Source organism: Lactuca saligna, chromosome 3 (genome assembly GCF_052625555.1).
Source record: "Lactuca saligna cultivar CGN05327 chromosome 3, ASM5262555v1, whole genome shotgun sequence".
NCBI classification, from domain to species: domain Eukaryota; kingdom Viridiplantae; phylum Streptophyta; class Magnoliopsida; order Asterales; family Asteraceae; genus Lactuca; species Lactuca saligna.
The window spans coordinates 175,571,937-175,644,025 of record NC_136419.1 but is presented as its reverse complement, the minus strand read 5'-3'; the positions used below and the strand labels follow the sequence as shown (position 1 = coordinate 175,644,025).

General features: G+C 38.4%; 5 protein-coding genes and 1 long non-coding RNA gene across 9 annotated transcripts in view; 1 reads left to right on the top strand and 5 right to left on the bottom strand.

The window, feature by feature from the left end:
• Nucleotides 1-29,539: 29,539 nt before the first annotated feature.
• Nucleotides 29,540-30,927, bottom strand: LOC145034042 (putative aspartic proteinase GIP2). The gene has a single exon (XM_078982471.1). It carries the CDS (start codon nt 30,909-30,911, stop codon nt 29,634-29,636), a length of 1,278 nt encoding a protein of 425 aa, XP_078838597.1. The 5' UTR covers nt 30,912-30,927; the 3' UTR covers nt 29,540-29,633.
• Nucleotides 30,928-41,496: 10,569 nt separating this feature from the next.
• On the bottom strand, nt 41,497-42,901 carry LOC145034041 (F-box protein At4g18380-like). Its single transcript, XM_078982470.1, has one exon. The coding sequence runs from the start codon at nt 42,856-42,858 to the stop codon at nt 41,875-41,877; it is 984 nt and encodes a 327-aa protein (XP_078838596.1). The 5' UTR covers nt 42,859-42,901; the 3' UTR covers nt 41,497-41,874.
• Nucleotides 42,902-44,992: 2,091 nt separating this feature from the next.
• Nucleotides 44,993-48,349, bottom strand: LOC145034039 (uncharacterized). Of its 4 annotated transcripts, XR_013677846.1 has the most exons (8): nt 47,857-48,349; nt 47,601-47,643; nt 46,958-47,007; nt 46,819-46,865; nt 46,112-46,234; nt 45,793-45,910; nt 45,375-45,509; nt 44,993-45,260 (listed from the first exon to the last, which is right to left on the bottom strand). It is a non-coding gene; the product is annotated as an uncharacterized LOC145034039 (long non-coding RNA). The 4 variants fall into 4 exon arrangements; XR_013677845.1 differs by lacking the exon at nt 47,601-47,643 and having other exon boundaries at nt 47,857-48,347; XR_013677848.1 differs by lacking the exon at nt 47,601-47,643 and having other exon boundaries at nt 47,910-48,347.
• Nucleotides 48,350-50,431: 2,082 nt separating this feature from the next.
• LOC145036190 (uncharacterized) lies at nt 50,432-51,172 on the bottom strand. Its single transcript, XM_078984655.1, has one exon. It carries the CDS (start codon nt 51,170-51,172, stop codon nt 50,432-50,434), a length of 741 nt encoding a protein of 246 aa, XP_078840781.1.
• Nucleotides 51,173-51,221: 49 nt separating this feature from the next.
• LOC145036189 (uncharacterized) lies at nt 51,222-52,787 on the bottom strand. Its single transcript, XM_078984654.1, has one exon. The coding sequence runs from the start codon at nt 52,785-52,787 to the stop codon at nt 51,222-51,224; it is 1,566 nt and encodes a 521-aa protein (XP_078840780.1).
• Nucleotides 52,788-71,178: 18,391 nt separating this feature from the next.
• The window catches only part of LOC145036188 (uncharacterized), a 1,473-nt gene continuing 562 nt past the window's right edge, over nt 71,179-72,089 (top strand). Inside the window, exon 1 of the mRNA XM_078984653.1 lies at nt 71,179-72,089. This exon is cut by the window's right edge and continues 562 nt beyond it. Within this exon, the coding sequence (XP_078840779.1) occupies nt 71,179-72,089 (911 nt within the window).

Sequence of the window (72,089 nt, the reverse complement as noted above, 5' to 3'; positions counted from 1 at the left end):
AAACACTTTATATAAGTGTTATAGGCCCTAAGGATTCCATCTAAGCTAATGTGGGACAAGGTACTTGTGTTTAGGGTTCCAAAGGACCCTATAATTGAGTTTACTCCTCATATACTAACACACATGGAGTTTACCATTGTAAACTCTTGAGTTTACGGCCGTAAACTCCCAAACATGTGTGTTTGGTGTGTTTTGAAGTCTCAAATGATTTCTAGAATTATTCTAACTTGGTGGGTAAGTCCTTGGAAGGGTTTAAGGTCTAGAAATAGTCTAATTAGGAGTTTACGGCCCTGAGGCCAATCCCCTTAGAGTTTACGGCCGTAAACTCTAAGTATGGTGTGTTTTTGATGCTTTCAAGTCCCTTGCACTTGTGGTATAGGTTATAGACTTTCATTATGAAGGCATTAGGCACACCTTGGTTCCCCTTTTAGGAGTTTACGGCCTAGGAACCATGTATTGGCCGTAAACTCACTTTGTTAAGTGATTTTGATGTGGTTTGGTCCCTCAATTAAGTGGGTAACAATTTCTTGTAAAGGTCTAGGGCTTTAGGTGTCATAAAAACACCCTTTTGTCCATTTTAATGGAGTTTACGGCCTAAGATACACTTGGGTTGTAAACTCTCCTTTGTTTGTGTTCTTTGATGTGTTCAATGCCCTAGATCTAATGGGAATAAGTCTAGGTAATTGTCTAAGGCTTTAGGAACCTTAAAGTACCATTTAGTGTTTGAATTTGGAGTTTACGGCCTATGATAATATAGGGTCGTAAACTCCCAATCTTGGGTGGATTTTGGTTGTTTTCATGTTCCTAGCATGCATACATATGAGTCTAAGGCTTTAGCATAACACAAGGGTCGGTTTTGGCTTCGTTTCGGGAGTTTACCGCCGAAGAACACCTTTGGGAGGAAACTCCTAGATCTAATGATTTAGCCATCTAAATCATGTTACAAGCATCTAATAAGCATTCTAACACTACTAGAAAGAGGTACTCATGATTCGGGATAAAAACCCGAAGATCCGTGAGAGAGAAAATGGCTTTTCTCTAGTTGGAAATGTGAATAATGAATGAATTTAGTTCAGAATTCTATTTATAGTCCTGAGATATTTTGCCAGAAAATATTTTTATTCCTGAAATGAACTCTAATGTAATAGAGTGTTGGAATAACAGTGTTGCACAAAACCCTAGTGCACCCACTCTCCTAATATTTCCTGAAGTGAAAACCCTGATTTACTCAAACTTACGCGAAAAGTCTGAAAATCAACTGTGACTACTATAACTTCTATTGAAGTGATATAGTTTGTACAGAATGGAAATTTCGGGTTGTCACAGACATCACCATGGATTTTATCACTAAGCTTCCCAGGACCGCTTGAGGGGTAGATTCGATTTGGGTGGTAGTGGATCGGTTGACGAAGACTGCTCATTTCATACCGATCCAGGAGAGCATATCAGTGGAAAAGTTAGCCGATATTTATGTGCGGGAAATAGTTCCACATCATGGAGTGCCGGTATCAGTGTTGTCAGACCGAGACGTCCGTTTTAAATCCAGATTCTGGAAGCGGTTCCATGACGAGATGGGTACTCGTCTTCATTTCAGCACCGCTTTCCACCCTCAGACAGACGGGCAGAGTGAGAGGATGATTCAGACTCTCGAGGACATGCTCCGAGCATGTGTTCTAGACTTCGGGGGCAGTTGGGATACGTATCTTCCGTTAGCGGAATTTTCGTATAACAACAGTTATCATGCAAGCATTGATCGACCTCCCTTTGAGATGATTTATGGGAGGAAGTACAGGACCCCGATTTGTTGGGGCGAGGTCAGTCAGCAGGTTATTGGGAGCATGGAGGTGGTGCTCAAGACGACCGAGTTGATTCAGCAGGTTCGTGGTAGACTGCAGACTGTGCAAAGTCGGGAGAAGAGCTACGCCGATAGGAGGCGTTCAGATTTAGAGTTCCGGGTAGGCGACATGGTCCTTCTGAAGGTCTCTCCTTGGAAAGGTGTCCTCAGGTTTCGGAAGAGGGGAAAGCTGGGCCCCAGGTTCATTGGTCCTTTTAGGGTTTTGGCCCGGGTGGGTCGGGTTGCTTATCGGTTGGATCTTCTGGCAGAGCTTAGCCAGATCCACAACACTTTCCATGTGTCTCAGTTGCGGAAGTGTTTGGTGGATGAGTCAGCAGTTGTTCCTTTAGAGGATATTCAGGTTGATAGCAGCTTGAATTATATAGAGAGGTCGGTCGCGATTCTGGATCGGAAGGCAAAGACCATGAGAAACAAGGTAATTCAGCTAGTGAAGGTGCAGTGGGAGCACCGGAAGGGCTCTGAGTGGATGTGGGAGGCTGAAGATGAGATGCGAGAACATTATCCAGAGTTATTTGCAGATGCAGCAGCAGCAGCAGACTTCGAGGACGAAGTCTGAGTCAAGTGGGGGAGAGTTGTAACGACCCGTCTCTGGTATGTTGCTTTTTTAGTATTTATTTTTGAAGTTTGTAGAGGAACTCGGCGAGTCTATGTCTCGACTCGTCGAGTAGGGTCGCGTTGTTGATCAGCTTATAGATCGGCGACTCGACGAGTCCATATTCGGGACTCGGCGAGTCGGCCTGCCAGGTTGAAACCCTAAATCTCCAGGTTTGCACCCTATTTAAACCACCTTATCAGCCCCAAACTCGCCTCCTACACCTCAGAGAACTGTGAGAAACCCTAAACCCATCCCTTGATTGATTTAAGTGTCCTTGTGTGGATTCTTGAAGGCTTGAAGGAGAAGAAGAAGAAGAAAGGAACAAAGAGAAGAAGTGTAGAGCAAAGATCCAAGGTCAGAATCAGAGTTCTTTGAGGTATTGCTCGGAATCCTCCTGTTTTATGCTTAAAATCTCCATTAGAACATTTCTAGGATTAGTTTGATGTATTTTTCCAACCTTATAGTTGTATGGATGCCTTAATAGGTCGAGATATCGTTAGATCTGTTCATTTGGGAGTTGTAGAGCCCAGATCTATTGCCTTTTTGAAGTTGCTTTGCATAAGAACCCTAGATCTAGCCTTTATCATGATTTTTGAGCCTTGTAATCTTCTTTGATGCTTTTGGACACGTAAAGATAGAATCTTTACGTGTTAATCGGACTAAGGAAGCTCAGATCTATAAAATGTATGCGGTGGTTTTGATCAGAATTGAGTTTTTAAGATCCGCATGCATGTGACTCGGCGAGTCGTTCTTCGGACTCGGCGAGTCCGGTCGCAAGTCCCCGATCTCTACCCTTTGAGTGATTCCAAGTGGAGGCCAGTGAGCTGTAGGATGGACTCAGTGAGTCGAAGGGTAGACTCAGTTATGGTGCGACTCGACGAGTTGTTCATACAACTCGGCGAGTCCAAGGCAATCTTCTTATGATTCAAGAACAACTCGTCGAGTTGTTCATACGACTCGGCGAGTCGGATGCAGATGACCTGAGTGTTGATATAGAGCGGGAACTCGTCGAGTGTATGCCATACTCGACAAGTAGCAGTGAGCAGGGTTAAGAAATGAGAGTTGGGACTCGGCGAGTTGGCGGCCCAACTCGGCGAGTCAGGTCAACTATAAAGTTGACTTTGACCAGGAGAGTTGACTTTAGCCAGGGGTAAAAGAGTCATTTACCCCAATGTAGTTATTAGTAATTTGATTGAGTGTATTTGTGGAATTGTAGCCGAGGAGATACCGGAGCAGCAGCAGATAGTTCTCGGAGCCACACACTCAGCAGCCAGATCACGAGGTGAGTTTCCTTTGAGTAGGAACAGGTCTAAGGCCACAATGCCGGCCTGTTTAGCTAGCAGTAGTTTCCGGACTTCGGTCCAATGCAGATTTTAGTATGTTTGATCCCTTTGTGTCTTAGACAGAATTGTGTTATGTGTTTCGGGTTACAGCCCGATGTAGTATGCTATCTAAGTGCTCATGTTAGTTGATATTCTTATGTGATGCTACGTTCAGTATGTTCTGGACTTCTATATGATGCAGTCAGTTCCGGACTTCGGTCTGATGCAGTTAGTTCCGGACATTGGTCTGATGCAGGAGGCAAGGCCTCACTAGTTCCGGGTCTCGATCCGATGCAGAGGGCAAGGCCATGGTTAGTTCCGGACTTGGGTCCGATGCAGTTTCCGGACTTCGGTCCGATGCAGTGGGCAAGGCCCAGTATGTGTTTATATGTATTATATGGTATGTGGTAGTTTGGGGGGAGCTCACTAAGCTTCGTGCTTACAATTTCAGTTTTGGTTTTAGGTACTTCCGCAAGCAAAGGAAAGAGCTTGGGTTGATGGCATCGCACACACCACAGCTTCAGCTGTCCTGGGAGTTGTTTTGGTTTTCATAGATGTGATTGATTCAATCTTGATACAGTTTATTCATAACACTTTGCTATTGCTTTTGATATATCGACGTACGAGTTTTACCTTATGATATTATCATGGTGTTTTTCGTAATTATTAAACAAAAATTTTTGGGTTGTATTTTGGGATGTTTCACTGTAACAAAAAAAAATTCACAAAATCAGCATATTTACGATTTCAATTGACATTCTTGGTGAATCCGGCTACACCCAAAACCATAAATTAAGATAAAAAGTAGTAAAGAAATACATTGAGTGCTTTTGTCTCTTTGAACCAAGTTGGAAATAGGTTATTTGGAGGAAATAGATTTAGCTAGCAACTGTAATAACTCTATATATTCCTCTTTTATGGGTGGTTGAAGAATAACTCTATATATTCCATTTTATCATCAAACTTGCTTTCAAAAGAAGAAAGTGTTCCATTTGGTAAATGTGATCCTGTAAAAAGAAACAACATATAAGCAGCTCCATTTAGCATCTAGCATACACTCCTTCACAATTTTGGTTTGAATAGAATGTCATTAACATGATACCATCTCAATGGATTTTTGGATTGTTGATTATTTCAACAAAATCTTTACGGTGAACAAAAAATAACCATTGTTAAATAACTGGGAAAAGAAAGATGTTAGCACTAAAAGTTACAATAAGTTTAATGGTCTGAAACAGAGTTTACCTGATCATTCAATAGAGAGTGAAATCTATGAGCTTTGGTCGAGCTACAAGCAAAAGAAAAATCACAGCCAAAACCAAACTTTAATTATCAACAGGATAAAGGCTCTTGTATGAAAAACTACCACAAAAATATAAAAAACAGAAAATAAATAACAAAATTTGAAGACAACTGCAAAATCTACGAACAGCAAAATGTTTAAAATTTATACCATTAATCAAACTAAAAAACATAGGATTGGCTCCAGAAAATCACTACATAAATCATTTGTGTGTTTGAGTGATATACAAGAGTAGCGACCATGTCTAGCATTTAGAGACAAGTGTAACGAATATTTTGGGGTTTTCTGTGATGGTGGTTGAAGGCGAATGGGGAGGAGGTTTTGATTGAACCGGTTCTCTGTATATCGAATTGTTAGGGTTTGAAAGAGGAAAGAGGCGGTGTGTAAGGAAGAAGGAAGGTGGTTAGGGGAGCCTATGGAAAGTAGAAGGTATAAGGAGATTGAGTACAAGTGTGGTATGGTGGTAGTGGCGGTGTATCAGATATGGTGTAGTGGTGATGTTGTTGGTGGTGGCTGGTGGTTAGGATTCGTAGGCATGGAAGAAAGCTTATAGAGAGAGAGAGAGAGGAGGGAGTGAATCGTAGAGTCTGTGGGGATTGAATTTTTTGAAGGGGGGTGTGTAGCTGTGATGTGTGTGTCTTTCATCACACCAGCACAATGGTGAAGGTCGCTAGTGGGTGATTCGACCATGTAGAGGTGGAGACAACAGTGATTTCACAGAAGCAAAGTTGGTATTGAGCAATTGTCGTTGATGGGTGGTACTGGTGATGACAGATAGGGTATCACCGGAAAGATTATTCAATAAAATTTTCGTAATCTATTGTGAGCAAATGGTTTTTGTTGCCAACGAATGGTGAATGGTGTTTCATGGTGGTGCAATTCCATTTACCAATTATAATGGGAAAATTATGCAAGGAATTCAAATGAGAAGAGCAGGTCAAAAGCCAAGATATTTGCCTAGATACTTGCTAAGACGTTCTTCAATTGATCAATGAGGGGAAACACCATCTTAAACAAACTGAGAGAGGAGATGCCTTATAGATTGTATCACCCACTGACCGATTCAATCGACTAAATGTGAGGAAATACCAATTCAATTTGACTAATTCATGGTTTAGAAGAGTAAAGATGACCCACCTATAGCTATTGTACTTTTTACTTTATTGACCAAATAAGATTTGAATGCATAAATTAATTGTACATATAGCAATATGATTTGTACCCCTTAAAATTCGCCTTTGACCGAATATGTAACATCTCGAAATTTCAGAAGTATTGTTGAAGGGCTAAAGTGTAAATTAAGGTAAGGACTCGATGAGTAGGTATTCCGACTCACCGAGTCGGAGCGGGATTTGGATGCAAGTTAAGCGACCAACTCACCGAGTCAGTAGCTGGGACTCGACGAGTTGATGCTGAAAAGAGAAAACCCTAATCTTGGGGGTTGTACCCTATATAAAGAACATAACATCCTTTCTTCATCCTCCTTACCACCCTTGAGAGCCTACAAACCCTAGAAATCGAGTGGAAGTCCACTGATAGTGAAATTGGAGCTTTGGGAAAGGAAATCTTGAAAAAGGAACTTGAAGACTAAGGGATTTCAGCAAGGGAGTGGTATAGATCCGAGGTCTACCTCAGTGGGGGCTTTCATTTGAGGTAATAATCTATTGCTTAAGCTCCTTTGAGTCTAGATCCTTTGTTGCTTGAGTTTTGGGGGATTTCTAGAGTTATTTCGGGTTTGGAGGTTCGATCTGAGGTTGCTACCTCAGATCTGGACTTGAGATGGTCCAGAAGATCATAAAGTTCGTGTCTAAGAGCCATTGGTGAAGCCCTTTGTCTTGAACCCTAGCCCTAGAAGTGTTTTGCGCTTCTATCTCCTTACTGTCACGTAAAGTTTGCAACTTTATGTGAGGGTTAGGGTGTAGAGGAATGGATCTATGGATTGGAGTCCCTTAATGGCTTCAAAAGCCTCTGTTTGGAATGAGAACCGAAGAGACTCGGCGAGTCACATGGGTGCACTCGACGAGTTGTATGAACATGTTCATGGACTCGGCGAGCTGGAAGAACAACTCGGCGAGTCTGTTAAAGATTGCCTTGGACTCGACGAGTCTGTTCTTGGACTCAGCGAGTCTGGTCATGGAGTCCTAACCTTTTCTGGTTAAGTCGTGAATCGGTGAGTCGAGGGACGACTCGGTGAGTTGAGCAGTATGGGACTCGATGATCGTTGGACTCAACGAGTCCTTGGGTGACTTGGCGAGTTGAGTCGAGCTCTAACAGTTTTCAAAGCATAAGGACTCGACGAGTCAGCGGTTTGACTCGGCGAGTAGGGTCAATCAGGAAGTTTTACTTTGACTGAGGACTTTGAATTTGACCAAGAGTTGACCAGTTGACTACCAGGGGTACTTTGGTAATTATTAGTATTTATTGAGTTCATTTATTTGGTATTGGCTAGTGGTGGAGATCGTGTTGGTGGTCGGAGCAGCTTGGTCTTATCTTTTCAGTCGGCAGTTGCAGGTGAGTTATCCTCACTATATCAACAGGGTCTAAGGCACCAAGGCCAGCCCTTTATCGGATGGAAATCCGGGTAGTTGTTTGTTATGTTTGCATCCTGGTAGTTAGTATGGTATATGTTAGAGATCTGGTTAGGGTCGGTATCCTGGTTTATAAGATGATGTTATGCTAGTGACCGGTTAGGACGGAATCCTGGTAAGGATGTGCTATTTATGTGATCTGCTAAGATCGGTTTGATTAGTTGTGAATTGATATATGATTATATGTTTATGTGCACATGGTTGTTGGACTGGGGTTGGGTTGAGGGGGGTCCTGCTTTGTGCTATAGGCCAACATACCAAGGGCGGACCGGTTATCCCGAAGGCCCAGCAAGCGGTCCGGATAGACTGTAGGCCCCAAGAGGGCGGACCAGACGTGCTGAGGCTCGGAGAGTGGACTAGGCCGATTGAAGGCCCGGTGCGGGCGGACCAGTCATACTGTAGACACAGAGAGAGGTCCAGGTGGATTGAAGGCCCGGTGCGGGCGAACCAATCACGTTGTAGACTCGATGTATATTCTAGACTCGGAGAGTGGTCCAGGTGGATTGAAGGCCGGGTGCGGGCGGACCAATCACACTGTAGACTCGATGTATATGGCTAGACTCGGAGGGTGGACCAGGTTGACTGTAGGCCCGGTGCGGTGGACCAGTCACACAGTAGACTTGAAGTGCATGGCTGTTCTGTTTTGGTTATGATATCATGTGTGTGGTATTGGGGTTGGTATTTTGGGGGTCTCTCATTAAACTTTCGGGCTTACAGTTGTGGTTTAATGTCTTAGGTACTTCAGGAGACCGTGGCAAGGCAAAGGCGTGATCGTACCGCTCCTCATGTTTATGTTTTGTGATATGGTTCTGGGAATACTCTGATAATAAATGTATTGAAAACCATTTCGTTATAATTTAATGAAATTCGGTTGTTTTTGAAAAGTTTAAATTGGCTGTAAATTTTCACGGTGTTACAAGTTGGTATCAGAGCCTTGGTTTGATTGAATTGGAAGAACATTCGTGTGAATCCAGTCTCAAATCAAGGAGAGTTTTCAAAGTGAAATTGAAATGGTTTTCAAAAATAAGTAGAGGAGGATGCTGAGGTACGATCAGCCAGAGCCAGTAAGTAGACCCCAAAATACCATACAAGTTATTTGATTATGTGATATGTTAGAACAGCATGCTAGTACTAGGCTAGGGAGCTTCACGAATTGCATGATAGAATTTCCTGATTATATGATGCATGCTAGCCTAGGGTTCCCTGTTATGTGGGGTAGTTAGCAGTTCCTCTAGAGGTGAGGATTGAGTGTTTCCATGTATATGTTTATCGCTAGGGCGTTGTGGTGATACTTGATATAAATATAGGTAGGTGTGGAAGGTAGTATGGGCCCGTACTACTGAAAGCACAGGACCCATACGCGTATCAAGGAAGTCACAACCCCTAGGGTCGAGTTGGCAGTTAGTTCCTGGGTTATTGGGGAAGCATCTGACTTTCTCGCGGTGTATTTCCAGTATGGTGGTTATGAGGCATGCCGGGGGTGGATCCGGGTTAGGAGAGGGATCAGGAGAGGGCAGTCAGGGTGGATCAATGCCACCTGAGGTCATTGGTCAGATGAGTACAGATGAGTTGGATGCCAGGATTCGTGAGATCCTACATGATGAGATTGCTGCTATGTTCAGGGCGGAGATGCCGGAGATGTTTGGGTCGATCAAGACCGCCATGGTTAAGTATTTTGATGAGCGCTATGCGGCTCTTGCAGAGACGGCTGCCGCGGCAGCTACATCGGCTATAGCAGCAACAGGTGGAGGAGCCGGTCGGGGTTTTCAGTATCGGGACTTCGATAATATGAAGCCCCTACTTTTGATGGAGTTCAGGATCCGATCATTGCTATAAGGTGGTTGTCGGACATGGAGGGTTGTTTCTTCACGTGTTCATGACCTGCAGATCAGAGGGTGAGGTGTGCTCTGAACCTTTTGAGGCTCGGGGTGAAGGATTGCTGGAGGTCGACCATGGGATTTTATTCGGATGCGCAGCGGGCTGCAGTTTCATGGGATCAGTTTCGATAGATGTTTAGTACTCGTTATGTTCCGCAGGTTGAGAGAGAGAGAGGTTGGCTCAGGAGTTCTTGGAGCTGAAGCAGGATTCAGAGTCGGTGACAGAGATCACCAGGATGTTCATGGAGAGGGCGATGTTTTGCCTGAGTTTGCTTCATAGTAGGCTCAGATGTCCCGATATCTAAGTATGCTCAAGAGGGATATCAGGCAGTTCATGTCTACGCAGAGGTGTCAGACCTTGCTGGAGTTGCAGGAGACCACTCGACGGCGTAAGGTGGAGATTGAGTTACAGTTGAGAGAGTAGAGGCAGGCCCCGGTATAGTCGTAGCCAGCGCCGAAACAGTCCAAGACTGTTGATTCTAGGTTGGGCAATCAGAGCGGCCACACTTGTGAGAAGTGCGGGAAGAGTCCTACCGGAGTTTGTAGGTCCGGTGTTGCATTCCGCAAGTGAGGGAGATAGGGGCATTATGCGAGGGATTACCGTCATTCAGCCCCAGTTCAAGATATGAGGATTTGTTATCAGTGCCATCAGGCTGATCACATGAGGGCCAACTATCCACAGCTTGTTTCCAGGCGAGTGCAGGTTCCAGCAAAGGCCACTTTGAGGACTACTGGCGGGGGCCAGGGTGGAGCGGAGCCTCCGAGGGCTCATGGGCGTGCTTTTCAGCTTACAGTAGAGGAGGTCAGGGCAGAGCCGGATGCAATTGCGGGTATGTTTTCGTTTCGTGTTGTCAGGTTATCTTGTTATTCTATGATGTTGTGTTTTATTCGTCGTTCTGCATGTTTCATGGTTTTGTTGAAGTATTAGTAGTCAGGAGATGTAAATGGTTAGTATCCAATGGATTGATGGTCAAAATTTGGTTGTATGGACTTGTTGCCAGATATAGAAATTGAGATTTGAGAAGTGTTCAGCGAAGAGTCGAACCCCCTTAGAGTTCGAGATGTGCGATGTCGGAGGAGTGATTTTGTGGAGGTTGATCGTTTTAGAGGAAATTAGTTCATGGATAAGGGGAATATGTTGAGCAGGGTTGTTTAAGTGATGACGGTTGAGTTAGCCTAGAGTGTGGGCTAGTCTGAGTAAGTGACAGACCGATGGGGCGGAGTACAGACCAAGGATTTCGAAAAGGGTGATTGGTTGTTGTGAGGCCTAGGATTAGGCTGGGATCTGAGTATATGGAATAGAGTTAGAGTTCGGAACCCCTAGAGGGCTAGAACAGTATGTATGGGAGAGATTCCCAGGAGGAATAGTTTGGAATGATGTATGATAGTTTGAGCGGTCCGGGGAGACTGAAGGTCGGTGGGCGTATCAGTCAGGCCGAAGTCTCGGGAAACGATCCAGACATGCTGAAGGTTCTAAGAGTGGTCCAGATTGGCTGAAAGCCTGGTAAGGCGGTCCAGTCATGCTGAAGACTCTGTAAGTGTTGATAGATCTGTATGCGAAAAGTGATTTGAGTATGCTGCTATGCAGTAACAAGCAGTGGATCTGGCCCCAGGTATTAATCATGTTAGTGGAAGGTATTGCATGGACCTGAGAGTCCTTGCGAGCAGATTTAGAGCATGTACGATGCATGAAGTAGTGGTTACTCTACAAGGGATAGTGTAGAGTGGGGTGTGAGCACCGTGACACTTGTCTGAAGTGGCAAGGTTAGCAAGTAGATTTCTTTGGATAAGGAAAGGGAAAGGTATGTAACTCCGGGAGGGAGTGTTGGTTCACGGAAGTGAAAGCAGTAGTGAGAATGGATGATTGAGAGTATTTCAATTATGGTTGTTGAGCACTGTGATTGTACCAGTGGTATGGAAGCACATCCGGATTGGGTGTCTGTTGAGGTTGCGGATAAATTTCCGGTGGTATAGAACCAGAGGAGTTCGGAAGGGATGCAAGGATGGAGCTTTGCATTTCCAGTATGGTTGTGATCAGTAGGTTACGTATGTAGTGGTAATTCATCATGAGGTTGTTTGGAGGTATCGTCAGTGTGTCGGGTTTTCCAGCCCGAGGATGTTAGAGCAGGTTCAGCATGTCTATGTGATTGCAGAGGAGAGCTCATGGGAGTTGCATAGGAGCTGAAGGATGTGTCATCCTGACAACACGGAAAGAAAAGAGTTGGATTCGGAAAGGAAGCGAAATAAGTCCCAGCAATAAATTTGATAAAGTTGTGACAAGCGAGGAAAGGGATAGCAGTTGGTACCGGGTCAGGACCTGGTGGTTCAGGGGGATATCTAGCTTGGTAAAGGTATAGTGATTGTTGGGATTTGGAGTGGTGAAAGTATCATCGGGTGATCATTGGCTAGTAAGGGTTGTTATCAGAGAAAGAAGCCGATGGCCGGCATGAAGCAGTTGTCATGACTCTGTGAGAAAGAGTTGGACTTTATAAGGGTTTGATAGTAGTATTTGGAAGGACCTGAGTTGATTGAGAAATCGGAGTCTGCAATGCGAGGGTTTGTTCTGAAGTGTATGCAGCAGTAGGCTTCGAGGACGAAGCCTAATCTAAGTGGGGGAGAGTTGTAACATCTCGAAATTTCAGAAGTATTATTGAAGGGCTAAAGTGTAAATTAAGGTAGTAACTCGACGAGTAGGTATTCCGACTCGCCGAGTCAGGGCGGGATTTGGACGCAGGTTAAGTGACCAACTCGCCGAGTCGGTAGCTGGGACTCGACGAGTTGATGCTAAAAAGAGAAAACCCTAATCTTGGGGGTTGTACCCTATATAAAGAACATAGCATCCTTTCTTCAGCCTCCTTACCACCCTTGAGAGCCTACAAACCCTAGAAATCGAGTGGAAGTCCACTGATAGTGAAATTGGAGCTTTGGGAAAGGAAATCTTGAAAAGGGAACTTGAAGACTAAGGGATTTCAGCAAGGGAGTGGTATAGATCCGAGGTCTACCTCAGTGGGGGATTTCATTTGAGGTAATAATCTATTGCTTAAGCTCCTTTGAGTCTAGATCCTTTGTTGCTTGAGTTTTGGGGCATTTCTAGAGTTATTTCAGGTTTGTAGGTTGGCTCTGAGGTTGCTACCTCATATATGGACTTGAGATGGTCCAGAATATCATTAAGTTCCTATCTAAGAGCCATTGGTGAAGCCCTTTGTCTTGAACCCTAGCCCTAGAAGTGTTTTGGGCTTATATCTCCTTACTCTCACGTAAAGTTTGCAAGTTTATGTGAGGGTTAGGCTGTAGAAGAATGGATTTATGGATTGGAGTCCCTTTATGGCTTCAAAAGCCTCTGTTTCGAATGAGAACTGAAGAGACTCGTCGAGTCACATGGATGCACTCGACGAGTTGTATGAATATGTGTATGGACTCGATGAGTTGGAAGAACAACTCGGCGAGTCTATTGAAGATTGCCTTGGATTCGGCGAGTCTGGTCGTGGAGTCCTAACCTTTTCTGGTTAAGTCATGAATTGGTGAGTCGAGGGACGACTCGGTGAGTTGAGCAGGATGGGACTCGATGATCGTTAGACTCGACAAGTCTTGGGCTGACTCGGCGAGTTGAGTCGAGTTCTAAGAGTTTTCAGAGCATAGGGACTCGACGAGTCAGCGGGTTGACTCGGCGAGTTGAGTCAGTCAGGAAGTTTAACTTTAACTGAGGACTTTGACTTTGACCAAGAGTTGACCAGTTCACTTCCAGGAGTATTTTGGTAATTATTAGTATTTATTGAGTTCAGTTATTTGGTATTGGCTAGTGGTGTCACACCCCAAAACCAAGAATGGCGGAAACGTTCTGGGGCGGAGGATGTCATGTAGAGTATCACAACAATGAAATGTAGTAAATAAGAAACAACATCATCCATTGCATTAATAACATAATTATTATACAAGTGTGTTTTGTCAAATTATAATAAACACTAAAGCATAAATCAAAATGAAAGATGAGTCTTGAACAAGCTCCATCTTCTCTAAAGCTTCCATCAGTACCTGTCTGTGGTTGACCTGAGGATACAAGTAATTTGGAAAGCGAGTATCAGCTTTAAAGCAGGTGAGATCATAAGTATTTTAGTGTCTTCATTTGTACGTAAGTATTTTTATGTATATGAACTGTAAGTATTGAAAATGTATAAGAATTGTAAGTACAAAAATGTTTGTAAAACAACTGTAAACGTTTGAAAAACCTTAGAAATCCCTATGATTTCTACTAGTAACAAAAGGAGTCTTCTACCAAGACTTAATTGTTCTCAATGTAGCCTTCTACCAAGACCTAACTTTTCTCATGTAGCCTTCTACCAAGACCTAACTGTTCTGAATGTAGTCTTCTACCAAGACCTAACTATTATGAATGTAGTCTTCTACCAAGACCTAACTGCTTTGAATGTAGTCTTCTACAAAGATGTAACTAATTTGAATGTAGTCTTAGTATTACCCTTTGGTACTAGGGTAACTGACCATGTTAAATGAGACATCCGTAGATGTACATTTACCTCTGTTGCTAATAGCTGGGTGTAGGAATAGTTAGTCCCTTAAAGTATACCTGTAATGGTATCAACCGTTGACATCCGTGGATGTGCTTTTACCTCTGTAGCTTACAGAGATTCTAGGAATGGTTAATCCCGCAATGTATCCTTTAGTACTAGGATATTTAATCCAATCTATCTCGTCGATTATGTGATTGAATCACTAGGTAAAGATAAGTATGAGGATTATATAACAGAATCTATACATATAAAATGTACTAATGATTCGTGTAAGTGTACTCATGTATATGTATCTATGAAAGTGTACTGTAATGTTCTACGTGAGCTAGTTGTAATGTGTCCTCTCTATCTAGCATGTATAGTAATGTATTGTGTGTACTAGCTGTAATGTGTGTTCTCTCTATCTAGCATGTATAGTAATGTATTGTGTGTACTAGTTGTAATGTGTGTTCTCTCTATCTAGCAAGTATTGACTCGTGAATGAACTGACACATTGTATGATATCGCGTTCTAGTAATAGTTCTAGTATCTTCCTAAACTACCCCCATGGTAGTTTACTAGTAATCTAACTGGTACGTATAGACATGGATGTATACCCTTGCTACCCAAGGGCATTGGATGAACTGGAAGGACCTTTATGACTATATATGTACACATGATATATAACTAATATTTAAACGACCTTCGGACGGGTACCTGATATCCCACCAGACCACATCTCAAGCGCGAAAAGGAAATACGGTGGATAGCCTTCCTAAGTCTTTTGAACATTCCTTATATAAATATACATATATAGGCATGCAATTTATAATATAAAAGCATAAAGTAAGTTTTGTAAAACCTTTGAACATAATTATTATCTAAGAAAAGATCGACGTGGTGTCAATCTATAAAGCAGTTTGAAGGCATGGGTTTGATAAAACAATTTAGTATAAAGAAACATTTGTTTGAAACACAATTGTAAATAAGTTTGAAATGTAATATACAGAGTAAAATGTACAGTGTAATAAGGAGTTTTAATCATATAAAATATTTATGAAAATCATTTGAAGGAAACTGTTTGGTAAAATGGCTAATGAGTAGCCAATCATTTGAATGCTGCTTACTAATCACATGTGATTGATATAGTAACTAGCATAATTATACTTGTATCCCCGCCCCATAAAACATTTAAAAACAGTTAAAACATTGATTAAGGGGTATGAACTCACCTGTAGCAAGTGGATCGGATGGAAGTGTCGGATGAGTGCTTGGTGTCAAGTGAAGACTTAGACATGCACAAAGATCCTAATAACATATAAGGATATATGTATATACACAATTAGTCTTTAAACAACTAATAAACAAAGTTAAGACGCTCTAGGACATGTTAAACACTTTATACAAGTGTTATAAGTCTCAAGGGTTGCATCTAAGTGTTGTAGGGAAAGGCTAGTGTGTTTGGGGTTCAAGGGTAAACTCCCTTGGAGTTTACGGTTTTCATGACCATTACCCAAGGAGTTTACGGCAGTAAACTCAAGGGTTTACGGTCGTAAACTCTACAATTTATTACCATTTGTTTTTTTGAAGATTACTAAGCTATTCCAAGCATTCCTACTTCATGATTAAGCCTTAGGAAGTGTTGTGTGGCATCAAAACACTCCTAAATGGAGTTTACGGTCTAAGGACAATTTCCCCATGAGTTTACTACCTTAAACTCATGAGTTTACTACCTTAAACTCCTAATTTTGATATTTGGTGGTTTTCAAGTCCTTAGCTCAAACATGGCACTAGTCTAGGTTAGATTCTAGCCATAAGGAACAACCATGGGCCATTTATTGGACATTTACACCACATTTGAGGTGTTTACGGTTTTGGGAGATCCCCAAACCGTAAACACATAAAAATATATGAATTTAGTGCTTTTTATGTGATACACTCATCAAGGATGGATCTAGACAAGTCCCTAAGGCATTGTGAAGCATCTAGACACCCTAAAGCACCCCAAGGCACTCTATTGGGTGTTTACAGTTTTGGGAGCCTCCCAAAACCGTGAACACCTTGTTCTTGGTGTTCTTGGGACTTTTCCTTGGTATAAACATGTATAGCTAGCTTAGAATGACTCTAGGATAGAAGTACTTACATTGTGGAAGCTTGAAATGAACTTTAAGTCCAAGAACACTTAGTGTGTGTTCTTGGTGTTCTTGGTGTTTTGGAAAAACTAGTCAAGACACATAAATGAATGGATTAAAGGATGTACAATCACTAGATTAAGTGATATACTAACTTCAAAGGGTTAGAACACTTACTAGTTTGAAGATCTAGAATAAAAACTTGGATGATACTTGAGAGGATATTTTGGAGTTTACTCTTTTGACATTTGGGGAGTAAACACAAATGACTAGCTTTTTGGGGAGTAAACTCATACATATGTATGAGTTCATGGTTTTTGGGTTATTTTTCAACCAAAACATAAAAGTTTGGTCAGGAATTTCTAAGACGCGAAGTGTTTGCGGTTTTTAAAATTCAAAACCCGCGACGACACTTTCTTTCACCCGTTCGTTTAAAAATAATATTAAAATAATCAAGCGAACCTTATATTTCTTGAAAATAAGAAATAATGACTTTAACTTATGATACAAAGTGGTTGACTTTTAGGGTTTGACCGAATGGAAATTTCGGGTTGTCACATCATCCCTTTGTTAAAGGGAATTTCGTCCCCAAATTAGAATTTAGATAAGGAAGTAGGTATGAAGGATTGAGTCAAGAGGAGGACACTTCCAAATCGATTGGTTCTAGCGCTTCTAAGTGAAATCGGGCCCTCGGTTGGTATCCCAACGAACCTTTACTAACAGGAGACTGCGTTGCTTCGTCCGCTTGACCTCTCGATCGAGGGTCACTACGGTTCTAATACGAAGGTGAGGATCTCGACGAGTGGACTTACAAGAGTCCTAACGAAAAGGTACGCTTTCTAGGTCGAGATGCGAAATGTAAAATGTACGTTACCGAGTTCGCGGAGTAGGTCTAGTTTGTGTGAGGTATAGGACCGATTCTGGTAAGAATCTCGGAGGTCCTATCTATCTTGGATTTAGCTTTCCATGCTTTACGAAGCGTATTAAGCCATTCCCAGAATGAGACTTCCTAAAGAACTTCGTCTCTCACTTGGAATCTCCAAGGTTTCCTTTTCTTGTTTAACTTCCCGGTCAAGGGTCACTCCTTGCTGGGTCAAGGTCATACGGTTTCCGGTGATTTGCGAGGGGTTCTGGATGAACTATGACAGTAGGTCTGTAAGACCTAGAATTTGGCGAATGTCTGCCGGCGTCTCTAGTGTAGAGAAATTCCCAACATTTTTGACAAATAGTAAGAGTACTCAAAATTTCCCACATCACTTATAGTGTGTCATAGAAATTCGACTCTTAAATTTGAAAACTCATTCTTAGAGAACTTCGCGAAAAGTACCTCTGAAGGTAATGTTTCCATGGGTTTCTTCTTACTACGAGGGTAGATAAGTAAGTCATTACATGGAGAAATGACGAACTAATCCAAGTAAGAAAGATGAACCCTATTCATTAAACTCGTGAATACTATGGGCGTATTGGTCCTATCCTAAGGGTATCACTACGGAATCGAAGTGTCCGCATCGAGTTCGGAAGGTAGTCTTCGAGACGTCCTCCTCTAGCACTCGAAACTGTTGATATTCGGATCTCGGTCCATTTCTGAAAAGTAACTTGTTCATTGCGTTTGCTCCATTGATTCATCTATGCGAGGCAGAGGTAACGATTTCTAATGAAAAATCTTAACAGAGTCCTCGATATCCGAGGTACATACGATGCAATTCGTCGATCTCTGGAAGAATAAGACTGGAGTTCTCTAGGGTGAGAAGCCTAGTCTTCTAATTCTATTTCTGTTTAGTTTGCTAAGTTGTCTGGACTGTTCTTGTATCTCCGTAGTTGTTTAGACTGTAGGGCGATCTGTTTACAGGAGTCGTATTAGGTTCTAAGTTTGTTCACATGACGATGCGATACTCATCGTCTTGGGCAGTCTCCGTCTTGAAGTTCATATTTATAATCCATACTTGATTCAATGATCACAATTTCGTGTATACGAGTCGTATATAATTAAGATTGAAAAGGTAGTCGAATAACTGATTCTTCTTTAAGCTCATATCCTATTGAGAAAAATAAGTTAAAGCGGAATCATCAATTCTAAACCTTTAGAACCTTGATTACATATCGCCCCTTATGTATACATTCTTCAGGGATAGATTAACCGTATGGATCTTTGGATTGAACTTGACGTACTGTACGAGTGGTACTTCGGGGATTTCTTCGGAAAAGAAAATAATTATGAGGTACTCCCTGCATGAGTACTTCGGTGTTCTGATATGATGGCTTCGCTAAAACGACATTTACTGACAAAGAGATGTACGTATGAAGCTGCTTTTGTGAGGATCAAATTGAATCGAATCGTATGAAAATGTCGGAATCATACAGAAAACTTAAAGACATTAGATTTGAACATAAGACGCTTACAGACAAAAACAACCGTGCAACCATGAACAGAGTTACAGTACTTTAGATTTACTACAAGACTATTGCTGCGAATAAGGTATACTGCAAAGGACAAGTATTCGCAGCACGAGCATCCCTATACAGACAGGATCTCGCAAAAGATAAGACTCTAGTTGCACTAGTTCTGGGTAGTTTATAAGTCTGTTACAACTAAATGCCCAAATTACATTAACGTGGGTTCCGGAGTAGGTTCTCTCGCAGCTGTTATCCTGAGAATTCTGTCGTCTGCACCAGATTTCTTTGCTATTGGACAATCTTTCTTGAAGTGCCCTATCTCACCGCATTGGTGGTATGACTGGATAGTACTAGCATTGGTGACGGAAGTGCAGTGTTTAGCCAGTGTTATGTGGACACGAGTTCCTTCCTCGTTACTCCACCTTGGGAACTGCTTCCTAAAGCATTCGGCTTTATCACTAGTTTTGTGCGTAGGGTCGGTCCCGGTGATAGGGACTTGAGTGATGGGTCGTGCCGGTGCTCCACAGCTACGAGCATCGTGCCCTATTTTTAGGCAATTGCAACATTGCATCTCATGGCAGGCCCCATGATGATGGAAACTACACTTGTCACACTTCAGGAGTTTTCCCTCGTATGGCCTGCTCGGTACGGGGATGGCAGGGGTTTCCACTTGTTGCTGTTGCATGACCAGCCTTTGGGATTTCTTGCGTTCTTTCTGGGCTTGACGCTTTCGTTTCTTGTTCTTTGTTTTTCGGCTTTGCGAGCCTGTGACTATTACTTTTTGATGACTTCCTGGATTGATACTACAATCAGAATCTTTAATCCTATCATCAGCACTGCTTGCGCTGATAGCGCTACGGTGTGTAAGGACAGCTGTCACGGCAGCCATCACAGCAGTTGTAATTGTGGTTTGAAAGGTAGCGGCGTCCATAGGAAAGGCAGGGTTTTCGTTGCTCGGCTGATTGTTTCCGGATGACGACATGATTCTGTAACACGAAAGATAAGGATTTTGTGAGCGATTCTGGTTGATCCTAGATGTACTTTGATTGTTCAAGTAAAGAGTAAGACTATGTTCTCGAAAATTTGACCTACATCCCTATGATGCAGTCCTAACACGTAATGGAGGTGTGTTCGTGAAGGGTTGACCTGCATCCCTATGATGCAGTCCTAGTAATGGAATGGAATTGAGTTTGTAGAATGGTCTTAAGACGTTTTTCGTTCAAGCTGATGTGTTGTTGGTTGGTGAATAGTATGATCCAACCATTAAAAGAGACTTGGAGATGTCTCCGGAGCTAAATTACTATAGTCCAATGACCTGACTAAAGCATGAATTCAGATAGACTCCAATGAAAGTATGATAAAAGTACTTGAATGAAGAATGACACAGAAGTTAGTCGATTGTCAAAATCTTTGATATTTATGACGTAAAAGTTCGGGAAAATGACCTTGTAAAGGTCTTACATCATATCCAGAGAAGATAGTTCTTGACAGCATAAAGACCTAACCAAAAGTACTTACAGTACAAGATAATTTCGTAGAAAATGCCACATAGGGCATAGACAGGAAAACGATTCCTTTTTAACAAGGAAAAATAAAGTAAAGCGTCTACTACCGGCGACGGTCATCCCTCTGGTGAACTCTCAATCCAGCAGTTGACGTTCCACATCAAGTAGGTGTCTTTCGTACACCCTTTGGCGTACGCGAAGTTCTATGACTTTGGCTCGTGATTCAACTAGTGCTTGCAGCAGGGTTTCATGGTCTCTTTTAGATCTCTCATGTGCATCTTCTAGACAAATGGTGCGGAGGGTATGCATTCTCGCATTGGCGACAACTTCAGTGATCTGATGTAGGGCTATCCTACCTTGAATCTCATTTTAGACCACTCTGCGGACCAAGATTAGCAAGATTCTGTCTGCTGAGCCCTCATTGCTCAGGTCATAAAAGCTTCGTTCACCATTAAATGGATAGGTTGATCTTGATCTTCGCTCCATGCTTCCAAACATTCGACCCATGGAGGCGTCAAGCCATGAAAAGCCGGACGAGGGTGAGGAATTGGAAAGGGAGATGCCTGGAGTAGGTTTTCAACCTCTGGTTCAAAGTTAGCATCATCCGAAAGGTTTTCATCATGGTGATCATTCACAGGGATTGGATGATCATTCTCTGGTTCTTCTTCAAACCAACCAGCAATGACTTCGTTCGGAAGATACTGGTTGTCGTGGGGATGGAGTCCAGCCATGTTATCTACGCGAGAATTGGGGTAAGAAAATAACTATTAGACGAACTATCTAGATAATTATATAGAAAATCTTAATTAGTTACATCGCTATTTGTGAAGTGCATACCAGTTATATGTAATCGAAACAGGATAGGCCTTCGAATAAGTGACCTTAACTCCAAATTCACACAGAATCGGGGTAAAGTAAAATTTTCACAGATTCTAAGTCTATAACATCCTAATTACATATAGCTTTAGTGTATACAATTAGCAACTATCAACTTGGTAATGAAGATCTCGTTTTAGTTCTCAAGTATAAAGTACTTATAATAACACCAAATACTCCTATAGTATTTTAAGTTTAATGTTATGTTCTACTATTCTCATTGTGGTAGGGTTGGTAAGATTTTATATTTGTTGCAACCACACAACTACACTTAGGCACATGCTAGTCAACCCTCGGATAATATAGGTGATCAGGCTATATCTTCCCAGTTTTGACCATATGTCTCTAAGCCCACCTATGTTGCCCAATAATCGTAATTCTTTCGTACTGTCCTAGTGACACTGATTTTAGTATGAATGCGGGCACATATACTTAATTAAATATTTTATTATTTAGAGTATAAACACTTGGTCAAAGTATTTTAAATCCCTTATGTATTTATAGTTAGTATATCTTTTATGGGTTGATATACTTAATTCATTATAAACAATGCTCTGATACCAATCTGTCACACCCCAAAACCAAGAACGACGGAAACGTTTTGGGGCGGAGGACGTCATGTACAGTATCACAACAATGAAAAGTAGTAAACAAGCAACAACATCATCCATTGCATTAATAATATAATTATTATACAAGTGTGTTCTGTCAAATTATAATAGACACTAAAGCATAAATCAAAATGAAAGATGAGTCTAGAACAAGCTCCATCTTCTCTAAACCTTGCATCGGTACCTGTCTATGGTTGACCTGAGGATACAAGTAATTTTGAAAGCGAGTATCAGCTTTAAAGCTGGTGAGATCATAAGTATTTTAGTGTCTTAATTTGTACGTAAGTATTTGTATGTATATGAACTGTAAGTATTGAAAATGTATAAGAATTGTAAGTATGAAAATGTTTGTAAAACAACTGTAAACGTTTGAAAAACCCTAGAAATCCCTATGATTTCTACTAGTAACAAAAGGAGTCTTCTACCAAGACTTAACTATTCTCAATGTAGCCTTCTACCAAGACCTAACTATTCTCATGTAGTCTTCTACCAAGACCTAACTGTTCTGAATGTAGTCTTCTACCAAGACCTAACTGTTCTAAATGTAGTCTTCTACCAAGACCTAACTGCTTTGAATGTAGTCTTCTACAAAGATGTAACTACTTTGAATGTAGTCTTAGTATTACCCTTTGGTACTAGGGTAACTGATCATGTTAACTGAGACATCCGTAGATGTACATTTACCTCTGTTGCTAATAGCTGGGTGTAGGAATAGTTAGTCCCTTAAAGTATACCTATAATGGTATCAACCGTTGACATCCGTGGATGTGCTTTTACCTCTGTAGCTTACAAAGATTCTAGGAATGGTTAATCCCGCAATGTATCCTTTGGTACTAGGATATTTAATCCAATCTATCTCGTCGATTATGTGATTGAATCACTAGGTAAAGATAAGTATGAGGATTATATAACAGAATCTATACATATAAAATGTACTAATGATTCGTGTAAGTGTACTCATGTATATGTATCTATGAAAGTGTACTGTAATGTTCTGCGTGTGCTAGTTGTAATGTGTCCTCTCTATCTAGCATGTATAGTAATGTATTGTGTGTACTAGCTGTAATGTGTGTTCTCTCTATCTAGCATGTATAGTAATGTATCGTGTGTACTAGTTGTAATGTGTGTTCTCTCTATCTAGCAAATATTGACTCATGAATGAACTGACACATTGTATGATATCGCGTTCTAGTAATAGTTCTAGTATCTTCCTAAACTACCCCCATGGTAGTTTACTAGTAATCTAACTGGTACGTATAGACATGGATGTATACCCTTGCTACCCAAGGGCATTGGATGAACTGGAAGGACCTTTATGACTATATATGTACACATGATATATAACTAATATTTAAACGACCTTCGGACGGGTACCCGATATCCCACCAGACCACATCTCAAGTGCGAAAAGGAAATACGGTGGATAGCCTTCCTAAGTCTTTTGAACATTCCTTATATAAATATACATATATAGGCATGCAATTTATAATATAAAAGCATAAAGTAAGTTTTGTAAAACCTTTGAACATAATTATTATCTAAGAAAAGATCGACGTGGTGTCAATCTATAAAGCAGTTTGAAGGCATGGGTTTGATAAAACAATTTAGTATAAAGAAACATTTGTTTGAAACACAATTGTAAATAAGTTTGAAATGTAATATACAGAGTAAAATGTACAGTGTAATAAGGAGTTTTAATCATATAAAATGTTTATGAAAATCATTTGAAGGAAATTGTTTGGTAAAATGGCTACTGAGTAGCCAATCATTTGAATGCTGCTTACTAATCACATGTGATTGATATAGTAACTAGCATAATTATACTTGTATCCCTCCCATAAAAAGTTTAAAAACAGTTAAAACATTGATTAAGGGGTATGAACTCACCTGTAGCAAGTGGATCGGATGGAAGTGTCGGATGAGTGCTTGGTGTCAAGTGAAGACTTAGACACGCACAAAGATCCTAATAACATATAAGGATATATGTATATACACAATTAGTCTTTAAACAACTAATAAACAAAGTTAAGACACTCTAGGACATGTTAAACACTTTATACAAGTGTTATAAGTCTCAAGGGTTGCATCTAAGTGTTGTAGGGAAAGGCTAGTGTGTTTGGGGTTCAAGGGTAAACTCCCTTAGAGTTTACGGTTTTCATGACCATTACCCAAGGAGTTTACGGCAGTAAACTCAAGGGTTTACGGTCGTAAACTCTACAATTTATTACCATTTGTTTTTTTGAAGATTACTAAGCTATTCCAAGCATTCATACTTCATGATTAAGCCTTAGGAAGTGTTGTGTGGCATCAAAACACTCCTAAATGGAGTTTACGGTCTAAGGACAATTTCCCCATGAGTTTACTACCTTAAACTCATGAGTTTACTACCTTAAACTCCTAATTTTGATATTTGGTGGTTTTCAAGTCCTTAGCTCAAACATGGCACTAGTCTAGGTTAGATTCTAGCCATAAGGAACAACCATGGGCCATTTATTGGACATTTACACCACATTTGAGGTGTTTACGGTTTTGGGAGATCCCCAAACCGTAAACACATAAAAATATATGTTTTGGTTCTTTTTGTATGATACACTCATCAAGGATGGACCTAGACAAGTCCCTAAGGCATTGTGAAGCATCTAGACACCTTAAAGCACCCTAAGGCACTCTATTGGGTGTTTACAGTTTTGGGAGCCTCCCAAAACCATGAACACCTAGTTCTTGGTGTTCTTGGGACTTTTCCTTGGTATAAACATGTATATCTAGCTTAGAATGACTCTAGGATAGAAGTACTTACATTGTGGAAGCTTGAAATGAACTTTAAGTCCAAGAACACTTAGTGTGTGTTCTTGTTGTTCTTGGTGTTTTGGAAAAACTAGTCAAAACACATAAATGAATGGATTAAAGGATGCACAATCACTAGATTAAGTGATATACTAACTTGAAAGGGTTAGAACACTTACTAGTTTGAAGATCTAGAATAAAAACTTGGATGATACTTTAGAGGCTATTTTGGAGTTTACTCTTTTGACATTTGGGGAGTAAACACAAATGACTAGCTTTTTGGGGAGTAAACTCATACATAGGTATGATTTCACGGTTTTTGGGTGATTTTTCAACCAAAACATAAAAGTTTGGTCGGGAATTTCTAAGACGCGAAGTGTTTGCAATTTTTAAAATTCAAAACCCGCGACAACACTTTCTTTCACCCGTTCGTTTAAAAATATATTAAAATAATCAAACGAACCTTATATTTCTTGAAAATAAGAAATAATGACTTTAACTTACGATACGAAGTGGTTGACTTTTAGGGTTTGACCGAATGTAAATTTCGGGTTGTCACAAGTCAGTCAGGAAGTTTAACTTCGACTGAGGACTTTGACTTTGACCAAGAGTTGACCAGTTGACTTCCAGGGGTATTTTGGTAATTATTATTATTTATTGAGTTCAGTTATTTGGTATTGGCTAGTGGTGGAGATCGTGTCGGTGGTTGGAGCAGCTTAGTCTTATCTTTTCAGTCGGCAGTTGCAGGCGAGTTACCCTCACTATATCAATAGGGTCTAAGGCACCAAGGTCGGCCCTTTATCGGATGGAAATATGGGTAGTTGTTTGTTATGTTATTGCTTTTTTATGTTTGCATCCTAGTAGTTAGGATGGTATATGTTAGAGACCTGGTTAGGGTCGGTATCCTGGTTTATAGGATGATATTATGCTAGTGACCGGTTAGGACGGAATCCTTGTAGGGATGTGTTATGTATGTGATCTGCTAAGATCAGTTTGATTAGTTGTGAATTGATATATATATATATATATATATATATATATATATATATATATATATATATATATATATATATATATATATATATATGATTATTTGTTTATGTGTACATGGTTGTTGGACTGGTGTTAGGTTGAGGTGGGTCATGCTTTGTGTTGTAGGCCAACATACCCAGGGCGGACCGGTTATCCCGAAGGCCTAGCGAGCGGTCCCGATAGACTGTAGGCCCCAAGAGGGTGGACTAGGCATGTCGAGGCTCAGAGAGTGGACTAGGCCGACTGAAGGACCGGTGCGGGCGGACCAGTCATACTGTAGACTCGAAGAGTGGTCCAGGTGGATTAAAGGCCCAGTGCGGGCGGAAAATCACACTGTAGACTCGATGTATACTGTAGACTCGGAGAGTGGTCCAGGTGGATTGAAGGCCCGGTGCGGGAAGACCAATCACACTGTAGACTCGATGTATATGGCTAGACTCGGAGGGTGGACCAGGTGGACTGTAGGCCCGGTGCGGCGGACTAGTCACACAGTAGACCCAAAGTGCATGGTTGTTCTGTTCTGGTTATGATATTATGTGTGTAGTATTGTGGTTGGTATTTTGGGTGTTTCATTAAGCTTTCGGGATTACAGTTGTGGTTTAATGTTTCAGGTACTTCAGGAGACCGTGACAAAGCAAAGGCGTGATCGTACCGCTCCTAATGTTTATGTTTTGCGATCTGGTTCTGGGAATACTATGATAATAAATGTATTGAAAACCTTTTCGTTATAATTTAATGAAGTTGGGTTGTTTTTGAAAAGTTTAAATTGATTATAAATTTAACCGTGTTACTGAATATGTATATTCATGTATTATATATATATATATATATATATATATATATATATATATATATATATATATATATATATATATATATATATATATATATATATATATATATATATATATAAAGAAGATGAATGAAAATAAAATAAGGAAATCTTGAGAAAAATCCTAAAGTTTTGGGTCAATTTATGATCTAGTCTTAAATTAAATTTTATTAATGAAAAAGAACAACAACCGGCTATTGTAATCACTTTCAAAAATTTTACCTTTTGCAACAAGTTACCTGCTAAGCAGCATACCACATGGACTGTTTGGCTGAGGTGGTAGCTGAAGTGGCATGCCCTTTCTTTATCATATAAAAAAACTGCTCAACATGCCACATTGATTGTTTGGCTGAGGTGGTAGCTGATATGGCATGTTCTTTCTTTATAATGTAAAAAAAAAAAAAACTGATTATTTAGAGAAAAAAAATGGAATGGGACTCAAACCCGTGACCTTCGACTCCCAAACTGTACACCTTACCATGTGAGCCAAAAGCATTTACTGCAATTACTTCTTCAAATGAGTTTATAAAGTCTTTATAATTTACCCTTACACTAGTTATGTTGCGAATCTGTACATATTATCGCAATTATCTCTGTTAGCTTGCACTGTAAATAGCAATGTAAGGAAACGATCTAAAAAATGTGACATGTACAAGCTAATTTCCATGGTTGCTGTGTTTAATTTCACGAGTGTTCTGAAATAGATTTAAGAAACAAATCCTTAGCTTTTGTATTTGATTTTTCTTTCTGTCCTATTGGTACAGATTAGGAAAACAGACTGATTCGAATCAGTAAGATGCTCTAATACCATATGCTATCCTGAGAACTTGAAGAATCATCTCCAGATTTAGATATTATTTGGGATCGAATTAGGAGAATCCATATTTTGGGGCTATAGGATTCAAGAACACCCATTTTTTCTCCACCTTTGGTTCATGTCTCATAACTCAGACAATCCAGTTCAAACCCAAATGGCAGTCGTTGTTTTCAGCAGTCCCTTAGGGAGAGAATACCAAGGAACCAGTAAAATGGAAGGGATGAAGCATTTCACAGGAAGAAGACGAGTATTTGTGCTGTTTTCAATGCCATTCGTGACCATTCTCCTCTTCTCTTAACAAGAAACATCTTACACATAAGCTCTTCACCTCCATGTTTATCCCCAACTGGTAGAGACATTCGCCAAAAAGACCAAAGTGTCCCCATTGAAATCCTGGGCATTCTTGTAATTTTGATCAAACAAAACTGCTTATTGACGAGGTTGTGAACGCGATAATCTCCGGGATTGACCCGATTCCGTTCAACGATGGTCTTGGAGGTGCTTATTATTTCAAAAAATGTCAAGGTGAAAGTGTCGCCATTGTAAAACCAACAGATGAAGAGCCTTTTGAAAAGGGTTTATTGGGAAAACCCTTGGTCAAACAGAGTTAAAACAGTCGGTTTGTGCTGGTGAAACCGGTTTAAGAGAAGTAGCAGCTTATCTTCTTGATTAAGGCTTAAAGGGAGAAAGATGTGAATATTTAGATGGTAATTAAGGGTAAATTATAAAGACTTCATAAATTCATTTGAAGAAGTAATAGCAGTAAATGCTTCTAGCTCACATGGTAAGGTATATGGTTTGGGTGCGGAACATCATGGGTTCAAGTTCCTTCCCATTTTTTCTCTAAAAAATCAGTTTTTTTACATTATAAAGAAAGAGCATGCCACTTCAGCCAAACAGTACCTTCCCATTTTTTCTCTAAAAAATCAGTTTTTTTACGTTATAAAGAAAGAGCATGCCACTTCAGCCAAACAGTACATGTGGCATGCTACTCAGTAAGTAATATATTGTAAAAGGTAAAAAAGGTTAAAGTGATTACAATAGCCGGTTTCATATCCTTTTTTATTAATGAAATTTAATTTATGATTAGATCATAAATTGATCAAAAACTTTATAAAAATTTACCATTAAATAATTAGCATTATATCAATCTGATTTTTTTTAAATCAATGTCTTGTAAAATTAATGTTACACAATATATTACAATGAAATAAATGTAGTAATTTTTATGTTGTGTTCTTCAAAACAAATACCAATATATTTTTGGTGAAAAAATAAAGTAATATAATCAATTAATCATATATATATTTTTTTTATATTTCATTTGCTTCATAAAAAATTTTATTTAACTTTTATAATCATTAAAAGACGATAACAATATTGAATTAGATCCTTAAAATTCATTTATTTTTATTTAGAAACATCATAAATATGCAATTAGATTAGTAATAAATATTTGTAGGCAATATCAATAGAATGAATTAAGGTGAAAATATTTTCCGGTCCGGTTTGGCTTAAATCCTGTATTCAGGTCCGGTTTCGTCCAAACCAAAAACCGATTAATGGTAAAATAAAACCCGAAAACCGGACCACTAATATGAATATCTGATCCAGACTCGGTTTTTTTCCGGTAGGTTCCAACGGGTTGTATGCTCATCCCATAATATGCGAAAATATGATAAGAGAAGATGAGTGCAAGAATATATGATTAGGTAGAATAATGTGATTTCTATAACTACAATGTTTTTAAAAAATTTAAATGATTATAAAATATTTTAAAAAAAATTTAAAAATAAGTTTTTAGCAAATTTGATATTTTGAAATCATATAAAGGCAATGTTTTAAAAATCGGTTTTTTAGTTGAACCGGTTTGGCGATCGGTTCCTGCTTTAACCGGTTCAACCGTAGGGTCAACCGGTTTCTACAATTTTCATCTTTTTTTTTTTTTCTACACATACATATATACATAAATAATAAATTTGACGTCTAGAAGTTCAAAAATTAAAAATACACATAAAAATAAGTTGTAGATCAATTTAAATACATTAAAACAACACATAACTATAAGTTTTACATCAATTCACATACGTCAAAATGAAAATAAACTATAATACCGAAACAAAATATAGTTTTAGATGAATACAAATGCATCAAAAAATATCATAACATTTACCATATGTTTTTATTTAGAGAAATCTAAATAAATGTGAAAAAATTCATCAAATTTTATTATTGAAAATGATTTTTTTCCATGTATTTTTATTTTATTTAACCGGTTCAATTGATTTATTTTGACAAGTTCATCCGCTTTTTTATAAAAACTAGCCGGTTCAATCCGGTTCAAAAATTATTGTAAAACCGGTGATAATTGAACCGTTCCCTTTCCCCGTCCAACCGGTTCGACCGGTCGGTTTAAACCGGTTTTTAAAAGACTGTATAAAGGGTATTTCAAAATTAGACTTAGATATATACCAAATTATCCCTTATATATTAACTAAGGGTAGAACGTAATTGTATAAATAAAAATCTAATCCTTAATTTCATGTACCAAAAGATGCAGCTACAATAGGTGTATTAAATCAAAAAGGAAATTTTTGAAACAGCTTCAATATCTGGTAAAGTTGAAGTTCGCACAAGAAGTCTTATTGCGTAATAAGGAAGAACTGAACCCTAAACTAGAATTGACTAGATCAAACATTAGAAAGTTATCCTCCATCTGAAACGCCCCGATCACGATCCCATGTTCACTTGTTGCACCACCATCAACAAACGCAAGACATGCCACATCTTTTGTTACTTGTTTCATGGAATTACTCGAGGATATTCTCCATTTCTTCCCATCTTCAAGTCTTAAAACCATACTAGGAACCTGCAAACTAACACGGGAGTGTCCAATTCGATGCTTTAAACAAAGATCAAATGGTGCCACTGGCCTTGCACGAAGGATTCCCATTGTAGCGACTGAAAATATATGAACCAACTGCTTATAAATGTCTGATCTTAGAATAGTGTAAGCCTCAATCGTACTTAGCTTGGTAGTGCTGTTTGACACATCAATAGACCTCCCCTTAACCAAAATCGATTTGACACCGATAAAATAACCAAAAGAATCCGGATACTTGAGTAACGGAGTATAAGAGAGTAAACTTCTTAGATCTACATCTGAGTTGGGATGAAAATAATAGGGTCCAATCCCAAAGAACATAACCCCATTAGCAGACAAGGAGCTAGGCAAACATAGAGCCAAAGTAGTATTAAAAGGTTGAAATAAATAAGCGGGTATTGCATATTGTGATGTGGAAAACGCCATTACACCACTAACATTTGCAGGGAAGGACTCAAACATGGAAGATGGAGCACATGCCGCATTAGGGTAAACACCAAAGAAATCTTGAAAAGAGTTTCTACCATCAGTTCCGTTGAAAGCAAAAGTGTCGTAGTTGAGCAGGGCTTGACCACATGTCCCGTTAATTGGGTTCACCACATTGACAGGACATGTGCAGTCTCCCCAACCAGGTAATGTCGAAGTGTTGGTTACTGGAAGACATGAAGGAGTTTCATAAGAGTATGATGTACGGACGACTGTACATTGATACTCTTGACAAGAAACTGGGCCAGTGCAAGAGGGGCAAATGTTGTTTGTGTACAAACTATTCCAGTCCACGATGCAGTCGTACCATGTGAAAGGAGCGTCTATGTCTATAAGAAAGTTTTTATGCAAGAAGTGTGCGTTTACCCATGCACTCATAATTTGAATGCTGTAGAGAGGTGTTGGAGTATCTGTATGTTTGGTTATTGGCGCAACATATGTATTAGCTATGGCTTCATGTTCATGTGAGATGAAGGCCAGAAGGATAATGATTAGTCGTAGATGAAAAAGCATTTTTGCATGTTTTTAAGGCATCCCGCTTTGTAATTTGGGGAAGGGGGTAAAGCTTTATAGAGATAGTTAGAGAAAAGGCAGTCGGTTTTACTGGAAGTAGAAGCCATTGACCTAAAAATAATCAGAATCTTCAAAAGCAAGCAGTAGAACATGGCCAAGAGTTGAGAATCTTCAAAAGCAAGCAGTAGAACATGCGAAGGGGGTTAAAGAAATCCTCGTTTGAATTTGAAAATTAGTTGAACTTTATGTAAAAACCAATCAATGTTATTGATTTATCTTGGATTAATATTATAAAAACATTAAATTTTTAACCGGTAATTGAAAAAATTCCTAATTATTTTATTATTATTGCTATGATCATAATTTTCGTGCAGAATTATTACTCTAACCCACTTAACGAGTTGCATGTTTAACTTTGTTAACTTTTTTTCAAAACCGGTCGTAAAAAGTTTAAATTTGGTCCTTGAGTTTGCAAAAAATTACATCACATGATTTTTTAACCTTAGTTTTTATTTTTTGTATACTTTATTTATTTTTGGTTTTTTTATAAATATGTATACATTTTTTATGTTATTTTTTTGTATATATTTTATTTATTTTCATTTTTTAACTTTATTTTTCACAAAATTGATTTTTTTTTTTTTAATCTTTTTACCTTTTGTTTTCTATTTATTTAGTGTATATATAGAGAGTATACTACAGTTTTTTTTTGGTTTTTTACATATTTCTTTTCGTATTATATTTTAAGTTTTTCATCTTTTAATTTATTAATTATTTTTTTCTTATTTTTATTCCAATTCTTTGTTTTTTTTAACTTTTTATTGACGTTTTCAAAAAAATATAAAATGTATTAATATATTAGAGTATATTAAAGTTTTGATAATTTATACTTTTTGTAATTTTTTATTTTTATTCAAGTAAATAAAATAGTTATGTTTGTATTTGTAATTTCGGTACAACTTATATATATATATATATATATATATATATATATATATATATATATATATATATATATATATATATTTTCTTTAGTGCTATTATATTTATGTTACAAAAAAGTAAAAATTAAAAAAAATAGCTTGTTTATTGAGAATTAGTGTTTTAATATGTTATATAACTTGCAAATTAAATCATATTTTGTATGTGATATCAATAGTTTATATTCAAGATAATATTTTTCAATTTGATAATAGACTAAATGAAAGATAATAATAATAATAATAATAATAATAATAATAATAATAATAATAATAATCGGTTTCTATAAAGAAAATTGTTATAGTAATTTATATTGAATTCGGGTTCATTTACTTGAATCAAAATAAATAAAAACATTAGAAAAATTATAAATAACTAAAATAGGAAAAAAAAAATAGAAAACAAAAGGTAAAAAGGTAAACAAAAAATCAAATTGTTGAAAAATAAGGTTAAAAAAAGAAAATAAAAAAGTATGTAAAAAAAGAAAATAAAAAATGTATATATATTTATAAAAAAAACCGAAAACAAATGAAGTATACAAAAAACGAAAAATAAAATTAAAAAACCATGTGATGAATTTTTTTTACAAACCTCAGGGACCAAATTTAAACTTTTTAGAACTGATGTTGCAAAATTTTAACCAAGTTAACTATCAAACTTGTTAAGTAAGTTAGAATGATAATTATGCGAGAAAGTTGTGGTCATAGCAATAATAAAAAAAATATTATGACTTTTTTCAATTACGCGTTAAAAATTTAGAAATTTTATAATATTAGTCCATTTATCTTTTATGAGTACAAAAGACTACATGCACCACAAGAAATGGCACAAATGGACATGCATTCACTGATCAAAATGTTGTCGCTATATAGGCAACCACGACGACCCAAAAATTGTCCTCCCTTTAGACCTTGTTGCAAGGTTTTGATCGTGTTGGTAACATTTGTACTAAGGATCGATATCTCATAGTATCTTTTAAATCAGGAATGTATTTTTCCATTATTCTCTACATTCTTTGTAGGAATGTATTTTAAATTATCCTTTCCATTATTTTCTATATTCTTTGTATTGTATATACTCAATAAAATATCCTCCACATGTATGGTGAATTTATCGAACTTTACATGGTATCAACCTAACATTCATCCTCCTCTTTCTTCTTCTAAACCCTAATCACGACCGTCATTTTCCTTCTTATGGTTCGCTTCTTCACATGCCAACCATCAAGCTTTATTCCACCAATTGTCTCCTTTGGAAGAAACAAATCTAACCACTTTACTCTTATCGGAAACTTAGTGACCATATTGATGACTGCATAGCAAAACTGTCTCTCACTGTTCCTATTGATAATGTAACACCGTAAAAATTTGAACAATTTTCACTTTTGTAACCCATAAAATTTCATTTAAAATCGTAAATAAAACATTGTATCAACATTGTATTAGTACAAAACCCAAGATCAATATATATATATATATATATATATATATATATATATATATATATATATATATATATATATATATATATATAAAACTCCGATGTGCGTGTCTATGAATCATGCCAGCGCCTTCCCGCGATCATCACTGGTACCTGAAACACATAACACATAACACTGCAAGCATAAATGCTTAGTGAGTTCCCCAAAATACCACTCTAACACATAATAGCCACTCGAGGTTGTAACTCTGTTGACCCTCAGGTCTATGTGTCTCAGTGGGGCCCTCCAGCCCCAACTCTCTATGGGCCCTCTGGCCCTAACTCTGTGGACCCGAAAGTCCTAACTCTGTGGACCCGAAGGTCCTAACTCTGTAACTTTAAATCATGCATAACACATATCACAATAAATCATAGCACATAAATAACATGTAATTAAACTAACATATAACTCTAAAATACTCTATCTCATAACTCTGTTACCACACTAGGTAAAGTATAGTGAGAAGACTCACCTCAAGTGTCTCGGTAAATCTCTGACTCGGTAGAAATATTGCCTAGTCTCCGCCTATTCACATAAAGTAAATACTCTTATAAATATAACTCTTGAAACTAGCTAGACCCGTCCTGCCATTGGCACCCTCAGGAGGGTAAAAGGCTATTTTACCCCCCTCTCGACACAAGTACTCCATTGACCAAACCCTAAAAGTCAACGGTCACACTTTGACCCTACTCGCCGAGTGCACCCTGGTGACTCGACGAGTTCACACATGCTCTCCAACACTTTGTCCCGCTTGGCACGCCGAGTCCCTCCCTATGCTTGACAAGTCATACTAGGCATGAATTGCGGGGCCACCACGACTCAACTCGCCGAGTCTCAAAAACAACTCGGCGAGTACCGTCTTGAACTCCAGTCCTCTAACTCCCTTCTGACTCACTGAGTCATCCCCCAACTCGGCAAGTCTACTCACTGAGCACTTTACGTGAAACCCTAACCCTACTCGCCGAGTCTCAGGAACAACTCGATGAGTTCATGCCATGCACAAACTCTACTGGCCTCCTGAGGTCAGATCTGTTTCCCTAAATCAAAGATCTAGCCTTCCCAAGCATGACTGTCACGTAAAGTTCGAAACTTGATGCTTGTATAACAACAACAAGGCATCAAAAGGAGATTTAGTCTCAAAAATGGCAACCTAAGTCCAATAAACCCAAACTGATTCATAAAGCTCCAAGGGTTAAGGTCTCTGGACCTCTTTGAGTCCAGATACAAGGCACAAACTCGAAGAGGGACCATTTGCTCCACATAATCACTCTCCAAAGGGGTTAGAAAACCCTAACTCTAATGATCAACACCAAAACTGAAGGAGGTTCGAACTATTACCTAAAAATGGAGTCTCTAAACTCTGGAACTGCTAGAATCGCACCTCCCCTTTGCTCTTGTTCACCTCCTTCTTGCTTAACCAATGGTACAAGGATCAAATGTGATTTCTTCTTCCTCACAATGATTTGGCTCACTTAGGGTTCTCTCAAGGGATTGGTAGCCGAAATGAGAGGCTATAAGTGCCCTTAAATAGGCTCCAACCCTGGGGGATTAGGCTTTCATTAAACAGCGTGGACTCGCCGAGTCCGGACGTGAACCCGGATGAACACCTGCGACCCTACTCGGCGAGTCTTGGCTCCAACTCGCCGAGTTCCTCTACAAACTCCAAAATAATTAAATAAAATAATATACCTGGAAGTCCGGCTGTTACAGATAACAATCTGATCATGAAGGTATTTATTTTCTTGAATTTTAGCTTTGATTGAAGGTCACGACGTGAGATATGATTTTCACATCGTGAATGCCCATTGCTAAGTTGACCCGTGATTTTAATTCTCACGAAGTGAGATTGGTTGGACGTCTAAACCCGAATATTTCGGGTATTTAATGGAAAGAGAGGGCTAGGATTACCTATCCTTAGCCTCTTACACTTTTTGCCTCCTGAAAACTCTAATCTTGACCCTCTTGAAGTTCTTAGTCATTTTTGAGATCCTTGAAGCATTCTTTGGTGACTTTTGACTCTTTGAAGTGGAATAAGATCTTGGTTGAGCAACCTCTTGGCGTTCTGGCTTCTACCTTGCAATCTCTTGGAGATTTTGGACCATTGTAAGTCATAAAGCTTGGACCTTTCTACATATTGCATGCTACATCTAAGTTCTAACCTCATTTTTACATGTTTGTGTTGGATTTCATTCTGCGGATCCATAAAGTTGGTAACTTTATGGATCATTGACTCATTCTCCATAAGATAGTATTTAGATCTGAGTTCTGGTATAGTTTGAGACTCCAAGCATGAGTCTAGATCTCATTTTCCTAACTTTTAGCCTAGTAAGAGTTTGAGTCATTCATTGGACATGCATGCCGGAAAAGCTACAATTTTTACCATCCTTTGGGTAAGAGAAGACCCTCTAGAAAGTCCCAAGAAATGACTGTAAGGATTAAGAGCTTAATTCTCAAAGTTGGCCAGTACAAATCTCATGACGTGAGGATTAAGCCTGTTGCGTCGTGAGAATACTAGCCATCCCGATTATTTTGTCTGGATTAGGTCACAACGTGACTCAGGGCATGATCGCGATGTGACAAGGACTAGAATCGTATTGATAGGATGAGTTGACTCGTTGAATCGGGACTGGGTCGAGTTGGTGCTCACGACGTAACTATAGGCTGGTCACAACGTAAGGACCAGCAGTTGGAGTTTGGAATTTTGAATTTTGGGCCTTAGTTAGATTTTGGGCCTTGGATTGTTTGTTGCATGAGTTGGGCCTTTTGGACCTTGGGTACATTGTTGTGTATTTGTGTTATTGAGCCAAGTGTGGATAGGCCCATTATGGACAGTGCAAAATGGGCTTTTAGCTTAGGGGTTTTGATTTGGGCAATAGGCCAAAGTTATGGTTTATAACCTATTTTAGATTAGGGTGATTTGTTTGTATTTAGTGTGGGATTTTCTGGTTCGGTAGCCGAGCATTTAGTTATCTATCACTAGACTGAGGTGAGTTATTCTCATTATATCAATGGGTTGAAGGCACCATCACCAGCCCATCATTTATGATATATGTTGTTAGCTATATTTGAGATATGTGTATGTAAGACCAGGATTTGGTGTAACGCCTTGTCCCGAATCGTTTCCTATTTCGGGGTGGTGACCAAAGATCGGGTATTATTAGGCTTAGGACCTTTAGAGAAAATAAGATTTAGACCCATTTGGATAGGGTGACATAATTTAGATGATCCTAGCGTTCGGTTTGTGTTTTGGAGCCAATGGGTATTTGGTAAAGTGTCAGCTCGGGCTTTTATGGAAATTTGATATTTTTTTGGTAAATTTTAACGAAAGCATGAGTTGATAAAAGTATAGAGCTTCTCATTACCTTTTCATGGATATAAGAATCTTCGAAATCGGATTTATAATAAAGCAGTTATGGCCTTCGGAAGATTATAGGGTTTGAGGATAACCCTAGTGCGCGGGGCGTACATAGGGAGTACGCAGGGCGTACTATTGCAAAGTTCAGTACGCAATGCATACACTGGTGTACTCTTAGCTTACTAAGAGTGATTAATCGCAGGACTGGGTCCTCGTATGCTAGGCATACGAGGATTACGATGGGCGCATGAGGGTTTAATGAAACCCTAGTTTTGATATGTAACACCTTGTTTAAGCTCATTAAGTCCCTAGGGTTGGCCTCTTTACCAGCCTCCATACCTCCTAAACACTAAATTTAGACCATGAGCCTCCATTGTTGTGTCTTTGAGCTCTTGAGGAGAACTTAGTGCTTATTTTGCTAATTTTGAAGAGGTTAAAGAAGATAGAAGGTTCATTGCTTTGTGAATCTTAAAGATCTAGAATCATGACTCATTTTGCAAGTATTTTGAGGTATCAAGTTCATACATTGTCTTCTCCTTCCTTAGATCTCTTCATATTATGGTTTTATTTTTCTTTGTCCCCTTTTGGTTAGTCTTGATGGGATAAGGCTGTTTTACAAGCTATGTCTTGTAGATCTGGATGTTTAGAGGGTTCTTTATGCTTAAAGGTGTAAACTTTATGGGGTTTATGATCTCATGCATGCATTAAGTCATTTTGATATTTAAGAGCTTTATTAAGCCATGCATGCATGTAAAGTTGGCAGCTTTACGTGTTAAATCATCTCAAGGATGTCAAATCTAAGTTTTGGAGTAAAGTCTTCATGGATTAAGAGCTGGAAATCAAATTTGGATGAATGAGGGAGTACATTGGGCGTACAAGCAGGTATGCTTAGCGTACAAGCCCTAAGGAAAGTACTTTGCGCGTACAAGCTGACTACAACCCACATACTCAGCAGGATGGGCCTCGGAATCTTGGGTCTTCGAATTGAGCTTTATTTTTGGCTTAGATGATTAGGGCCTTATTAGGCCATCAGGATTTTCTTGTTGGGCTAGTGGAATTTTTATTGGACTCCTTAGTTGTAGGCCCATGAAAGGGATTTGGTCCCAATTCAGAAAATTAAGCCATATTGGGCGTTTAGTGGTTATTATGGAATTTGGGCCTTTGGTAATTTTATTGGACTCTTAATGTACGTTAGGACCTGATTATTGATTGGATGATTATTTTCTGTATGATAGCGTGGGGATTTTCTCACTATGCCCATGGGTCGAACGCACCAATTCATGCACCTTACTTGTTATGTGGAATGCTAGTTGTCTTCGTGATACTTGCTTAGAAGACCTCGGACGTAGCTCGTGGCATTTATATAAAACACAATGGGGTTAGCCTATGTTACTTAGATGTCAGACTATGGGGGAGGCCCATGGCATTTCAAGGAAATACCATGGGGGTAGCCCATGGCACTTGGATGTCAGACTATATGGTATGTGGTGTTTTAGGGAACTCCCTATGCTTTGTGCTTACGGTTTTCATTTTATGTTTCAGGTACTTCTGTTTTCAAAGGGAAGAGCCCAGGATGATTATAGAACACACATCACTTGATTCCAAAATTTGTGATTCACTCTGATTATTACGATGTATTGATAAATTTTGATTACCTTTGTTTTATGGTAACGATATGGTTTACTGTTTTATAAACTTAAAAATGAAAATTTTGCAGGTCTTATTTAGGGATGTTACAAGTTCGTATCAAAGCCTTGGTTTGAGGGATTCTGGCATACTCTCGAGTGTGACTAAACTCAAACTGAGGAGTTGGTAATTTTTCTTGTTGGGTATAAGTGTTGCATCATTATGATTATCTGTTTAGTCCATTTTGTAATCGGGTTGGCCCTGTCCACCCGTTATTTATTATTAGGGTTATAGTATTCAAGGTGCATGCATGTACCGTATTTTGTAACTTTGAAAATAGTCTTGTAACCCTACACGCCTCTACAGTAGCAATTCTTCATCGAGTTATTCTGAGGCTTTGGTTTATAATCATTAAGCATATTTTAATATATTTTCCGTGTTCATATTCTATACTTTTTGAATCTATTCGATCTAACTAGGATTTAATCCTAACAATTGGTATTAGAGCAAGAGACTGTGTAATCTATACGCATCTCTTCTGTTGAAAGAAGCTTTTAGGGTTTCTGCTATTATTGGATCTTGTTTTAGCCGTCATCATCGTTGGTTCAACTGTATGACCATTTCATAATCACAACAAATAAAGAACTCTTTGGTATCAGTGTTAATTTCAGTAGTATCATTACCTCCATCATCTCTCTTATGTTTGTTCTTTTTTTGTTGTAATTTAACTTATTGTTCTCCCCTCTCAACTGTCTGCAGAATCATATTGTGTGCCCTTTTCTACCATAATGATTGCACTCATAGTTAGCAAACTTTCATTTAGATTTACTATGATGCTTCTGATTGTTATTCAGACCTCTACTTTGACTTCCCCCTGCTTTCTGTGACCTAGACATCTAAATGTGAAGAGGAACATTGTGAATTTCTTCTCATCTCTTCATTTAAAACACCACCTTTAGCCAATTCCATTGCTATAATACCATCTAGTGCAGAGTTGGATAAAGATGTCCTAAAAATTTCCTAAGAATCTAGTAAAGTGCCAAGGACCATAAATGTTGAAACTCATCTTCAAACTTGATACCCATTCCTGCAAGTTGATTAATAATTCTACGACATAATTCAAATGATCACTAATAGGACTTACAACATGGTACTTCAAGCCAATCAATTGTTTAATCAAGAACAATTTATTGTTCACGGTCTTCCGAGCATACAAATGCTCAAGCTTGTTCCATAAAGTACGAGCATGAGTCTCCGTGCGAATATGGTTCAAAACATTATCATCAACTCATTTTCGAATATACCCACAAAATTTTCAATGCAAAATATTCCACTCTGTATTCATTTTGTCTTTAGGTTTTTAGTATTAAACACATGCATATAATAATCATTCACATAAAGAAGGTCCTCCATCTTGCCTTCCCAAACTTGATAATTAGAACCAATCAAATTTACAATCCTACATGTATTAGCTTCCATTGTTCCAACAAGTAACCCAATAACAAAACCAAGCTCTTATACCAATCTGATGGAAAAAACACAGCCATAACGGTAAATAACAATCCGAAATTAAAACTTCGTTTGACTAAACTTTTCTTATCTTGAGTAAACCTTCGAGGATGCAAACAAATATGATATGTTCACTTGAAACAAATCAACCCCAATGCAAGTTATATGATCAATATAGTCAACCCAAAATAGTAAATAATCAATCAATATGAGACACCGAAATTTTAGCATAGAAAACCTCTCAAAACAAGAGTAAATACCATAGGACTACTAGAGTTGCTTCAAATCCACTATCACTAATATTTGAGCAATACAAATCCTTCTCTAGATGTACTAAAGTCACTCAAAAATCATCATACAGTTGTAAATAACAACTTCAAGTATATGGAATCAAACGACAAAGAGAAAAGAATGAATATCACCAAAACTTGATTTTCAGCAGCAAACAAAAGCTACGGTTCCGACTCTTTGGATCTGACCTTGACAATTCAACCGTTGGATATGAAGGTCTCGATGTTAGGAAGTCACTATCTAAAAATCAGAGTAAAAAGACCGTTGCATCTCCGAAAAATGATGAAAAACTACATGTGTATAAAAAAAAGGGGAAAAGAAGAAACCCTCTCTTTTGCTTTTACTCTCTCTATTTGGTGCTATGAATTTTTGTATGTATCATCTTAAACATTAGGGCAACAATAATATATATATACACACACACACACACACACACAAACATGGGCTAAATATGGTTCCAGCTTACTCATGGGCTAAAACCTCATAGAAACCCAACACTAAGCATATGTGTACACATATTTACATAGGAAATGAAAATTAAGGTTGTAATCTGAAATAAAAGGTCCGAAATGTGTCTCCGGAAAGGATTCCACCACTCCGGAATGTTATGTTCCAAAGCATGTGGTCATTTTACCAAAAAAAATAATTACCGGTTATTTTTGTTAAAATGGATTTCTCGATTTCCCTATATTAAACCCCATATTGAAATTGTTAGGTTTAATTTTATCATCAATTTTGTAAATATACATATTAGGGATGAGCTTTAGAACCAGAACTTGTTTTCCTATATTATAAGAACCGGGAACCAGACCGTCGGTTCTGGTGCCGGTTCCGGTTCTGGTCCTGGTTTTTCGGTTATTTTTCAAACTATAACCGGTTGAAATATTATAGATGATATGTTATATTCTGGAGCTTTTAAATGATTCAATATTTAACCAAATTATGACTTTTTACATTTTAAATTGAAGTATAAACACTAAATTATATGATGAAAAAAGAATCAAGTAACTCCGACTTCATATGAATGAATTATGCACATTTTAAAAACGGAGCATTCCAAAAAACAAAAATAAAAATAAAAATATTGAAACAGAAAATACACAACATTAATATGTAGTCTTCCGGAGTCTATAACTGATTCAATATCTAACAAAAATATGTGTTTTTATTGTCTAAAATGAACTAGAAACACCAAATTACATGCTGGAAAAAAAATTAAGTAATTCTGACATCATATGAATGGATCATGCACATTAAAAAAAATGCGACAAGTTTAAAAAAACAAAAAAAATGTTGAAATAGAGAAAACGCGACATTAATATTCTTTCTTTTGGGGTATGTGTGTGATTCAATATCTAACCAAAACATATGTTTGTATAGTCAAAAATTAATTACAAACTCCAAATTACATTTTAGAAAAAATTCAAATAATTTCAACTTCATATGAATTAAAAAACGAAAAAAATGTCAAATCGGTTCCGATTTTTAGAACCGGGACCGGTTTTCATAAAAATGAAGAACCGGTAACCAAACCTTATTACCAATTTTGGTTCTAGTTCCATTTTGATTCCGGTTCGGTTCTGATCCTGTCCCGGTTTCGATGGTTGTAACGTTCATTCCACTAATACAAACAATACAACAACCTTTCAGCATTTGCCTATATAATTTCAAATATAAAAATATATTTTGAATTTTATATTTAAACAAGCCAAACCCATTAATCATCTTCGAGCAGGATTTATATTGAGACTCTTTGAAGGCGCATGATTCTCAAAAATATGAGTAAGAACTTCCCACAAAAGTTGTTCATCGAGTTCATACCCTTTCTTCATCAATTGCTTCACCCCAACATCTTCATGTTCTTCCTCATTCTCATCCGTACGCCTGATCGCCACAACCGTCGCACCATGCAATAGACATCGTGATTCCGGCAACCGGAGTAGTTGGACATGCCATAACTTTCCATATCCCGACGCTGGCAATTTCAGCTCTGGATCAAGCAAATCATTCAGTTGCTGTCTTCCCCTCATAACAACCTTTCCTTTCCTGCTCGAATCACAGATCTCCGCGGCGTGTAGTGAATTCCGGTGGTTCTCCACCACGTGCCGGAGAATATGTTGCCGCCATGTCGCCTCTCGAAAGCACTGATTTGCAGATGCGATTCGAGATTGGAGAAGATGATTTGTTAACAGAGTATCGGAGTTACGGACCTGGTGGGTTGAAGGCGTTGGTTGATGAACAGAGGTTGCGAATAAAATCACACAGATATTCATATCTTTACCGAATTCTGCGTGCCATTTTAGGATGGATTCGTCTTGCTGAAACGAAGGGAGCTGAATTTGCAGGGTTCTAACATTTTCGAAGCTTTTTAAGGAATCAACCGCCGATTGGAACAACGGTCCGTCAAATTTATTTGTCAGTGGTTTCCGGAAGAAGGATTTGGAGAGGTAATTGAACAATTTCTTTGGTAGATTTTCGTTTAGATCATTGGAGTGCCGGTGAGGAAATGTGAGGAATAACGACGACGTCTGGTGGACGACGGTGGAGAAACGCTTGGAAACTAGACTGCAAATGCAAAGCAATCTTGCATTGTTTAATTTGGTGAATATTGTGAGCAGTAATTCGTCGGGGAGCCGATTTATGTGAACGACTTCCGGTTCTTCTCCGGCGAAAGATTGTGACCGTTGTGGTGGTGGTGACATCATTTTATTTATTATGTCCAAAAAAAAAAGTTAAAAAGAAAATTGAGTTCCCGTTCGCTAACTTTTAGAGGATCATCCCCGGTAAATCCGTTGAAGGAATCAAGGAATTTCGATGTTTCATTTTTTTTTCTTTCTTTCTTTTTTTTTTTTTCTAAAAATATTTTTGAGGGCAACTTTTTGTGGTACTTTGTGTTTTATATTTTTGTGTTAAATTGTGTTGATTCTAAATAATTGATTAGGAATCACGTAATTAGTATGACTATGAGATTTTTTTATACAACTAAATTCTATACATTTTTTATCAAAAGGGTTTTTTACCTATCGGTAAGAAGTGATTCTCTCAAATGAGAGCTCATGGGTTCAAATCTTACTAAGAAATATAGGTGGTGTTTAGAATTTAGTTAGGAGTAGAATAGTTTGCCGTTCAAAAAAAAAAAAATCTTTATATTTTTTGTTTTTATAAACTTCTCACAACCTAATTATATATATATATATATATATATATATATATATATATATATATATATATATATATATATATATATATATATATATATATATATATGAGATAATGACTTAAAAAGGTAACGAAGTTTCAAAAGTGTACAAAAAAGATCATTGTTGTTTTTTTTGTACACAAAATACCATTTTACCGGCTATTGTAGGTTATCCGGTTTTCAAATGTTCAAAAAATACCATTATTGTTTTTTTAGTACAAAAAATACCATTAATGTTACTATTTGTATACAGAATACCAACAAAATACACAAGTGTTCAACTAAAACATTGTGGTAACCAGGTACTTCAGGTAAATGGGATAAGATGAACGTAATCAGCAAGTGCTTGTTTAATTTTTGTTGAAATTGTTGGAAAAGATCTTACTTCCACCGTATGATCAGCCAAACAAGATTACAGGTGATGCTTCGGCTGATAAATTTTTCTTCAAATCGGTGATGAGAAGAGCGTAATCAGCAAGTGTTTGTTCGGCTGTTAGATAGGCTAAGGTAGAAGCATTCTTGTATGCCTCTTTCTAGCTTCCATATGGCATCTATTCACCATAATATCGATGCTAGATCAAATCACGCAATTTTTGATAAAATTGTATTATTAAAGGTCTGCAAGTGAACAAATTAATGTAGAGTAGAGTGATTAAGGCTTTTACTTCGGGGAAGATAACCATGGCACCAAAACGAGGGGCGAGTTCCCAACCGAAGTCGGTGTTGGCAGCGAACCATTCGATGTCGCCTTCATTGCCGCAACAAAGGAAGATTGGGTCCAAACGACTAGGGCCTGGGCCCACCCGGTGATCGGAGTTGATGAGATAATGTTGTTGGAACTTGGGAAGATCATTGAAACTGAAATGATCAAGAGTCTGATCAAAGTATGGTGTCTCGTAAGTGTACTTTGGCTGAACAAGAATTTTTGGGTTTTGAGAAGCTGTGGGGATTTGCCGAGAAACGGAGGTGGCCGGTGAGATTCCGACGTTGATGAAAGTATGCAGATGAGTAGGAGGAAGAATAAGAAAAAGGGTTTTGCCATGGTGGTGGAGGGGGGCGATGAACAACAGTAGTGGCCGAAGTGAAGTGGATGGTTCTTTATAAAAAGTAGCTAAATTTCCATTACATTCAAAGAAGGAAAAATGACTTAAAAAGGTAACGAAGTTTCAAAAATGTACAAAAAAGACCATTATTTTTTTTTTACACAAAATACCATTTTACCGGTTATTGTAGGTTACCCACAAGGTATTATTTGAACACATGTGTACTTCATTGGTATTTTGTGTATAAAAAAATATACTTTAATGGTATTTTGAGTACTAAAAATAAAATAATGGTATTTTTTGTACATTTTTGAAACTTCATTACCTTTTTAAGTCATTATCCCTATATATATATATATATATATATATATATATATATATATATATATATATATATATATATACACACACTAGGGGGCATTTAAGGGCCATGCTAAGCAATCAGTATGTGCAATCTACCGGTCTTTGCGATATGCTCTTTCAAATAGATCACAGATCTTCCCGCGGCCCAAGACTATAAATAAAGTGAATGTCTAACCAATAGTTAGTATCAACTTTGAGTTATGAAGGACAATACAAAATACTTTACGTTTTACCCATAATAGCAATGCTCTTACATTTGATATAAAACAAATAAGTGAAAATACATTGCTATTTTAAATATGCACAACACTAACAACATGCACTTTGGCTATTCAATCATCGAAGTGAGATAATATGCATAAATAATATCATTCTATTTACAATTCTGCATTTTTGTCTTGGATTTACTGGTGCATCCCTATAAGACTTGACTTGTTGCATTACCATTTCAATAGCTTTACTCCCACGATAAGATTCTTCTGTGATGGTTTATATAGTCCAGCTGCAAAAGATAGCGAATGATTTATTCTGAAGTTATGATCAATAAAGAGATGTTTAAAAAGTCTAGTATAATCAATTAGTAAAAATAATAAAGAAAATGTTGCAATAATTATACCATGAACTATCTTGTTATATGCTCTTCTTGTACAAGTGTAACCTGCTGTATTTTATTCTAGTCTTGCACCTTGTCATCATATAACAATGCCTTGAGCTTTCTCTCGATAGATGTAAAAAATGTCCAAGATATAACCTTCAAATTAGAAGAACTTATATTGACATTAATTAATGTAGTTAAGAGAAAATGAAGATATTTTTCTATGTTTTCCACGTTAACCAAGTCATTCGTGAAATTACAGATGAACCACCCAAAGAAAGATGAATCTAATAGAGCATGTCAAAATATAAGTATTAATCATTAAACTGCATAATTGGAGAAAAAGTAATTGTTTTTTTTTTTTTTTTTTGTAATTTTTCTTTTATTTTTTATCATTAGTAAATTATAATATTAGTTCATGCGCTTTACTCAAACTCACAAGTTTGATCCAATTTTGGAATCTTCTTGAAGTTGTACATAAGTTCACATTTCGTTGTGGATTAGTCCCCCTCGCAACAAAATCCAAGTCTTAAGAAGAAATAGCATTACACCAATGCCTATTAAGGTAGATATAATCTTTTGTTAGGAAAAAAACACTAAGAATTAAATATCCATAAGCATGACTTAGCGTCCAAATTGATAATAATGCTAATATGATACCTCTATTCCATAAACAAGGATTTAACTAAAATTTTGATAATAACAAAGTAACCGAACTCAACACAACATTTGAAAAAACTTATGAAAGCTTATCATACCTAAACTCGGTAATCGTGAAAAAAGACTGTAAACTATTGTCTCTCTTTATAGCCACTTATGTTTTCTTGTCACACTTTTAAGTTGTAGGAGCTACTCGTTTCTCCCTGATGCCATCGACCCTTCTGCCAAGATTACACCAAATACAAATTTTAGAAAATTCAATTATTGATCCAAAAATAATAAAGAGTAGCAATTATCGTGAGTAAATTAATGAATGAAAGTACAAATACAAATCAATTAGTTATAAAACATCAAGTCTCATAAATAATTAATCAATAAGTATCTCCTTAAGTGTTAAGTAACAAGTCTGCAAATACTGTTTTATTCTAATTAGGATATTATGTCATATCAAAGTAAAATTTTAAAAAATGAAGACGGATACCAAAATAAGACATTTTTGGTAATCAGACAAACATATGGCTTTTATAATTTTCACTTTTAGTATATGTTCATTATTATGTGTGTGATAGTATGATACAAATTGTTCTGTAAAAAGTGTTTCACCATTAAATTTTGAACATTAAATTTTATAAAGTAAACCGTACAAGCAGAGATGCATTACAGATGCATGATACAACTTGTTTTAAAGAATATTCTCAGCTTATTAAAATTATTTGAATTTTTTATCCAAATAAAAAGTAAATGGGTCCAATTCATTGAATTAGCTATTTTGATATTTAAAGCCTTAATAACGATAATTGATGACCTGATAGTAGAACTGGATGAATGAGGTGAACAACTATCATTAGAATCCTGCAATATTGTTATGTTTTATGTTTGAAAAACTGAAATTGATGAAAACAAAAATAATGAGAGAATTAGTGGAAGATTTGGAAGGTACTAACCACACATTTAAGAAGCTTTGTGTCGATTTCTATAATTTATCCTTGTTGGCCTGTTTCAAGAATTGGGTAAAACATCAAAAAAATAAAATTCATCTCTGTTGTGTGATTTGATTTTGACCTAACTAATAAGTACAAAAAACTCCTTGATTTTATGGTGGAAGTAAATCTAAGTGCATCTCTTTGAGTAGAGTGTAGCATTCCACACGAGTAATAAAAAACAAGAAAATAGTAACAGTTTCATCTTCAAGTAAAGAAATTTCCAAACAATGCATACATAGTTCACTTGTGGTAAATTGGGAGAAACAAAGAATTGAACTCTGAGGTTAATCTTAAAAGTCCCATTTCACTTCATGGAAAACATTATAAGAAAGGATCACATATTTTAAATAAGAGAAATTCAATGCAAAATGTTTTTAATTGAAAAAAAGCTTAGCTTAAACTTCAATCGCAAAATATAACTATTGATCATCACCATGACCACAACTCATTTGCTTCTACAACTCATCAAAGATTAAAACCCATATTTTTACTAAATTTCAAACAGAACATCATAACATTTTTTGTACACTAATATATTGAACATAAAAAAAAAAAGAATATGGAAAATATAAAATCAAAATTCGGTGAGAAGAGAAATTAAAACCCAAATCTGGTTCTTCATCAAACTTCGCCATCTTCTCATGATTCTAGAGAAAGATACATTAACAAAACATCAATAGAATCAATCCAGAAATTAAAATCAAAACAGCAACAAATAATTAGATAAGACAATATACATGTTCTTACTAACTCATTTTCAAAGACATACAACCCTAATTAGAAAAAGTAAGACAAAGTTAAAAACACTCGTGTTCAAGAAAGGAATGATAAGGGGAAAAGAAAAGTTAGGTAAAGCTTACATCTTCTATTTTGGATATATCATTTCTCTTTTGACATGGAATCGATTCCTTACCGACTATCGTAGACCCACCATCTCTGATTAAGAAACACCTCATTCAGAGGGAATGAGGTGCAAGCAGATCGAAGCACGGGCGATGTGTTGGGGGTGGTGTTAAATGATGACGGAGAAAAAATAAGAGAAAAGAATAATCTGGAATCAAAAACTCCACCCGAACTTCGCCGGATAAGAGAGACGAGGGGTTGTAAAAAGAGAAAGAAACAGTCTCTTTGTGAAGCTCCGATCAAATGTTATATCTTCGGAGAAGCATCTTCTTCAAGGAGAAGGGCTTTATGGGAAACTGGAGCATCGATGGTGGTGGACAGCTTTTCTCAAGAGTCTGTAGCAAGACACATGTTTGGTTGTTTGGAAGACATGCACTGGTGGAGAATGAGGTGAAACAGGCGATTGATCTTCACGGAGGACTTAAACTCTTTTTTCACGCGCCACAAATAAAATCTGTGTGAAGTAAACGCAGCTACCATAAAAAGAAAACCTTTTTCTATATATATATATATATATATATATATATATATATATATATATATATATATATATATATACTAATTTTGAAGTGTGAGATGAACAGTACTTGATTGTGATTGGACCACATCTTTATTTATTTTTTTACCTATTTGCTGTAACTATATTTTCCTGGGTCGGTGCTCCTACTGTTCATTCTTAAAGACATGTGATAACTATTCGACCGCATTAGCTTTTGCTATTACTACGTGTACTCCACTGCCACCATCCACCAATACATACACACCACTGCATCTTCATTAGCAGTTTATCTGGATGCTTCCACCGCCTCTCCAAACCTCTCTCTCTAAACTCATCCACATCCAAGAAAATCAATTCTCCACCGTGTGTCGTCCATTTGCTATTCTTCCCAATTAGATAATACTTCTAGAGTATGGAGCCGTTCCACGATTTAGTTGCCATTCCACGATTTTCCGTCAACTAGACTATGGAGTCGTTCATATTTTGATGATACTCCTACCAAACTGGCTTATGCACCTTTTTTTAGGTGATGTGGGGTAATTCCACGAATCAATTTAATCCAATTATTGGTCCCACCAACTCTAATCGACTGGGGCCTTCTTTGGTTCAATACTTTAAATGATCGTTGGTTACATGAGAAGTGAGGAGGCCTACATCGTTTGAAGGCTTACCTCCAATTAGAAGTCGTCTTCGGATCCGTTTCAAATGGTCGCCGATTTCATACACTCCACCACCCATGTTCGTTCCAGGTTTAGGGGCCCTTCAGACCTAAAGTTGGTACATCTCCGCTTTGCTTTCTTCTTCTTCTTCTTCTTCACGATGGGTTCAAAATTTCACAAAAAATTGTCTATGGCTCGGTTGGAGGACTTATGAAGACTTGAATCCCATCACTAATTTCTGCTCTGAAATTCCAAATTCGCACTCATTCATCCTCTTTTTTGTGATTTCTGTTCTGAAGTATGCCATTCTCACGCTTTTAGCATTTGGGTCTTTATTATCCTGTTTACTCGAGCATACCAACTATTTGTAGTTTTTTTTCATGTGTTCATGTCCAACTTAGAGACACCAAAGCCCTTCTGAAAGTTTAAGTACCCCATCTAGAATCAAAGCTTTCCTGCATCAAATTACATATACATAAGAGTAAATTACAATTTTGGTTCCTGCGTCTACCTGATATGCATTTTTAATTTGCAGTTTTTGCTTCTCAAGGCTTTCAAATCTTTGGTCTGGTAACAAGAGGTTATGTTGTTTCAGAATATGAAGTATATTTGTTTCACTTTTCCTAAGATTTTTATTTTCAAAGCTAACCCCTTAATTATGTTGCATTATCTCAGGTCTTTGATGAAAGAGGTTGGTAAAACCAGATGTGGAGTTTTGATAGATTCTGCAATGGGTGGCATGGAGGTTATTCTTATTATTTATCCTTACACATGAAATAAAAATGGAAATATGAATGTTTTCAGATATATTTAGGTATTCAAAGATGAAATTGAAGCTTTTTGGGTTTCATAAAGAAAGATGAATCCTTTTTGTACGCTCAATCTCTACAACTTATTTGGAGTTCCCCTTCAACTGTACTTCTTGCTATCAGAAGTGATCGATAGGGAGCCAAGAAGAAGCAAGATGGCGTCGCTACAGGTCTAATCTCTATTTCTCTTCTTTGTTATTTGTTTTATAAACTCAAACCCACCGGATTCAAAGCAAGAAAGGGGCAAAGAGGGTATTTGGTTGAAGCACATCCAGAGATGGAGGGCATAGCCTTGTGGAACGAGATTACCTCTCTTCTGGAACGTCGTCCCGCTCCACTAGGTTATTATATGCTTGTTTTGGTATCCAGTGGGTTGTCACTTATGACTATTAATCTATTATGTGCAAGGGCGAAGCCAAGAATTTTTTTTAGGGTGTTCCTTATAAATTTTTTTAGGGTGTTCCTCAAATATTATCAAACATCCTAACATATATAAATTACAACATCCAAAAAAACATATATCTTGATTAGCAACATCTACAAACATATATAAATTACAAATTTACTAAGGTCGTAGACGAGTTTTCATTTTATCAAACATATTGCTGATATCTTGATTAGCAACATCCGCAAAAACCTCTTTTTCAATATATGTAACCAAGTTATCATTCATCCATTGATCTCCCATTTTATTGCGTATCCTGTTCTTCACAATCTTCATAGCGAAAAACGATCTCTCAACTGTTGCTGTTGAAACCGGTAACGTCAACACTAATTTGATGAGCAAGTAAACCATAGAGTACACTTTATCCCTTTTTGTTTCAACCATCTTCTGTGCAAGATCACCAATTCCATTTAGATTCAAAAACTCTGACGAATTCAACATATCAAGAATATAAGTTTCAAGTTGATCATCAAGCATCTCCAAGTCTATATCTGAAAAATCATTTGGATATAAATGAGCTAGTTGAATCAATTTGTTTTTGTCAAAAGCTGCAAAAGAGTTATTTGGATTGAGACACGCCATGAAAAGAAGTAATTTGGTGCCACTCTCACTAAAACGACTCTCTAGTTCCATGCATTGCAAATCAATGACATCATAAAATAACTCTACACGATAGTAATGTAAGTTTGTCATCTTTGGATATTTTCGCCGTGACCATCCAGGAAGTAAGAACATTGCATCCATGTTGCAAACATCAATCTCGTGTTTTTCACAAAATAATGTAGTCTGAGTGAGCATAGAATCCCATCCAATATCCCTCAAATTTTGTAATTGCATCTTGCAAATTCTAACCAAGTTCATTGCATTTACAATATCTTGGTCTTTCCACTGCAATGCTTGGGACAACTCATTAGTAATACCCAATAATTTTTTTCATGAAGTGCAGAGAAAATATTAAATCAAAGGTTTGCAAGGAGTTAATTAACATATCAGCTTCACATTTTTGTTCTGGGGTTGCTCCATCTTCTGCAATAATCTCAAGCACATCTAAAATGGATGAAAACAATGAAATCATACTTATCAAAGTACCATAATGGGATCCCCAACGTGTGTCTCCCGATTTGATAAGATATTTTTCTTGATTGAGGCCCTGACCGCTTATGATTTCACCTAAAACAAGTGCCTCGATAACTTTGGAAGCTTGTTGTTCTCGAAGACGCTCAAGACGCTTGCAAGAACCTCCAACAACATTCACAACATTGGTTAGCAACACAAACAAAGAAACTATTTTCGAATTATTTTTTGCCACGGCTACAAGAGTAAGTTGAAGCTGATGAGCAAAACAATGAATATAATATGCACTTGCATTTTCATTCAAAATCAGAGTTTTAAGACCACCAAGTTCACCTTTCATATTACTAGCCCCGTCATAACCTTGTCCGCGCAAACTGGAGATGCTCAACCCATGTCTTGAAAATAAATTATCGAGTGTCTCTTTAAGTGTAATAGTTGTAGTATTTGGGACATGCTCAATACCTAAAAAGTGTTCAATTACACGACCTTCCATATCTACATACCGCAACACAACACTCATTTGTTCTTTAATTGAAATGTCACGAGATTCATCAACAAGGAGAGAGAAAAAAGATTCACCAATATCATTTATAATGATCTTCGTTGTTTCAATTGCAGCTGCATGAACAATGTCCTTTTGGATATCTAGTGAAGTCAATTTTAGATTCGAAGGAGCGTTATTGAAAGTAACAGCTTTAATGCTTTGATTATGATCAGCTAGAAATTGTAACAACTCTATGAAGTTCCCTCTGTTGTTTGAAGTTTCACTTTCATCGTGGCCTCTAAATGCAAGACCTTGTCTTAAGAGAAATCGAATACAATCAATTGATGCATCCAACCGTACATCATAGTCTATTGCACTTTGTGTTGAATGCTTTGCAAAAGCAACATCAACACGTTGTTTGTTGTTCAATAAATCCTTGCACTTGGCCCAAGCTTGGTTGTGAACACTATTGAAACCCCAAATATGACTAGTCAATTTTTCCTTATGTGCCCAATTTTGGAATCCGACACTAACAAACGTTTCACCGCCTCCTTGTGCTCCAACATATGGTTTGAACAAATAACAACATAAGCAATATGAAGCATTTTGATCTATACTATATTCTAGCCATGTTGAATATTCTTTAACATTAAACCAAGCAACATTGAATCTTCGTGGTTTTTTTCCAAAAAGAATGTAAGGAAACTCGTGGGACTTAGGTTGGCAAGGCCCTTTTAAGAGGTATACTCTTCGAACCTCGTCCCGAACATTAGGATCATAATCTAAAATCTTATTCCTCTTTCCAGGGTCCGAGGGAAGATCTTCTAAATTGATTTCCACACGGCTATGTTTAGAAAAATCAGCATTAGATGTCTCTGATGAATCCGTAAGTTTTCTCTTTGTTAAATATTTTTCCATGCCTGTTAAATGAGAAGTAATCAATAAATAATTAGCATTGATTCTTATAATATACACAATAATAAATAATAAACATTGCTCTTTAAAGTAAAAAGAAAACAAAAAGAGAAGATGTGTTTGGATAGAAAAGAAAGATATTAGAGTAAATAATAAACATTGCTTTTTGATGTTTCTGTTACTTCTCTATGCTTGCATAATGTAAAGAAAGATATAAATAATATGTATATTGAATAGAAAATAAGGCTATCATTTTCTCCTTTTATTCCTATTAAAAAAACAAAAAAAAGGTGGGGCACTAGGGCTTATGCATCTTTTCCCAAACTCCACATTGGAGTTTCACACATGGCTTATGCATCCTTTTATACCTAAATGAAGACAACTATTTAACTAATATACACATGATATATGGCCGGCATATCAATTATGGAGTTTCACACATGCTTATATAAAACGAAATATAATAATAATCGGTAAACATGCTACTTACGTCCCTAATTTTTGTTAATAATACAAATTATTAAGATCAATAACCTGATTGCTTGCTGCCTTGCTCCGATCTTCAACTCTTGCTGCCGCTGCAAACTTCAATTTAGCGATTAGAACGAGGATGAAGCAAGAACTCTTCCACGCTCCACCCAGTGGCGGAGCCACATTAGAACCAGAGTGAGCCCAGGCCCACCCTGAAATTATGTCTTTCTTTTTTTGTTACTAGCCCAAGCCCACTTTTGATACCAAATTAATTAATCGGAAACCCATAATCCCCTTTTCTCAAATCAGCGCCAAATCAGAAGGGTGGAGCGTGGAAGATTTCTTGCTTTGTCCTCATTCTAATCGCTAAATTGAAGTTTGCAGCGGCAACAAGAGTTGAAGATCGGAGCAAGGCAACAAGCAATCAGGTTATTGATCTTAATAATTTGTATTATTAACAAAAATTAGGGACGTAAGTAGCAGGTTTACCGATTATTATTATATTTCGTTTTATATAAGCATGTGTGAAACTCCATAATTGATATGTCGGCCATATATCATGTGTATATTAGTTAAATAGTTGTCTTCATTTAGGTATAAAAGGATGCATAAGCCATGTGTGAAACTCCAATGTGGAGTTTGGGAAAAGATGCATAAGCCCCAGTGCCCCACCTTTTTTTTGTTTTTTTTAATAGGAATAAAAGGAGAAAATGACAGCCTTATTTTCTATTCAATATACATATTATTTATATCTTTCTTTACATTATGCAAGCATAGAGAAGTAACAGAAACATCAAAAAGCAATGTTTATTATTTACTCTAATATCTTTCTTTTCTATCCAAACACATCTTCTCTTTTTGTTTTCTTTTTACTTTAAAGAGCAATGTTTATTATTTATTATTGTGTATATTATAAGAATCAATGCTAATTATTTATTGATTACTTCTCATTTAACAGGCATGGAAAAATATTTAACAAAGAGAAAACTTACGGATTCATCAGAGACATCTAATGCTGATTTTTCTAAACATAGCCGTGTGGAAATCAATTTAGAAGATCTTCCCTCGGACCCTGGAAAGAGGAATAAGATTTTAGATTATGATCCTAATGTTCGGGACGAGGTTCGAAGAGCATACCTCTTAAAAGGGCCTTGCCAACCTAAGTCCCACGACTTCATATTGCTTATGTTGTTATTTGTTCAAACCATATGTTGGAGCACAAGGAGGCGGTGAAACGTTTGTTAGTGTTGGATTCCAAAATTGGGCACATAAGGAAAAATTGACTAGTTGTATTGGGGGTTTCAATAGTGTTCACAACCAAGCTTAGGCCAAGTGCAAGGATTTATTGAACAACAAACAACGTGTTGATGTTGCTTTCGCAAAGCATTCAACACAAAGTGCAATAGACTATGATGTACGGTTGGATGCATCAATTGATTGTATTCGGATTCTCTTAAGACAAGGTCTTGCATTTAGAGGCCACGATGAAAGTGAAACTTCAAATAACATAGGGAACTTCATAGAGTTGTTACAATTTCTAGCTGATCTTAATCAAAGCATTAAAGCTGTTACTTTCAATAATGCTCCTTCGAATCTAAAATTGACTTCACCAGATATCCAAAAGGACTTGTTCATGCAGCTGCAGTTGAAACAACGAAGATCATTATAAATGATATTGGTGAATCTTTTGTTGGATTAGTGTCTAAGTCCATAACTATTTTGTTATGTACTTGACCAGATGGTGCATGGTCCTTTTGGGTTGCCTTCACCAAAACAACTTGATTGGAGAAATAAATAAAGAGAGAGAGGTTATTATGATTTATTAATATGTTATAAGAATAATATATTAAAGGAGAAATCATATTTGTTTAATTAATATTGGTTAATAATTAATTAGGAATTGATTTTGTGATCAAGTGTAATTAATTAAACTAGAGGGGCTGAATTGTAATTATGTGATAGTTACAAAATATGGTAATGGTTATCCTAAATATGGGTTGAACGAATTCAAGGAGATAAGGATCCTTGAAATCGTCCAAAGGATAAAGGATAGGGGTTTTCAAGGCTTATCTTATGGTTGCTTTGTGGATAAACAACTAGATAAAGATAATGACTGAAACCCTATCTCTACACCTATATAAAGACCCTAAGGCCTTAGAATTCATGTACTTGTTCCCAAGGAGTCCTAAGGACGAATTCTAACCTCTCTCCTCTCTCTTTATACCTTCCCCATTTGCTCTTGGTGTTTGTAAGACATTAGAGGAGTGACACTTGTGACTCTAAGCATTCCAAAGTCAATTCAAGGAGGAATTGGGATTGTTATTGCTACATAACAATCAAGGTAACATTATAAACTTATTCTTATGCTAATATGATTACTTGAATGCTAGAATTAGGGTTTATAGTCTTGGATTCAAAGCATGTACAATAGAGAAACCTAGATCCAAGCATTAGCGTTTGTATGAGCACATAGGATGTCTTATGACCAAAACCCATCAGTGGTATCAGAGCCATTGGTTTGGTTTCAATTGTATGAACTTGATATATTAGGGTTTATTGCCAATAAACCCTATGAGGCTAGGGTTTTTCGAGATTAGGGTTTGCAAACCCTAATTTGCAAGAGTTTGAATAAGATCTTCAAATCCTTTCCTTAAACCCTTAAATTTCGAAATCTAGGGTTTGTTATAATCCCTTGATTTTCGAAATTTGCCTCCTCCCCAAGATAAGGTCCTAATTTTTAGGGATTTGGATTATCCCATATCTTGTAATTATCCTTTAATTGTTATATATGGTAATTCAAGATCTTGCATTATCCATCCATATTTTCGAAATCTATATAGATATTTAAGGGATTAGGATAACTTAAATGTATAAATGGTAATTATCCTCATTATTTAGATAATCCCTTATGATTTAATAATTAAATTAATAGTCTAATTCAAGATAATTATTAAATCAAGAGTTTTAATATTTATAATTTTAATTTAAATGTCATAAATTCGAAATTTTAAGATAGATTAAACTAAATTGTTTTGAAATGTTTCAAAACTTGCCCTCAAGCTTTGGAATTTAAAAGTTGATTAAAAAGGTTTAATTAGGAGTGTTAAATTCTAAAACCTTAGTATTGTTTTGAAAAGTTCAAATCACACCCTTATGGTTTTATTAATCAATTAAGGTGTATAATTAAAAGAGATTTAATAAATCCATAAAAGTTTTGGTTTGCAATTTAATTGAATTAAAGGTATAATTATAAAATTTGACTACCTAGTATTTTAAAAGTGTAAAATACACTTTATACTATATATAACATTAAAAGTCTAACATTATATATATGTATGAGTAAAAGTCAGTCTTACCGTTAGTAGGCCTCATTCACGAAGCTAGTCTATAAGGGGTGCTTAAGGAAATTGCCTATAAAATGGCGATTGAATGGGTATCCACTCTTACCCACCGCACTCTTGACTAGTGGATGGTCGTTAGCCGAACGGGTAGGATAGGATGAAACCTTCCATTATAAGTACAATGAAATACAAAGTAACTAAATGTTTTTCAAATTCCCAATCTTAGTTACTGAGGCAAAAGTGAATTGATGCAATTCCATGAAATTACACTTTGTGCCCTTGCAAAGATGTTAGTGGAGTGTGTGTGGTTTACCGGCACACTAAATGGTTCTAAGAAAAGGTAGCAAAGGGTGACTCAATGTTTGTCATAGTTCGGTGGAGCGTGTGTCGTTTACCGGCACATCGAACAGGTGACTGTAACATGTGAGGGCACCATGTAATTTTGCATGGTTATTCACACCCGCTTTGTGATCCTCGGCATCCCAGTCACAAACAAGAGGGGCATATCGAGATTTAAACATGCCATTGAAAGTTCAATGAATCTCAAAGGATCTAGGAGTTTTCATAGATTTAAAACTTAAAATTCTTTTTCGTTTTTCGTGGTGGAAATTAGTGAATCGTCATTCACTTACCTTCAAATATTCTGCAATTAGGGTTACGACATCCCTCTCCCGAGTTGTAGAATATTGTGTTGGGTTCTAGCCTTATTATCTCATTTGGGTGATTTACTAAGGACTCAATCTATCAACTAACTTGAATTCGTTTTTCTCCCGTTTTGTAGATGTCAAAGTTCGACAACTATGGTCTTCCCAAATCCTGTGGAACAAGCATTCCACTTGAAGATGAAATTCCACGATTCGATCGAGGAACAAGAAATCATGCTTCACTTCCTCCTCCTCCTCCAATTATTCTCCCTAACCCTCAAGTTCAAAGGCTTGAAAAGTTCAAGATCGCTCAAGCCCTATTGGAAATGAAACATGAAGATGGTAAATCCGTGTGTGCCCACATTCTAGGAATGAAATCACACATCGATAGGTTGATTATGTTAGGTGTGTCATTCCCGAATGAGTAGGCTGTAAGTTGGGTTTTGCAGTCACTTCCTGAATCATATAATGAGTTCAAAAGAAAGTATTATATGATGGATCATGACGACAACCTCATTGACCTAACCTACATGCTTATTGCTGCTGAATCAGAAATGATTTGGCGAAGCAATGGAGCGTATTTGTTGGGAGAGTCAACCGACCATGCTTCCGAGGACGTTCTAAGAGAAGCGACCTGCGCTTGCTGCCAAGAGAAAGGGCATTGGATAGAAGTCTGCCCCAAGAGCCTGAAAATTCCAAAGATGGGAGAATCAAAAGTATGACTACGCTTCAGGTAAAATCCACTATCTAACTCCGTTAAGTTCCTATTCATTGATTCTTAATACATGATGTGATAAGATTGCATTTGAATGTTTTGAAGGATCGGTGAAAAGAAAGGAAGCTTGATAAGAGAGCAAGATGAATCTAATCGCAAGAGATGGATCTTGATCGCATGGACTTGAAGATTGGATTTTGAGCTTAGATAGTTATGATAGAGTTGTTAGAAATTTTCCTTTTACATAGTTTTCAATAGATTTTGCATTGTAAGGACAAATGTTTTTCCGTTGCTTTTATAAATCAAATAAATTTTGTTTGACTTATTTATTTATTTGTTTACTTCCTTGCAATGAAATCGTTATGAAAATTGATGTTTGCATATTTCTACAACGAATGGATATGATTCTTAGTTATGTTATTTATGGGAATGTCGAGAATTTACCAAATAGGGAGAGTTTCTCATCGCCCAAAGTTTCAATTGGACTGAAATTTGGAATCACGCAACTTGGTTGCATGATGAATGAGAAATTTCATATTTGGAAATTAGACAAATTCGTTGACAAAGTGTTAAGTGAAGGACTAGGAGATCGAGTACACAAAGTTGTGTGTTGATCAAGTTCACCATAAGAGTAACAAAGATATTCGTCATGATTTACTAAAGACTTAGTAAATATGATTACACTTACAAGATTAAGTGTGATTCTGAATTGATTAAAGGGTTTAGATCAATAGTAGAACGAATAAGAAGAATCAAGTAGGCAGAAAGATAAGAGTTTCTCCATTCTAAGAAGAAGGGAGAGTAGCTTTTATGCTTTATGATAAGTCTTAATGATTAAGAACCATATCTCAATTGATCATCTAAGTGAGTCTTAGTACAATTGTATGTTTAAGAAGAGGAATCAAGGATTGAAGAAATGGTTAGATCAAGAAGTCTATCATACTTCGTTCCACTAACAAGTCTTAAAGTTAAGATTGTGACAATGAGTGAAAAGTATTAAAGGTTTATAACATTCATCAAATGTGGAAAGTTGTGATGTCTTGAATAAGACAAAAATCGACTAGGACCAATTTATGAAGTGTTTTGATAAAAACTACACTAACTCTTGAATATTTGTTTGTCAAGAAATGTTTATTGACAAAAGAATCGTATATGTCAAGGAGTCAGTGGGAGTCTTTATAGTCTTGAAAAGTTTCAAGAACAAATCAAATAAACCTTATCGATCATCACTAGCACACGAGTTGAGGTTTACAACCTATCGTGTTGACAAAATTTTGATTCTGTGCTGTTCCAATTGAGTTAATTATGCATTTGAGTCCTATGAGTTCTCATCTTGAACGCATAAAAGGCAAGGCACCTTAATCAATGAAAGGTACATTGATAGGAAAAGGTGAGCTGCTTAACTACTTGGAAGACGTGGTGGGCAGCTGTGCTACCATAAGGCAAGAAATCAAGATTAAAAAAGGCTCGGTCCATATGAGTTTGAATTTGTCGTAAACTTTGGTTTTAACAAATTCGCATGGATAGGAACAAATACACCATTTAAATCTAAGTGTCATAAGATTTCCTCCTTCATGAAAATGATTGTGAGGAAATGCTTTCACTAAGAAAGATTTTAAGAAGATAGTGGTTGTAAAATTGCATTCTCAAATTCGATCATGGTTACGATATCCCTTTTCCATAATTTGAATTGTGAGGTTTGGCAATTAGTCTTAATTGTTAAGACACACATATGAACTATCTAAGGCAAAGGTGTATAAGTTCAAGAAGCCTTGATAAAAGATTATGAAAGCACTAAGTATTAGAAACATGGACTTAAGAAATTCAATAGGTATTGTCTTTCTGAAAGTTAAGATGTTTATGAATACATGTCGAAGCTAGTGGGAGCATAAGTGTTATGTTTTATAGTAATCATCATGATAGTGGGAGCATAAAAGTTATGATTGTATGATTATTATGGAAAGTATTGCAAGTTGGCAATATTAATTATAGAAAAACAAGAGTCATTCTTTGCAAAGTTGTAAGGATGGAATAGTTGTTTTGCTATAATTAAGGGAGAGAATATTATGCTTCATTTCAAATCTAAAGGCTTAGGTTGTGGAATGTTAATAATATTTAGTCAAAGGTACATAGTGTGTTCTTAAAATTTCGATTATGATTACGGCATTCCTTTTCACAATTCGAATTTTGAGAACATAGCAAATAAAACATTATGCATCATGTCCAATACGCGTCGGGTATAGGATCGATTGCAAATGCTTTAATGTTTGACCATTCTAAAATTTTCCAAATGTCTAGCGCATTTAGAGGGAAAAAGGACTAGAATCGGTTTTGACTAAAATAATTAAACAACTATCAAAGGACAATCCAAAGTTCGACGAGGATTGGTTGCTTGTAAGTAGTTGGAAGCATGGTATTGAATGGACCATATCGACATTATTATGAATAGATAAGATTCTATTAAGAAATGAGTTGTCATATGGAAAATATGGAAGCGTGTCCATATTGGGAAGTAAATATTGAAAATCTATGACTAGATTAGAAACTTTTATGCAAGAGGATGTTCAAAGAAATGTACTTTGAGTGAGAGACATCATATCTACGGAATTGTCTTGTAACAATATCTGATAGAGGACTTTGTAATATCATTGACAATAGTCTTTGTGACTGTGGTACAATGATATTACGAAAGAATCATTGCATAGAATGTTAGAATCTAGCATATTCTATAAGTAGCAAGAATTTGATATTCTTTCACTTATGAAAAAGGATTTGGAGTTGTGAAATGAGAATGATTGGAAATGTGTTCAATGTGATATATTTCACAAAGTAAGAACCATAGGTAAACATTGTATGCATGCTAGGAGCACGGGACAAGTGTAATAATTCAAGTAAGAAGTTGATTACCCGAAACGACAAATAATGAGTAACCAATATGGTGATAAATAAAAGGTGTTTTATTTATGCTCAAAGGGTTGAGGCCATATGGGATTAGTATTATTCTTGTGTTTCACCTTGCATGTTGTAACATCCGGATTTTACCATGTATCTTGTAAAGTTAATTTTGTTGAATTGTGAGGGGGACTCGGCGAGTTGGAGCTCAGACTCGCCGAGTAGGGACGCGGAATTGGACAATGGATCGCGCCTGGACTCGGCGAGTCCAGGATATGGACTCGGCGAGTCTGCGCTGTGTAGAGAAACCCTAAAATCCCGGGCTTGAGGCCTATTTAAAGGGCCTTATGGTCGTCATCTGTGCTCACCCAACCCTTAGAGAGAGACCCTTGTGTTCTTGAGTGATTGTGGAGAGAGAGGAGCATTTCTTGACCTTGTGTGTGCCATTTAGCAAAGAAGAAGGAGATTCTAGGCAAGAGGAAGCAAAGGAGGCTGCTATTTCGTGGATTTGGAGCTTAGATCATCAATCTAGAGGTATGATTTCGGTCCATATTCTGTTTGGTGAAGCATTATGCGATTTAGGGCTTATTATGGTCATTTATGGGATGATTTGATGCCCAATGGTTCCCTCCTTGTGTTGAGGTTATGGATCTGGATCCATAGAGGTCCAGAGAGCCTCACTCATCAAGCTTTATGTATAACAATGGAGTCTAGGACCTTGTGTTGTGGTATTTGAGTCAAAAACATCATATATGGTCATATAGAGGTTGTATGTGCATCAAGATTGTAACTTTACGTGCTAAATGAGATTGGAGGGACTGGATCTATGGATTAATGGACTGGATCTGACCTTATGAGCAAGATTGAGTCATTGCATGGCACAGACTCGCCGAGTCTGAAGAACAGACTCGGCGAGTAGCATGAATGTTGCCCGACCACACAGTGAGTGGTCTTGCCGAGTTGGGGAGGGTGGACTCAGTGAGTCAAGGGGGAGTCAGAATGGACCGGTGGACTGAGTCAAACTGGACTCGCCGAGTTGTTCTTGAGACTCGGCGAGTTGAGTCGTGGTGGCCCCACAACTCATGCCAGGTGGAACTCGTCGAGTTGAGTGAATGCTCGACGTGTCAAGGGAGGATTCCAGGGAAATTGGTGTATACGCTCAGACTCGCCGAGTCGCTATAGCGCACTCGCCGAGTCCGGTCAAAGTTGACCGTTGACCGTTGACCAGCGTTGACCTAAATTGACTTGTTATAGTGTGGTCAACCCTAATTGGGAAAGTGTTAATTAGGGATGTATTGTGCTATAGGGGGACTACAGCTCGGCAGATCGAGTGATTAGCGATTTCAGGTTTACGATTTACCGAGACACACGAGGTGAGTCTTCTCACTATACTTTACCTTGAGTAGGTAACCAGAGTTATGTGATAGAGTATTTGTATGCTATGTATGTTATGTGTTGTACTGCATTATTTCTATGTGATTTATGTGGTGCATGTCTATCAGAGCTAGAACCTGAGGGTTCACAGAGTTTGGGTGCACGGACCCACAGAGTTATAGCCTAGAGTGGCTAATATGTGTTATATGTGGTATTTTGGGGAACTCACTAAGCCTTGTGCTTACAGTGTTTGATGTTATTGTTTCAGGTACTAGTGACGATCGCGGGAAGGCGCCGGCTTGATCCGTACACACACACGTTCGGAGCTTGATATTATGATCTTGGGATTTTGTATTGTCTTGTTTGGATAATTAAAATGGTTGTTTTTATGAATATTGATGGAATTATGTTTTATAAAAATTGAAAATTTTGTTTTGAAATTTACGGTGTTACAAATTGGTATCAGAGCCTTGGTTTGAGGGATTCGGGTACACCTTCGGGGTATTTGAACTCAAACTGAGGAACTGAAGAGATAATTTCAAAATAAAACCAAAATCTTCTAAGAGTAAAAGATTTTCCAGGAAGAAACGTGTGTACGATCAGTCAGCGCCCGAACGGTGAATTCCCAAAATACCTTTATATTACGTGATAATTATTATTAATATGATGTGTTTGTATGCTAGAGTAGGCTAGGTATTGCTAATAGGACTAGAGTGGCCTGTTTTGTGATGCCTTAGCCTAGGGAGGGGTGAGCTGCTATGAGATGCTGAGAGTAATTAGGTAGCAGCTAGGGCTTTGTGTGAGATCTGTTACAAAGTGATTTAAGTATAATAGAGTACTTGGGGATTGGGATCCGAAGAGGAAGATTTGGGGTGTGTACTGTGACGGTGCGGACAGTAGTATTGGGCCCGTACTACTGAAAGCACCGGTGCGGTACACAGTCCAAATAAGAATCTTGGGATACCAAGAATCAAGGAGGGGTGGATTGTCGAATGTAAGGGTGTTCGAGTGAATTCTAATTATCGCATGTTGTATTTCAGAGGTTGATCATGGTGAGGACACGTCACATGCCGGAGGATGCCGGAGCTAGTGATGAGGAGATTCGACAGATCATTCATGAGGAGGTGGCTGCGGTCATCAAAGCTGAGATACCAGAGATGTTCGGGTCTATTAAGACCGCGTTGATTGAGACATTTGACGAGCGCTATGCCGCTCTTTCTGAGGCTGCTGTTGCAGCGGCTACCGCAGCGATCGCTGCGGCAAGACCCCAGGGAGGTGATGCGTCATTGTTTAGGGAGTTCAGCAACACCAAACCACCAGAGTTTGATGGTACGCAGGATCCGGTGGCAGCTATGAGGTGGATATCTGATATGGAGGGATGCTTCTTCACTTGCTCGTCCCCTGAGCATTTGAAGGTTCGGTTCGCGCTGAACCAGCTTCGCTTGGGAGCGAAGGACTGGTGGAAGTTTGTGATGGCGCACTTCACACCTACTGAGCTTTCGGCAGTGACCTGGGAGAGGTTCACTACCATGTTTCGAGATGAGTACGTTCCTCAGGTGGAGAGGGAGCGTCTGGCACAGGAGTTTCTGACCCTCAAGCAGGGTACCGAGTCAGTTTCAGCGATTACGAGGATGTTTCATGAGAGGGCGATGTTCTGCCCTGAGCACGTGTCCACCGAGCAGGCACGTATGAGCCGTTACCTGAGCATTCTGAGACGGGATATTCGGGAGTTCGCTGCGAACTCCTTGTATCGAACATTTGCTGAGTTTCAGGCAAATGCTCGGAAGAGGGAGATTGAGCTTGAGACTCAGGCCAGGGAGGAGGCGGAGTCTCTAGGGAGGGATCGGCGGCCGGCACAGTCCCAGCCGGCAGCCAAGCGGGCCAAGCCCGCTGATCCCAGACCCGGGAGCCAGAAGGGCCGCACTTGTGGGAAGTGCGGCAAGGGTCACGATGGAGTCTGTCGAGCAGGGTCTTGCTACAAGTGTGGCAAGGAGGGGCATATGGCCAAGGACTGCCCCAAGGGGTTTGCAGTGTGCTTCCACTGCAACCAGACCGGACACCGGAAGGCAGAGTGTCCGCTGCTGCACGAAGCATCTCAGGGGTCTTCTCCCGCCGCCATCAGAGCTACAGAGAGTCGGCCCGTGAAGGCCGAGGCACCGAGGGCTCGAGGGAGAGCCTTTCAGCTGACTGCGGAAGAGGTCCGCGCTGCACCCGACGTTGTGGCTGGTACGTTTCCTTTCTATTATTTAATTATGGGGTTGAGATATTATGCTTATATTATGCTATGCATAGGTACCTTCCTTGTGAACTCTGTACCTGCTTTAGTGTTATTTGACTCGGGTGCGAGTCGATCTTTTGTATCTTTGACATTTAGTCAGTATATCAGTGTTAGTCGTGGGGCACTGAGTCGGCCCCTGCGGGTTTCCATAGCCGCCGACAGAGTGATTTGTGCCACGGAGGTCCTCCGGGGATGTGTATTGGAGATTTTTGGGGTTGAGTTCCCGATCGACCTGATTCCTATTGCGATGGGTGATGTCTGTGTTATAGTGGGCATGGACTGGTTGAGCCGATTCGGCGCGGTTATTGATTGCGAGCGTCAGCTGGTGACTATACGAGATCCTAGTGGGGGAGTTCTTTCGGTTTACGGCGAGGGTACACGTTCTGGATCAGCCTTTTGTTCGGCTGCTAGGGCGAGGCAGTGTTTACAGCAGGGCTGTAAGGGTTTTGTGGCGTATGTGATGGATACGTGAGTGATCTCCGAAAGACCGAGTTCAGTGGATGAAGTTCCGGTGGTGCGTGAGTTTCCAGACGTTTTTCCCGAAGAGTTACCAGGTGTGCCTCCCGTGAGGCAAGTGGAGTTCGGTATCGATTTGGTTCCGGGAGCCGCAACTATCGCTAAGGTGTCGTATCGCCTTGCGCCTCCAGAGATGCAAGAGTTATCCTCGCAGCTTCAGGAGCTGCTGGGGAAGGGGTTTATTCGGCCGAGTAGCTCGCCGTGGGGAGCACCCATCCTGTTTGTGAAGAAGAAAGATGGCTCGCATCGCATGTGTATTGATTACCGGGAATTGAATAAGCTGACGGTCAAGAACCGTTACCCGTTGCCGAGGATCGATGATTTATTCGATCAGTTACAGGGAGCATCTTGGTTCTCCAAGATTGATTTGAGGTCGGGCTATCATCAGGTGAGAGTGCGGGATGAGGACGTCCAGAAGACAGCATTCAGGACGCGTTATGGGCATTATGAGTTTGTGGTGATGCCTTTTGGGCTCACTAATGCCCCGACTGTGTTCATGGACCTCATGAACAGGGTATGTCGGCCGATGTTGGATCGGTCGGTGATTGTGTTCATTGATGATATTCTGGTATATTCGAGATCTAGAGAGCAACACGAGGAGCATTTGAGGGAGGTTCTTGGAGTTTTGAGATCGGAGAAACTTTATGCAAAGTTTTCCAAGTGCGATTTCTGGTTGCGGGAGGTCCAGTTTCTGGGACACCTCGTTAACCAGAAAGGGATATTGGTCGATCCGGCCAAGGTTGACGCAGTGATGAGGTGGGAGGTGCCAAGGTCACCTTCTGAGATCCGGAGTTTCCTTGGGTTGGCAGGGTATTATCGGAGGTTTATTAAGGATTTCTCCAAGATTGCAGTTCCACTCACCAGATTGACCCGGAAGGGTGTTGCATTTTTATGGGGTCCCGAGCAGCAGACCTCCTTTGAGACGCTTCACCAGAGGTTGTGTGAAGCTCCGGTATTAGCTCTTTCGGAAGGGATGGAAGGTTTTGTGGTATTCTGTGATGCATCGATTTTAGGACTGGGAGCGGTGCTGATGCAGAAGGGACATGTGATAGCATATGCATCGAGGTAGTTGAAGCCTCACGAGACGAGGTACCCCACACATGATTTGGAGTTGGGGGCAGTGGTGTTCGCCCTCAAGATTTGGCGGCACTACTTGTATGGGGTTCGTTGTACGATTTACACGGACCATAAGAGCTTGAAGTACTTGATGGATCAGCCTAACCTAAATATGCGGCAAAGGAGGTGGTTAGATGTGGTCAAGGATTATGATTGCGAGATCTTGTACCACCCGGGCAAGGCTAATGTGGTAGCCGACGCGTTGAGTCGCAGGGCGGAGAGTAATCCACTGCGAAATGTATGTTTGAGATTGACCGTGATAGCTCCAGTTCTGGACGCCATTCGTGGGGCACAGGCCGAGGCTGTGCGTCCGGAGATGCAGAAGAGAGAGCGGGTCGTTGGGTTGGTTTCTGAGTTTGTATCGGATAGTCGAGGGCTTATGACTTATCAGGGCTGGATCTGGGTACCGTTTGTGGGCGGTACGCGTACTACATTGATGGAGGAGGCTCATAGATCGAAATTCTCGATCCATCCCGGGGCTACAAAGATGTATTTGGACTTAAGAAAGGAGTATTGGTGGCCTTGTATGAAGAGGGATGTCGCATGGTTTGTCGAGAGGTGTTTGACCTGTCGAAGGGTAAAGGCCGAACACCAGAGACCGCATGGCAAGTTGCAGCCATTGGAGGTTCCCGAGTGGAAATGGGAACAGATCACTATGGATTTCATCACCAAATTGCCGAGGACTGCCAGAGGAGTCGATGCAATTTGGGTGATTGTGGATAGGTTGACAAAGAGTGCTCACTTTCTTGCCATCGGTGAGAGTTCTTCGGCGGAGAAGTTGGCGGAGATTTATGTGAGGGAGGTTGTATCTCAGCATGGGGTGCCGATCTCGATTGTTTCAGACCGCGATGTGCGTTTCACTTCCCGGTTCTGGAAGAAATTTCATGAGGAGTTGGGTACTAAGCTGCATTTTAGTACCGCATATCACCCCCAGACCGACGGCCAGAGTGAGCGGACGATTCAGACACTTGAGGACATGCTTCGAGCATGTGTATTGGACTTCGGGGGTAGTTGGGATACGTATTTGCCCTTGGCAGAGTTTTCCTACAATAACAGCCATCATTCGAGCATCAGTATGCCGCCCTTTGAGCTGTTGTATGGTAGGAGGTGTCGGACTCCCATTTGTTGGGGAGAGGTTGGGCAAAGGGTAATGGGCAGTACAGAGATCGTGAATCAGACGACAGAGCAGATTCAGCTGGTCAGACAGAGGTTATTGACCGCTCAGAGCCGACAAAAGAGTTATGCGGATAGACGCCGGTCCGAGCTGGAATTCCAGGTCGGCGACTTCGTTCTCCTGAAGGTTTCTCCTTGGAAAGGAGTGATCCGGTTCAGGAAGAGGGGCAAATTGGGGCCCCGGTTTATTGGTCCATTTCGTGTGATTGCAAGGGTAGGTCGGGTAGCCTATCGGCTGGAGTAACCAGCAGAGTTGGGGCAGATTCACAACACTTTTCATGTATCGCAGTTGAGGAAATGTATAGCCGATGAGTCGGCAGTAGTTCCATTAGAGGATATTCAGGTAGATGCAAGCCTGAATTATGCTGAGAGACTAGTGGCCATCAGGGATCAGAAGATCAAGATTTTGAGGAACAAGGAAGTACCTTTGGTATTGGTTCAGTGGCAACATCGGAGGGGATCAGAAATGACCTGGGAGCCGGAACGTATGATGCGGAAGCAGCATCCGGAGCTGTTTTAGAGCGAGACTTCGAGGGCGAAGTCTGGTTCTAGTGGGGGAGAGTTGTAACATCCGGATTTTACCAGGTATCTTGTAAATTTAATTTTGTTGAATTGTGAGGGGGACTCGGCGAGTTGGAGCTCAGACTCGCCGAGTAGGGACGCGGAATTGGACAATGGATCGCGCCTGGACTCGGCGAGTCCAGGATATGGACTCGGCGAGTCTGCGCTGTGTAGAGAAACCCTAAAATCCCGGGCTTGAGGCCTATTTAAAGGGCCTTATGGCCGTCATCTGTGCTCACCCAACCCTTAGAGAGAGACCCTTGTGTTCTTGAGTGATTGTGGAGAGAGAGGAGCATTTCTTGACCTTGTGTGTGCCATTTAGCAAAGAAGAAGGAGATTCTAGGCAAGAGGAAGCAAAGGAGGCTGCTATTTCGTGGATTTGGAGCTTAGATCATCAATCTAGAGGTATGATTTCGGTCCATATTCTGTTTGGTGAAGCATTATGCGATTTAGGGCTTATTATGGTCATTTATGGGATGATTTGATGCCCAATGGTTCCCTCCTTGTGTTGAGGTTATGGATCTGGATCCATAGAGGTCCAGAGAGCCTCACTCATCAAGCTTTATGTATAACAATGGAGTCTAGGACCTTGTGTTGTGGTATTTGAGTCAAAAACATCATATATGGTCATATAGAGGTTGTATGTGCATCAAGATTGTAACTTTACGTGCTAAATGAGATTGGAGGGACTGGATCTATGGATTAATGGACTGGATCTGACCTTATGAGCAAGATTGAGTCATTGCATGGCACAGACTCGCCGAGTCTGAAGAACAGACTCGGCGAGTAGCATGAATGTTGCCCGACCATACAGTGAGTGGTCTTGCCGAGTTGGGGAGGGTGGACTCAGTGAGTCAAGGGGGAGTCAGAATGGACCGGTGGACTGAGTCAAACTGGACTCGCCGAGTTGTTCTTGAGACTCGGCGAGTTGAGTCGTGGTGGCCCCACAACTCATGCCAGGTGGAACTCGTCGAGTTGAGTGAATGCTCGACGTGTCAAGGGAGGATTCCAGGGAAATTGGTGTATATGCTCAGACTCGCCGAGTCGCTATAGCGCACTCGCCGAGTGCGGTCAAAGTTGACCGTTGACCGTTGACCAGCGTTGACCTAAATTGACTTGTTATAGTGTGGTCAACCCTAATTGGGAAAGTGTTAATTAGGGATGTATTGTGCTATAGGGGGACTACAGCTCGGCAGATCGAGTGATTAGCGATTTCAGGTTTACGATTTACCGAGACACACGAGGTGAGTCTTCTCACTATACTTTACCTTGAGTAGGTAACCAGAGTTATGTGATAGAGTATTTGTATGCTATGTATGTTATGTGTTGTACTGCATTATTTCTATGTGATTTATGTGGTGCATGTCTATCAGAGCTAGAACCTGAGGGTTCACAGAGTTTGGGTGCACGGACCCACAGAGTTATAGCCTAGAGTGGCTAATATGTGTTATATGTGGTATTTTGGGGAACTCACTAAGCCTTGTGCTTACAGTGTTTGATGTTATTGTTTCAGGTACTAGTGACGACCGCGGGAAGGCACCGGCTGGATCCGTACACACACACGTTCGGAGCTTGATATTATGATCTTGGGATTTTGTATTGTCTTGTTTGAATAATTAAAATGGTTGTTTTTATGAATATTGATGGAATTATGTTTTATAAAAATTGAAAATTTTGTTTTGAAATTTACGGTGTTACACATGTTTTGACTTCCAGAATAATTGAGTTTATTAAGAATAATCGAATTATTCAAACGGGCCACAGTCGTTCATATGTTGGAAGTAGATATGAATGAAGACTGTCATGAATTGGTGTGTGGATTGTCTAAAAGAGTATTAGACATAAGCAAATGTTTGATGCAACGTTCATGAGTGCTTATGAATATGATTTGAGCATTGGATTAAACCCACGCTCACTTGCATCACTCCATGAATTTTATTACGAGTGATTGGTGAGACGATAACATCTTATATTCTTGAAACCGAGATGTGTGAGTTGTATCTTGCGAATCGGTTGCACATTGATAATATGTAAACGCACTAGTAACTTGGTGTTATAAAACATATTGGTGTGTGTGATTCGGTGAGTGAGTGCAAGCAAGCATTGTATCAAAGTTTATCCGTTCCTTTTATTCAAAGAATAAAAGCGATATCTTTGGGCCCCTCGATGGTTTAGTGATGACAAACGTAAATGCTCGGCCGGGCTAGGGCTAATTTGATTTGTTTAATTAGTCAGTCATCATAAATCAGAAATCGAGAAGTAGTACAAAGAGAATGATTAGAAATCATATCTCATACGATATCTAGAATGGAGGAATATATGATCCCTTATCTAAGGACACACGTATCTGATAGGATCAAAGTTGACAGCGTCTTTGGAAAGCTATGATTGCAGATCAGGATCTGAAGTCATACGCAGATTAGTTATTAGACTTATCCAAGTGGGAGACTGTTGGATTAGTGTCTAAGTCCATAACTATTTTGGTATGTACTTGACCCGATGGTGCATGGTCCTTTTGGGTTGCCTTCACCAAAGCAACTTGATTGGAGAAATAAATAAAGAGAGAGAGGTTATTATGATTTATTAATATGTTATAAGAATAATATATTAAAGGAGAAATCATATTTGTTTAATTAATATTGGTCAATAATTAATTAGGAATTGATTTTGTGATCAAGTGTAATTAATTAAACTAGAGGGGCTGAATTGTAATTATGTGATAGTTACAAAATATGGTAATGGTTATCCTAAATATGGGTTGAACGAATTCAAGGAGATAAGGATCCTTGAAATCGTCCAAAGGATAAAGGGTAGGGGTTTTCAAGGCTTATCTTATGGTTGCTTTGTGGATAAGCAACTAGATAAGGATAATGACTGAAACCCTATCTCTACACCTATATAAAGACCCTAAGGCCTTAGAATTCATGTACTTATTCCCAAGGAGTCCTAAGGACGAATTCTAACCTCTCTCCTCTCTCTTTATACCTTCTCCATTTGCTCTTGGTGTTTGTAAACCATTAGAGGAGTGACACTTGTGACTTTAAGCATTCCAAAGTCAATTCAAGGAGGAATTGGGATTGTTATTGCTACATAACAATCAAGGTAACATTATAAACTTATTCTTATGTTAATATGATTACTTGAATGCTAGAATTAGGGTTTATAGTCTTGGATTCAAAGCATGTACAATAGAGAAACCTAGATCCAAGCATTAAGGTTTGTATGAGCACATAGGATATCTTATGACCAAAACCCATCATCTTTTTTCTCTCTCCTTGTCGATGAATCTCGTGACATTTCAATTAAAGAACAAATGAGTGTTGTGTTGAGGTATGTAGATATGGAAGGTCGTGTAATTGAACGCTTTTTAGGTATTGAGCATGTCCCAAATACTATAGCTATTACACTTAAAGAGACACTCGATAATTTATTTTCAAGACATGGGTTGAGCATCTCCAGTTTGCGCGAACAAGGTTATGACGGGGCTAGTAATATGAAAGGTGAACTTGGTGGTCTTAAAACTCTGATTTTGAATGAAAATGCAAGTGCATATTATATTCATTGTTTTGCTCATCAGCTTCAACTTACTCTTGTAGCCGTGGCAAAAAATAATTCGAAAATAGTTTCTTTGTTTGTGTTGCTAACCAATGTTGTGAATGTTGTTGGAGGTTCTTGCAAGCGTCTTGAGCTTCTTCGAGAACAACAAGCTTCCAAAGTTATCGAGGCACTTGGTTTAGGTGAAATCATAAGCGGTCAGGGCCTCAATCAAGAAACAACTCTTATCAAATCGGGAGACACACGTTGGGGATCCCATTATGGTACTTTGATAAGTATGATTTCATTGTTTTCATCCGTTTTAGATGTGCTTGAGATTATTGCAGAAGATGGAGCAACCCCAGAACAAAAATGTGAAGTTGATATGTTAATTAACTCCTTGCAAACCTTTGATTTCATATTTTCTCTGCACTTCATGAAAAAATTATTGGGTATTACTAATGAGTTATCCCAAGCATTGCAGAGGAAAGACCAAGATATTGTAAATGCAATGAACTTGGTTAGAATTTGCAAGATGCAATTAGAAATTTTGAGGGATATTGGATGGGATTCTATGCTCACTCAGACTACATTATTTTGTGAAAAACACGATATTGATGTTTGCAACATGGATGCAATGTTCTTACTTCCTGGACGGTCACGGCGAAAATATCCAAAGATGACAAACTT

What these genes read in the sequence shown, in the direction of transcription:
- LOC145034042 (XM_078982471.1), bottom strand. Translation starts at nt 30,911, where the DNA reads ATGCTTTTTCATCTACGACTAATCATTATCCTTCTGGCCTTCATCTCA.
- LOC145034041 (XM_078982470.1), bottom strand. Translation starts at nt 42,858, where the DNA reads ATGATGTCACCACCACCACAACGGTCACAATCTTTCGCCGGAGAAGAA.
- LOC145036190 (XM_078984655.1), bottom strand. Translation starts at nt 51,172, where the DNA reads ATGAACTTGGTTAGAATTTGCAAGATGCAATTACAAAATTTGAGGGAT.
- LOC145036189 (XM_078984654.1), bottom strand. Translation starts at nt 52,787, where the DNA reads ATGGAAAAATATTTAACAAAGAGAAAACTTACGGATTCATCAGAGACA.